At 46.1% G+C, this 70,740-nt stretch overlaps 4 protein-coding genes and 4 pseudogenes across 6 annotated transcripts; 4 read left to right on the top strand and 4 right to left on the bottom strand.

Annotated features, from left to right (window-relative positions):
- The first annotated feature begins 24,050 nt into the window (after window positions 1-24,050).
- LOC136500558 (calcium/calmodulin-regulated receptor-like kinase 1) lies at window positions 24,051-28,811 on the top strand (annotated as a pseudogene).
- Window positions 28,812-29,453: 642 nt separating this feature from the next.
- On the bottom strand, window positions 29,454-30,518 carry LOC136501464 (protein VASCULATURE COMPLEXITY AND CONNECTIVITY-like). The gene is made up of 3 exons (XM_066496990.1): window positions 30,388-30,518; window positions 30,022-30,224; window positions 29,454-29,815 (listed from the first exon to the last, which is right to left on the bottom strand). The coding sequence occupies exons 1-3, from the start codon at window positions 30,487-30,489 to the stop codon at window positions 29,629-29,631; spliced, it is 492 nt and encodes a 163-aa protein (XP_066353087.1). The 5' UTR covers window positions 30,490-30,518; the 3' UTR covers window positions 29,454-29,628.
- Window positions 30,519-30,708: 190 nt separating this feature from the next.
- Window positions 30,709-33,514, bottom strand: LOC136501463 (pentatricopeptide repeat-containing protein At5g50390, chloroplastic-like; annotated as a pseudogene).
- Window positions 33,515-34,579: 1,065 nt separating this feature from the next.
- LOC136499462 (calcium/calmodulin-regulated receptor-like kinase 1) lies at window positions 34,580-36,338 on the top strand (annotated as a pseudogene).
- Window positions 36,339-36,802: 464 nt separating this feature from the next.
- LOC136501148 (protein VASCULATURE COMPLEXITY AND CONNECTIVITY-like) lies at window positions 36,803-37,874 on the bottom strand. The gene is made up of 3 exons (XM_066496641.1): window positions 37,739-37,874; window positions 37,371-37,576; window positions 36,803-37,164 (listed from the first exon to the last, which is right to left on the bottom strand). Exons 1-3 carry the CDS (start codon window positions 37,838-37,840, stop codon window positions 36,978-36,980), a joined length of 495 nt encoding a protein of 164 aa, XP_066352738.1. The 5' UTR covers window positions 37,841-37,874; the 3' UTR covers window positions 36,803-36,977.
- On the bottom strand, window positions 37,790-40,906 carry LOC136501146 (pentatricopeptide repeat-containing protein At5g50390, chloroplastic-like). Of its 3 annotated transcripts, none has more exons than XM_066496638.1 (3): window positions 38,892-40,906; window positions 38,443-38,552; window positions 37,790-37,923 (listed from the first exon to the last, which is right to left on the bottom strand). In XM_066496638.1, exons 1-3 carry the CDS (start codon window positions 40,866-40,868, stop codon window positions 37,899-37,901), a joined length of 2,112 nt encoding a protein of 703 aa, XP_066352735.1. In that variant the 5' UTR covers window positions 40,869-40,906; the 3' UTR covers window positions 37,790-37,898. The 3 variants fall into 3 exon arrangements, with proteins under 3 accessions (XP_066352735.1, XP_066352737.1, XP_066352736.1); XM_066496640.1 differs by having other exon boundaries at window positions 37,907-37,923; window positions 38,780-40,906; XM_066496639.1 differs by lacking the exon at window positions 37,790-37,923 and adding an exon at window positions 38,060-38,158.
- A 2,433-nt stretch (window positions 40,907-43,339) lies between these two features.
- Window positions 43,340-46,592, top strand: LOC136500776 (transcription factor ILR3-like). Its single transcript, XM_066496204.1, has 5 exons — window positions 43,340-43,619; window positions 44,603-44,686; window positions 44,788-44,865; window positions 44,961-45,123; window positions 46,025-46,592. The coding sequence occupies exons 1-5, from the start codon at window positions 43,477-43,479 to the stop codon at window positions 46,316-46,318; spliced, it is 762 nt and encodes a 253-aa protein (XP_066352301.1). The 5' UTR covers window positions 43,340-43,476; the 3' UTR covers window positions 46,319-46,592.
- Window positions 46,593-46,765: 173 nt separating this feature from the next.
- On the top strand, window positions 46,766-51,338 carry LOC136499461 (uncharacterized; annotated as a pseudogene).
- Window positions 51,339-70,740: the final 19,402 nt, after the last annotated feature.

The following is a 70,740-nucleotide window of genomic DNA, read 5'->3' as shown; positions in this document are numbered from 1 at the left end:
TATGAATAATACATGTAGGTAAAACTTTTTCTACAGTAATTGTATGCTCTGTAGATCATGGGGAAAATACCAAATCTGTTGTTTGACATTTTTCGTAGTACAAAGTATTTTCATGCTCAATTATCCACCATAGCTTGTCATTTTTGTGTAGGCTGTTATACTTAACTAAATGCAATGAAAATTTTGTGGTAGTCTACTTAGAGTAGTACTATGCTACTGTAATTTTCTCAGATTTTTATGAGCACCAGATATATATGTTGCTGTTGTAGCCCTAGTTTAACATGAAATAAACAAATCTTCTTTAACGCATGATTAGTCAATGATGTTTGCTTTGGTGTATCTTTGAAGCATCTTAGATTGCTATGGTGACTTGGCATGTTAGTACCGTGGTTGTAGTAGTAGTATAATAGTACATGTTCTTGGATGATGTTGGCTACCTTGTAGAAGGGCTTTACTTCTTCTATGCCCAATAAAGTTGAACCTGTTCATCTACATTTCATGTATCGTGATCATTACATGTCATCTTGTCGATGCACCTATGCATTAGCACTCATACATCTGCATCATATAGGATCGCAGGAGGAGTTGCTAGCAGTAGTTCAGGAAGAGCAGACCGAGACAGATCCACAAGAAGTCCAAGCATAGGAGGTGCCAGAGGAAGAGGAGCCGGGAGAGGACTTGCCCGAGTACGTGGATCATCAACCTAGTTCATTCGAACGAGGCAAGCCTAGAGCATTCTAAGTCTCCTACTTTATAAAAGCAATTCTTTCTATATATAAATGAGTTTATATATTGTTGCATTAAGTGGTAGGAGTTGATTGAAACTGTTGATGCATTTATTACTATCCTTGCCTACCTTACTACCTTGTTACCCTGTTAGGTTAGGATCGAATAACGGCTTAGCCTTGCTTAGACCGGTAGCGATCGGTGATAATCCGATCACCTACATTATAGGTGGTTACTGGAAGAATTTAGCTATGGAAAGAATGATATCCTGGAATTAACCATGTGTGATGGATAATTGGAGACCGGACGGAAAAAGTTGGAGGCAACCAGACAGGGTTCTGGGGTGCTATTAGTATCCATCTGTGTCGATTAAGGACCAATCGTTGCTTGTCCCTCTTGTCATGTTGAACGCATGTCTCACATTTAGCTAGTCGAATAAAGTACCTTTCGATCGTGAAGCTAGTGACACTATTCAAGCCAGGATAAACCTGGATTGGCAGACTGGTGCTAAAGGGGGTGTGACGGGGACACGAAGAGTGAGCCCAAGGTGCGTCCTGGCAGTCGGGCGGTCCCTGGGTAGTGCGGTCCTAGCAGTTATCCCATGGCTACTTGGAAAGTGTAATTGGTTATCTAAGCGACCCTGACGGGGGAAGCGTGGTTTGTGTGAGGAATAAATCACCAGCTGGTTAGGAATCGATTCGAATCGCCATCGCTCCTGGATAGTAAGCACTTGACTTGAGCTACGACATCATAGTAATTATTATGGAACAATGATGGTTATCTGGATGGTATGGGATATGCTAAATCTAAATTGGTAATTGGATGTTATTGGTTAATCAAGTGATTGCTATAGTACAGGTGCTTACCTAGATGGATAGACTATAATAAAGATCATGCAAGGTACTTAAAATGGTTTCTTCATGCTAGCTTATGCTTTCGCAAACCAATCAGCTAGCCCACTAAAGAAAGCCTTGCATAATCCTTGGTGTCACTTTATTTTGGTTTAAGACGGGTAAGTCTAGCTGAGTACCTTCTCGTACTCAGGGCGTTGTTCCCATTGTTGTTGCAGATGGTCAAATGTACTATGGCTATTGCATTAACTGCCTGTACCCGGCGATGGGTGACAACTAGGACCAAGGGCAATGGTCACTCCGTATCTCTCATCTGATGCTTTTGTTGGAGATGGCTACTTACTGGCACTGTATTGGAACTAAAAGTGTGTGTGTGTGACTTTATAATAACTTTATATTCTAAACTCTGATGTATCCTACTATCATTGCGAACCTTATGTAACATGTGATGGTACTTGCTAAACTTGCATGATCTTGGTTTGCATGTCGATTGGTTTGAAATCCTTCGTGGTTTCACGGACTATCGGGTTATACGGGCTTAAGTTTCCTAAATTATCTGCTTCAGCGGAAGATTTCCTTACTTAATCTCATATAATTGGTCGGTTCTGTTACACGGCACTCTCTCACGGGGAAAGAAGAGAAGGACTCCTCTCGATATCTAGTTTAAGCGAAACCCAGAAAAGGTCCATAGCCGACAAGTCGGCATATGCATCGATCGATCAACCATACACTCTGCAGAGGTTTTACATAACCACAAGGTCCGCCTTCTTCGCTGACCGTCATCAACTGGGCAGATTTCGGCTGCTTGCTAGCCTAGGATAATGCCACTCTACCATTCAGCCCTGGTACACCCTATGTCTAGTCTGGGGTGGTTGAAACTATGAGTCATGAGCCGGGTCCACAAGGTCTCCATGAAGCCTCAGAAGGGTGTGGGGGAAATCCTCCGCGCCCCATACCTCCTTACACTGTCCGCTATCAACCTAGCAATAGTGGCAATATCCTACCAAGTAGTCCGGCCGTCCCGCACCATATAGGGCGAGTGGTGCGTAAGGCTTTCTGGTGAATCTGAGTACTATTAAGTCCTTAGGGATGACCAAGCCAGAATGTCTTCATCAGGGTTTTCATTTACCGTGCCACCACAGCACCTCCACCCTGGGCTCCTCCCATCATAGGTTCACACCCAGGGCCACCTCATACACCATTTACCCACCATAGGTATCCATTCTAGGGGTGCCCACGTAGCACCCCATGGCAAGACTTGCCCCAGGCTTGTTGTATACTCCAACTTGGTTGACACAACCCTCATCCTCCACACACCCAAGTCACATACACAGCACTCTCCCCATAGTCCAGACAACACCACGTGTTAATGTAGTATAAGCGTAGTAGAAGTACAAGTAATGAAATATAGCAGTAAACGTGTGTCTAGCCTAATAGCAGGGTATGCAGGGGTAAGGTTGCGTCAAGGTAGAGGCCATCGAGTAAGCATACTACCATGCAAGTCCTATCATAGTATGATTATAACAGTAAAGTAAAGCAATAGCAATTCTATATTAGCCATGCATAATAGGTGCTACGAGATTGGGTGGGATGTGGCACCTTCAGTGTAGTCGTCTTCGTTCTTCTCATGGTAATCACGATCCTCGTCCGTCTGGTTCTCCTCCGAGTCTGCAATGATCGCATTATAGTCGCGTTAACGACGTTTATAGAATAGCACAAAGAAGCAATGAAAATTCAAAAGAGCCAAATGCACTCAAACATGGGTTCATTGTGTAGAGCTTGATTTTAGATGAATTTTGGTCCTGGTTTCATATTTTCTGGGTTCGTATGAATTAGTTATGAATTTCTGAAGTTTAAATCATTTCTGAATATGGAAAAGGCTGAATTAATCCTGGGCTGACACGTGTCATGTTATGACTGGTCCATGTGGCATGCTGATGTCAGCATGGCGTCATCATTTTGGCTCTGAGCTGACAAGTGGGGGTCCTGCTGATGTCATCTTGACGTCAGCATGACATCATCAACGTCATCATTTCCGACAGGTGGGTCCAGAGGCTCTTGAGTCACTAACATGTGGGTCTGACCAAGGTCAACGGCGAGTCAACGGTCAATGGGTTAGGGTCATTGACGTGTGGGGCCAAGGCTGCTGACGTCAGTAGCTGACGTCATCGTGATGTCACCTTGACTGTGTTATTACTGACAGGTGGGACCCGTATGACATCGTCATGGCGTCAGCATGACATCACCCACTAACAAGTGGGTCCAGTGGTTCTGTGTCGCTGACATGTGGGCCCAGGTCAATAGTCAATGTTGACCGATCAATTGTCAACCTGGATTGGGTCTCAAATGGGCTCTAGCGGGCTCGGGTTGGGCCGGTATGGGCCGAGCCGGCCCGGACACGTGGCATGCTGTGGCGCTACCATGTCGTTGCCATGGGCCTCCACTAGGCTTCGTCCACAGCTCAGCCCACACTGCGTGGTTCACGGTGGACTGGCGTTCACGGTCCATGGACCATAGGCTGGGTCTTTGGTGGACCGAGTCTATGCTTCTTCCCTCTGGCTTGGTCCATGTACACCGGGTGCAAGCGTGTGCGGCCGGCGAGGGAATCCTCTGCCTCCTTCCCTAACGTGTTCCCGTCAATGGTGTGCTCACCAACGAGTCTTCCATAGCGGTGATGGCGTCCAATTGAGGTGGGAAAAGCTTTGCCAGGCCATGGCGAACACGATGGTGGGATCTAGGTGGTGGCCGGGGCTTTCTAGGGTGTTGGCCATGGCGGTCGGCGGCTCGGCGGTGCTCGCCGGTGGTGAGGTCACACGTGTAGACTCCCTAGTGGCTCGGCTAGGCGGATAAGGGCTTCTGTGGGTCCGTGGGAGCATGGTGAGGGCGTCCAGGGCTCAAGGCGGGGCTTCAGGTCCTCCTATGGCCGATAGGGGCTCCATGGCGTCCACGGCGGCATGGTGGCATTAGCGAGGCATGTAGGAGCACTACGGGGCACCGGTGGGGTGGTCATGGCATAGTCGCGATGTGCATGTGAGTGCGTGTGTACCCTGAGGCCAGAGACGGCCTTGGCCTATGCGCTCCCGGTATGGAGCGCCATGGCCAAAATAGTGAGGTCCGGCGGCGAGCAGGGGAAAAACCAGGGCTCACCATTGGTGTCGTGGGAGATAGGATGGTGGTGCAGTGGTGGGTCATGGCCGTGTAGAGTCAAAGACATGCAGTGCCGAGCAGCAGCGCCGACGTGCTTGATCGGGGCGACGTCCTCCGCTCCAGCGACACCGGCGACGTCACACGGCTTCGGCGCTCCCCCTTCTTCTTCCTCTTCTCCCTCTTCTCTCTTGGCTCGGGTGTGCAGTGGATAGCCACAAAGTGGTAGCGGGGTGATGAGAGAGCTCAGGGGCTCCTGGGGCTGGGGCTTTTATAGCCGAGCTCCATGGCACCCATGGCGGACGGCGATCGAGCGGTGGAGGCGCGTGCATTGCATCCAACGGCCCGCGCGTGGTTGCATAGGCGCGGCGCAAGGGGACAGGGTCATGCTCCTAGCATGACCCCTGGCTCGCACCTGCCATGCTGGTCGGGGCTTGGTCGGAGGTATGTTCGGCATGGGGAGGAAGATGACATTGTGACTGGGGGGTCGCTGACATGTGGGGCCCGTGCGACAGCGACATCAGGCGAAACGGACGAGCGCGTGGGCGTGAGCGGCATGCTGGGCCGGTTCATGGGCCGTGTGCGCACGCGTTGGGTGGAAGGTGGGCACGGTTGGGCTGGCTGGGCCGTGAAGCCGAGCAGGCCGAGGCGGCTTGCGAGGCCTCCCTCTTCTTTTTCTTTTTCTATTTTGTTTTTCTTCTTCTTTGTTTTGAATTCAAATTTGTTTTAGAATTTGAATTCAAATCTAGTGGAGTTTCTATTATACAAAAATGGAAATAGTTTTCTCTTTAAGCATTTATTCTTTGGTTTGAGTAATATTTACTTTATGGTTTATGTCCTCAAAGGAGTTGTTAAGCATTACATAAAGCAAATGAAAATCCAAATCACCAGTGGTATTAATGTGCATGCAAGGTTCATTTAGCTAGGGAACTTAAATCACATGTTTATGCCAAGAGTTATGCCATGCTTATGTGTTGACTTGGGTTGGGGTTAGACCTGATGCATCTCTTAGGTTGGGTTTCTATACATGACACTCATCAACACATGGGAGGTTTAAGAAAAATTTTATAGTTGGTATTTTTAGTGTATGGATTTTTTTGGGTTGTTACAGTCCTACCCCCTTAACAGAATCTCATCCTCGAGATTAAAGCATAACGTACTCTTCGAAGAGATAAGGATAGTGTAGCCGGAGGTCAGACTCTTTCTCCCATGTTGCTTCTCTCTCTGTGTGATTGCTCCATTGGATCTTGCACATAGGAATAGTCTTGCTTCGGGTCTGTTTGGTATCTCTGCCCAGAATTCTGATAGGATGTTCTTTATACTCAAGTGTATCTTGAATGTCAAGTGTATCAGCTAGAACTACTTCATCGGGCACTCTCAAACACTTGCGTAGCTATGAGACATGGAATACGGGATGTACACCCATCAATTCCTCGGGTAGCTCAAGTTTGTAGGCGAGCTTTTCAATCCTCTTGCAAATCTTGTATGGGCCAACAAATCTAGGGGCAAGCTTTCCTTTCACACGGAATATGACAGTTCCACGTAGCGGGGATACCTTGAGATAGACGAAATCTCCCACATTGAACTCAAGTTCTCTTCTCCTTTTGTCAGCATAGCTCTTGTATTGACTTTGAGCAATTCTCAAATTTTCCTTTACTTGCGCAACTCCTTCTGCATCTTGAATCTTAGCGGAGTTAAAGAACGATCTTTCTCCCGGTTGGGACCACATCAAGGGTGTCTTACAAGGTCTGCCATACAGAGCTTTAAATGGTGACATCTTGATACTGGCTTGGTAGCTGTTGTTGTATGAGAACTCTGCATAGGGTAGACATTTCTCCCAATCAGAGCCATAATTTAGTACACTAGCGCGAAGCATGTCTTCTAGGATCTGATTTACTCGTTCTGTCTATCCATCTGTCTATAGGTGATAAGCGGTACTAAAATCAAGTTTGGTTCCAATGGACTTATGCAGGGCTTCCCAGAATCAGGACACAAACTGAGGACCATGATCAGATACAATACTAGAGGGAGCTCCATGTAGTCTGAGAATATGCTCAACATATAGATCTGCTAACTTTTTGGCATTGGCATTGGTCTTAACTAGTACAAAGTGAGCAATCTTAGTCAAATGATCAATCAATCACCCAGATGGAGTCATTGCCTCTCTGTGAATGGGGCAATCCAATTATGAAATCCATGGATATGCTCTCCCATTTCCACTCGGGAACGTCAAGAGGCTTTAGCAAACCTACAGGCCTTTGATGTTCAGCCTTGACTCTATTACGGGTGTCACACTGTGCCACATGTCCCACAATGTCTGTCTTCATGCCTTTCCACTAAAAGTGTTTCTTCAAGTCTTGATACATCTTTGAACCTCTAGGGTGAATACAGTACTTGGAATCATGAGCTTCTGATAGAATTTCCTCTCGTAGCATTGGGTCAGATGGAACACAGATTCTGTTCTTGAACCAGATGGTTCCTTGTTCATCTTCCTGGTGATTGGTCTTGTAGCCTAGTTTCATCAGACCACGGAGATATTCGATCTCTTCACAATTTTTTTGAGTTTGATGGATGCGATCTGTGAGATCATACTATATGTAGAGCTCATTCAACAAGTCATGCGGTAGTATCTCAAGTTGGAAATCATCAATCTCTTCCTTGAGCTCAGGTGGTACAAATTCAGTGATCAAAGTATGACAGTAACTCTTGCGGCTGAGGGCATCTACGACTACATTAGCTTTTCCCGGATGATAGTGAATTTCCAGGTCATAGTCCTTGATCAACTCTAGCCATCAGCGTTGCCTCATATTCAAATCTTCTTAGGTGAAAAAGTACTTCAAGCTCTTGTGATCCGTGTAGATATCACACTTGTTGCCTATCAAGTAGTGTCTCCAGATCTTTAAGGCATGCACAACTGCTGCTAACTCAAGATCATGAGTAGGGTAATGGTTCTTGTGTTCTTTCAACTATCGAGACGCATATGCTATCACTCTTTCATCTTGCATTAGTACACAACCAAGTCCTTGACAGGATGCATCACAATAGACTACGAAATCTTTGCTGATATCAAGCAATGCTAGCACAGGAGTTATGGTAAGCTTCTGTTTCAATTCCCAGAAGCTTTGTTTGCACTCGGGCGTCCATTCAAACTCCTTAGTCTTCTTCAGAAGGTTGGTCATTGGACAGGCTATCTTGGAGAAGTTTTCGATGAATCGGCGATAATATCCAGCCAATCCCAAGAAGCTTCTGACTTCTGTCACATTATGGGGTTGATCCCACTCTTTCACAGCTTTAATCTTGGCCAGGTCAACTGTGACACCTTCAGCTGATAGTACATGGCCTAGGAAGGCAACTTTCTATAGCCAAAACTCGCATTTGCTAAACTTTGTGTAGAGCTGATGTTGGGCTAGTTTCTCAAGCACCGTTCTCAGATGATGTTCATGTTCTTTAGTGGTGGATGAATAGACAAGGATGTCATCAATGAATACTACCATGAACTTATCTAGTTCATCCATGAAAACCTTATTCATCATGTTCATGAAGTATGCGGGAGCATTCGTGAGTCCAAAGGACACCACGGTGAACTCAAACTGCCCATACCTAGTCACAAAAGCTGTCTTCGGGATGTCACTCTCTTGAATCTTCATCTGATGATAGCTAGATCTGAGATCAATCTTAAAGAAATACTTGGCACCTCAAAGCTGATCAAGTAGATCATCGATTCTTGGCAGAGGGTACTTGTTCTTGATGGTGACTGCGTTCAAGTTTCGGTAGTCAATGCACATTCTCATTGAGCCATCCTTCTTCTTAACAAACAGAACAGGGATCCCCAAGGTGATATATCCCTTTGAGATGAGCTCATCAAGCTGTTTCTTGAGCTCGGCCAGTTCATCAACTAACATGCGATAGGGTCTCTTGGCAATAGGTCCTGTTCCTGGCAAATGATCAATAATGAACTCTACATCATGGTCTAGTGGTATACCCAGTAATTCTTCAGGGAATACATTAGGATAGTCTCTGACCATAGGCACATCATGAACTATCTTCTTCTCTTTTTGTGATTCTGAACTTGCTTTAAGGGCACATAGGACAGAGGTAGACTTTCTGGACTGAGGTTCACACCTAATAACTTGGCCTGATGGGTGGGTCACTTGAACATATCTAGGTGAACATGATATGATACCTCGGTGAATGGTTAGCCAATCCATTCCTAAGATGACATCTAGGTTTGTGGAAGGTAACAGGGTTAAGTCGGCTTTAAAGATAAGACCCTCAATGGTAAGACTCACTCCCTTACAAATGTGGGTGCATTTTAGGTCTCCTAAAGGTGAGCTAGTGATGATAGGCTTTCCACGTGGGGTTATAGGCAGGTCATGCTCTCATGCAAACTTGGATGATATGTAAGAAGAAGTTGCTCCAGAGTCAAATAGAACTGATGTAGTATTGCCATTAACTAAAAACATATCGTATACAACGTCAGGGGCAGCCTGTGCTTCCTTGGTGTCCAGATGGTTGAGATGTCCACGAGTAGTAGATCCCTTGTACTAAGACTTCTGAGCAGCTGAGTTCTGAGGGCACTCAGTGGCTTTGTGACCCGGTTGGCCACAAGCAAAACAGGAGAAAGCGCGTACAGCCTGTAGGGGCTGGCGCGGGTGCCTTCCAGTTTCCAGTGCTTGGTGCGGAGCAGTTTTGTGCTGGGCGTTCATTCACAGAGCGGGAATGGTTGAAATGGTCCTGAGTGTTGTGGTCCTGAGCATAACGGTCCTGGGTGTAATGATCCTGAGTAGGGTGGGAGTATTTGGTGGTGTAGCCTCCACTACCCCTACTCGATCTGGGGTTATCATCCCTGTTGTGGTGAGAGCATTCCCTAGGTGGCGCATCTCTGTGGAATCTCTTGCGATCACGACCACGGAAGGACTCCTCAGGCTTACGCTTCCTCTCCCTATACTCCTCTCCAGCTTCAGCATGGTCTTTCTCGATCTGGATGCAGCGATCCACCAGAGCACGCAACGTGTTACTCTCAATACCGCCAAACTTTAGCTTGATGTGCGGGTTAAGTCTCTTGCGGTAATAGTATAGCTTTTCCTTCTTAGAGTTCACAACATAGGAAGGTGCATAGTGCAGAAGATTGGTGAAATGAGTAGTGTACTCAGTCACCCTATCCTTTCCCATCTTGATGTTGCAGAACTCCTCAGCTTTGGCCTTCAAGATACCCTTGGGAATGTGATACTCAGTGAATGCTTTGGTGAACTCATCCCATAAGATGTTGGTAGAGTCCTCATGGGAATCACTAAAACTATCCCACTAGGCGCGTGCTGCACCTATGAGCTGGTGTGCGGCTGCTCCAACACACTCATCGTCGGTGAAAGTAGTGAGGTCAAGCTTCTTCTCCATCTCCTTGAGCCAGTCATCGGCTACAAGCGGGTCAGGGTCGGTGCCATCATAGGTAGGTGGCCTTAGCTTCAGAAATCCTTCCAACTTCCTTTGGAAGTCATTCTGCTGACCTCCCTGGCGATGGTTTGCTCCGTTAACAAGAGCTACAAGAAGTTGAGTCTGTTGTGCCATCACTTCTACCAGGTTCGGTGGTGGTGGTGATGGAATGTTCTCCTTAGGTGGCGGGGTATTCTCTAGGTTGAAGGGTATTCCTCCATGTCTATGGCCACAGCCACAGCCATGGTTGTTGCCCCCATGCCCCCCATTTGGTTCGACTGGTTTGGGGGTGGGCGCACGTCCACGGTTCATTAGGCGATTAGATCGGCGGTTCGGCATCTGCAACACGGATCATAGAAATTTCAGTGATTGTGCCATAAGTGCTTATAATTTGGTATGATTACATGATTTTGATGATTTGAAGAAAAATGTTTATACTATCCGATGCTCATTACAAAGAAGCAATAAGATCCATAAGATGCAATAAGATCCAAAACATTCATTACATGGGTTTTATTACATAGCATCATCTCCAGTAGCTACACCTAAAGACTTGCGAGAATCGTACTACACATAGTGTCTCATATTACATCTCATAAGGGGTACATCATGGGGTACAACTTATGGAAGCCTCTGACATGACTCATGACCACGCAGGGCCATCTACTCTAACTCGTACACCGCCGCTGGGATACAACTATTCTCGATCTTGATCTCCTTGTCAGACTTGTGAAGTTAGGACACGTACTTCAAGGCCTCAGCGAGCTCCTCAGTAGGCTTGGCTCTAGGTAGGGTTGGGCAGGCATCTAGGTTGAGGCGAGTTAGGGCTAACTCGAACTCCTCTATCCTAGGCTTCGTCTTGCTGTGAATCTCCTTGGGTAGCTGATCCCACATACCCTGCATCTCCCTGAGGCGCTTCCTGTCAGACTTCTGCCAAGCCTACCATGTCCTCTCACACTTGTCCTGTAGGTACTTGGTCTGCCTAAGTGCCTCGATCAGGTGACCTTGGTTGCGAATGACCTTCTTCCTAAACTCCTCTAGCTCCTAGGTCATGGTCTTGTTCTAAGATTGGATTTTCAACATATCAATCCCCTTGGACCTTTCTCTGTCTCCTCTGTGGTTGAACTCAGCCTTCTTGTCGTCCAACTCTCTCTGCAACTCCAAGACCTTGCTATCGAGGTAGCAGTTCCTATTGCCTAGGTCGGCTGCTTTGTCCTATAAGTTAGTGACCTTGGCTCTGTGGACTTCTTCATGACGGTTGAACTCATCCTGTAGCTTGGCAACTGTCTCAAGTAGACCAGTTCGCTCCTGTGCTCCCTGCGAGTCTTGCTCCTGGTACTCCCACAAAAGGATCTAGTCCTATCGTCTCCTCTACTCTAGCTAGGTCACGTACCTATCCTGCTCTAGTAGGTGGATAGCTAAGACACGAAGGCATCTGTCCTCCTTGGCAAAGATAACTCTGCCAGCTACGAAGCTCTGCTCACTAGGGGTAAGGCTGAGGTCGAGGGCCTAGGGAAGTAGATAGAACTCTATCGTCTTCAGGTGCTCATAGTGGTCCCTCGTGACTCTACGAAGTGCCTTGTGTGAGATAGCTCATAGTCCCTCCTCGACTGTGTCCTCTATAGTCATCTCGGTGAAAGCTAGGACAAAAGGTAAGGCAGTGCTAGCTAGGAACTCAACTGAGGTGACAATCGGTCCTTTGATTTCTCCTTCCTGAGCTAGCTTCCCAGTGCAGGTGACCTAGACAAGCTCGTCAGGGACTCCTAACATGATGAGAACTTGGTAGAGGGTCTATGCAAAACCCCCGAGCTCACGTAGATCGAAGGTAAGCTTGGCGTGGTCCAGAGGTAGCGGTCCTAGAGGCGGCCAGTCGATGTTCGTTGCCATCTGCATGTTTTAAGGAATCAGGTGTTAGCAGGTCAATAATAGATAAGCCTTGCATAAAAGTAAATGCAGGGTCAGTATATAATCAAAAGAAGGGTTGTTTACGTCCTATTCTACCGTCCATTTCTGAGGGTTTCGTCCTATGGTCAAGTATGGCTCTGATACTAACTGTAGCGCCCCTGATTTCCATGAAGGGAAATCCACAGAGTCGAAGTGTAATAAGACCGTTGTAGATTATATTACCCAAATTCCAATCGAATATCACATCCATACAACGATAATATTAGAGTGCAAATAGTGCGGAAGTACATAAATTAGTATATCGCCGCATTGGCGGAATCAAAAGTAGCATTCATTTAGAATAGCTTGAAGATAAGATTGCCAAACTTGAGCGTAGGAACAAACCCCTCAACCGTCAAACTCCTCGGAGCTATACTCCTCAGCAGAACCTGTGTGCCAATATTTATCAGTATGATTTGTACTGGCCACTCCCACCCTATGAGCATTGCTTTGTGGAAATTGGATGCAAGATGGATATAATCAAAAGGAACCTATAAGGCTAAGGTTTCCTATGTATTAGCATATCAAGTATATAATAGTATAGTCAAGTTTTAACACCATTCCCACACACATTCCACCCTATTCCCTTTTTAGAGCCAGGTTTTGATCCTGGGATCAATATACCACCATCCACACTGTCACCATACCATCTCTCAGTCGACAGGCCAACTCCCTCTCGGCACTGTCTCAAGGCTCGTAGCCCCTGGCTACGACCGACACTCTCTCACGAGGGAAGAAGAGAAGGACTCCTCTCGCTATCTAGTTTACGCAAAACCCAAGAAAGGTCCATAGCCGACAAGTCAGCATATGCATCGATCGATCAACCATACACTCTGCAGAGGTTTTACATAACCACAAGATCCGCCTTCTTCGCTGACCGTTGTCAACTGGGCTGATTCCGGCCGCTTGCTAGCCTAGGATAATGCCACTCTACCATTTAGCCCTAGTACACCCCATGTCTAGTCTGGGGTGGCTGAAACTATGAGTCATGAGCCGGGTCCACAAGGTCTCCATGAAGTCTCAGAAGGGTGTGGGGGAAATCCTCCGTGCCCCATACCTCCTTACACTATCCGCTATCAACCTAGCAGTAGTGGCAATATCCTACCAATTAGTCCGGCCGTCCTGCACCATATAGGGCGAGTGGTACATAAGGCTTCCTGGTGAATCTGAGTACTAGTAAGTTCTTAGGGATGACCAAGCCAGAATGTCTTCATCAGGGTTTCCATTTACCGTGCCACCATAGCACCTCCACCCTGGGCTCCTCCCATCACAGGTTCACACCCAGGGCTACCTCATACACCATTTACCCACCATAGGTATCCATTCTAGGGGTGCCCAAGTAGCACCCCATGGCAAGACTTGCCCCAAGCTTGTTGTATACTCCAACTTGGTCGACACAACCCTTACCCTCCACACACCCAAGTCACATACGCAACACTCTCCCCATAGTCCAGACAACACCACACGTTAATGTAGTATAAGCGTAGTAGAAGTACAAGTAATGAAATATAGCAGTAAGCGTGTGTCTAGCCTAATAGCAGGGTATGTAGGGGTAAGGTTGTGTCAAGGTAGAGGCCATCGAGTAAGCATACTACCATGCAAGTCCTATCATAGTATGATTATAACAGTAAAGTAAAGCAATAGCAGTTCTATATTAGCCATGCGTAATAGGTGCTATGAGATTGGGTGGGATATGGCACCTTCAGTGTAGTCATCTCCATTCTCCTCACGGTACTCACGATCCTCATCCGTCTAGTTCTCCTCCGAGTCTGCAACGATCGCATTATAGTCGCGTTAGCGACGTTTATAGAATAGCACAAAGAAGCAATGAAAATTCAAAAGAGCCAAATGCACTCAAACATGGGTTCATTGTGTAGAGCTCAATTTTAGATGAATTTTGGTCCTGGTTTCATATTTTTCTGGGTTCGTATGAATTAGTTATGAATTTTCGAAGTTTAAATCATTTCTGAATATGGAAAAGGCTGAATTAATCCTAGGCTGACATGTGTCACATTATGACTAGTCCACGTGGCATGCTGATGTCAGCATGACGTCATCATTTTGGCTCTGAGCTGACAAGTGGGGTCCTACTGATGTCATATTGACGTCAGCATGACGTCATCAACGTCATCGTTTCCGACAGGTGGGTCCAGAGGCTCTTGAGTCACTAACATGTGGGTCCGGCCAAGGTCAACGGCGAGTCAATAGTCAATGGGTTAGGGTCATTGATGTGTGGGGCCAGGGCTGTTGATGTCAGCAGCTGACGTCATCGTGACATCACCTTGACTGTGTTGTTACTGACAGGTGGGACCCGCATGACGTCGTCATGATGTCAGCATGATGTCGTCATGATGTCAGCATGATGTCACCCACTGACAAGTGGGTCTAGCGATTCTGTGTCGCTGACATGTGGGCCTAGGTCAACAGTCAATGTTGATCGGTCAACGGTCAACCCGGACTGGGTCTCAAACGGGCTCTAGCGGGCTCGGGTTGGGCCGGTCTAGGCCGGGCCGGCCCAGACACATGGCATGCTATGGCACTGCCATGTCATTGCCATGGGCCTCCATTAGGCTTCGTCCACAGCTCGGCCCACAATGCGTGGTTCACGATGGACTGGCGTTCATGGTCCATGGACCGTAGGCTGGGTCTTTGGTGGACCGAGTCTATGCTTCTTCCCTCTAGCTTGGTCCATGTACACCAGGTGCAGGCACGTGCGGCCGGTGAGGGAATCCTCTACCTCCTTCCTCGGCGTGTTCCCACCGGTGGTGTGCTCACCGACGAGTCTTCCACAACGGCGATGGCATCCAATTGAGGTGGGAAAAAGCTTTGCCAGGCCATGGCGAACACGATGGTGGGATCTAGGTGGCGGCCCGGGCTTTCCAGGGCGTTGGCCATGGCGGTCGGCGGCTTAGTGGTGCTCGTCGGTGGTGAGGTCGCGCGTGTAGGCTCCCTGGTGGCTTGGTTGGGTGGATAAGGGCTTCTATGGGTCTGTGGGAGCACGATGAGGGCGTCCAGGGCTTAAGGCGGGGCTTCAGGTCCTCTTGTGGCCAGTAGGGGCTCCATGGCATCCACGGCGGCATGGTGGCGTCGGCGAGGCACATAGGAGCACTACGGGGCACCGATGGGGCGGTCACGGCGTGGTCGCGGATGTGCGCATGAGTGTGTGTGTACCCCGAGGCCGGAGACGGCCTTGGCCTACGCGCTCCCGGTGTGGAGCGCCATGGTCGAAACAGCGAGGTCCAGCGGCAGGGGAAAAACCGGGGCTCACCGTTGGTGTTGTGGGAGATAGGATGGCGGTGTAGTGGCAGGTCGTGGCCATGTAGAGTTGAAGCCATGTAGTGCCAATCAGCAGCACCGACGTGCTTGATCGGGGTGACGTCCTCCGCTCCGGCGACACCGGCGACGTCGCGCGGCTTTGGCGCTCCCCCTTCTTCTTGCTCTTCTCTCTTGGCTCAGGTGCATAGTGGACGGCCACAAAGTGGCGGCGGGGTGATGAGAGAGCTTAGGGGCTCCTAGGGCTGGGACTTTTATAGCCAAGCTCCATGGCACCCATGGCGGACGGCGATCGAGCGGTGGAGGCACGTGCATTGCATCCAACGGCCCGCGTGTGGTTGCGTAGGCGCGGCGCAAGGGGACAGGGTCATGCTCCTAGCGTGACCCCTGGCCCGCACCTGCCACGCTGGTCGGGGCTTGGTCGGAGGTGTGTTCAGCGTGGGGAGGAACACGACACTGTGGCTGGGGGGTGGCTGACATGTGGGGCCCGTGCGGCAGCGACATCAGGCGAAACGGACGAGCGTGTGGGCGTGAGCGGCGTGCTGGGCCGGTTCGTGGGCCACGTGTGCGCGCACTGGGTGGAAGGCGGGCGCGGTTGGGCTGGCTGGGCCATGAAGTTGAGCAGGCCGAGGCGGCTTGCGAGGCCTCCCTCTTATTTTTCTTTTTCTATTTTGTTTTTCTTCTTCTTCGTTTTGAATTCAAATTTGTTTTAGAATTCAAATTCAAATCTAGTGGAGTTTCTGTTATACAAAAATGGAAATAGTTTTCTCTTTAAGCATTTATTCTTTAGTTTGAGTAATATTTACTTTATGGTTTATGTCCTCAAAGGAGTTGTTAAGCATTACATAAAGCAAATGAAAATCCAAATCACCAGTGGTATTAATGTGCATGCAAGGTTCATTTAGCTAGGGAACTTAAATCACATGTTTATGCCAAGAGTTATGCCATGCTTATGTGTTGACTTGGGTTGGGGTTAGACCTAATGCATCTCTTAGGTTGGGTTTCTATACATGACACTCATCAACACATGGGAGTTTTAAGAAAAATTTTGTAGTTGGTATTTTTAGTGTATGGATTTTTTTGGGTTGTTACAGCGGGCACCTTGTTACCCTATGGTATGTGTCAGCAACGATACATAACAGGCCATTGAAGCTAGTGTCATACTAGCCATGGAGAGCCTTCAGCATCAGCATCTATAGGTTAAAACGCAATGCCATCTAGTGCTTCGCATAGTCCTTATAGAGGGGATCAATTGCCGTCTGCTTCATCTCTCTGGAATTCTCCAGTCACCTTGGGCTCCCAAATAGAATATCATCGTGGTCAAGATGGTTATCGATTGACTCCAAAAGCCCCGCTGTCTTGGGATCCCTCACTAGCTCACCGCCATCCCCACCATCGTTGTCAGCCGTGTCTTGGAGCAGATCATCCATCGTGATGTAATCACGATATGCATTGTCGCTAGTAGCAGCATTGTCGTGCCTGCCGGCCGCTACTGATGAGGTTTGTTATTCGGCAATCACCGCCGTCGTTGTCACTATCTGTAAGGAAAATGAACCCTATGCCTATTTACTTTGGATTTTGGTGTTTGATGATCAACACCACCAAATTGGACTAATGAATTTGCAAGTGATTGTTTTGTAGTTCAATAGGGTGCAAGATATGACTTGGACGAAGGCAACATGATGATCCAATGATCAACACCATAAGCAAGACCCTAGGAGCACAAGAGAAGACCCAAGATATCAAGCAAAGTCCAAGCACAAAGATAGGAACCAAGCCGTATGCAAGATCATGAAGAAACGAGCTCACAAAGGTGATCGGACGCTAGACCGGACACTGGCAGGAAGTGACCAGACGCTCTAATCAAGAGGCTCGTCAACAGCTACGACCGGACGCTGGACTAGACGTTGGTGGCAAATCTACCAGACGTAGAACTGCAATGTCCGATCGAGTACAGAAAGGTTCCAGAGCGGCGAAATTGTGACCGGACGTGTTTAGTGGCATGTGACCGGACGCTGGCAGCGTCCAATCAGTTGATCATGGCTTTAACGATCGGGACGACTAGACGCGTCTGGTTAGGACGTGATCAGCGTCCGATCAGTAGCAGAAAAGCAGGATTTCATCCCCAATGGCTACTTTCTTAGTGGGGCTTATAAATACACCCCCAACTGGCCAAATGAAGAAAGTGGAGCTAAGAATACATATCAAGGGTGTTGATACACCATTTTAGTGATCTCCACTTGCATAGTGCTTAGTGATTCATTAGGTGATTAGCGTAGGTGCTTTGCGAAGTGCTTAGGTTGATTAGACCACCGCTTATGCGCTTGCTCTAGGTTTAGGCCTAGTGTTTAGTGAGGGTTGCATACCTCTTACCACTCGGTGCTTGCGCGCACCATTGTTGTACATCGGAGGGGCTTGTAGTCTTGTGAGATCACACCAACCGCGTTTATGGTGTGGCCGCCACCATATATTGGAGGGAACAAGGCCTGTGGTGTTTTAGCCGAGAGCTTGATAGTGAAGACGGCGGGGAGCATCTAGGAGAGGCTTGCTAGAAGGCACGTCGGAGACCCACTTGCATGTGGGGAGGCCCACTTGAAGCCATTAGTACAACTCCCACTAAGGCATCTAAAAGGAAAAGTTCTAACATGTCTAAAAAGGATGCCTCTACTTCTTGTAATGATTTATGTTTAGACTCACCTTTGTGCAACCAAGTTTGTGTTGAGAAAGTTGTTGTACATACATGCACACAAGAGGTTGCAAAGGCGAATGAGCAACTCAAGCAAGAAGTAGCTCGCCTCACCAAGGACTTGACTCAAGTGAAAGGCAAGGCGAAGCAAGCCCAACTTCATCAAGATAACACCGTCAAGGGAGTGAAGAAGCTTGATGAAGGACAAACCGTGGTTTGCTACGTGTGCCACAAGGAAGGTCACAAGTCCTATGAGTGCAAGGTGAAGAATGGGGGAGGAGCAAAGAAGAAAGAGAAGAAGCAAACAAGAAAGCTCTCCAACACCTACACCAACAAGGTGGACAAGAAGGCCTCCACACCATACTTGCTAAAAGAAGAAGAAAAATGACAAGGTGGTGGCCATCAAGGTAAACAAGCAAGCCAACAATAGGATTAAACGCTTTTGGGTGCCAAAGGAAATTATCTCTAACAAGAAGAGCACCAATAAGGTTTGGATCCCAAAAGGGAAGTGAGAAGTCCAATGGACTTTGGGGAATTTAGAGACTTGGCAAAAGTATGGATGCATTTCATGGGGTGCATCATGATGGACAAAGTCATTGTCAAGTGGGTTAGTGAATACTATAGACCCAAATTCCCCTCCCCATATTAGGTAACTAGATTCAATTTACTTCAATTGGTAATAGATTTAAATTTTCCTACAATTGGAATCTTTTAGCATCTAGTTACTCTTCATGCCTAGGTTTGCATTTGCATTCTTATATATTTTGTCATGCATACACTAGGTATCTCATATAGTAGGCTTGCTCGATTTCATTCTTATTCCTTGGAGCAATCCTACATGGTTTAAAATTGTTTAGGAGCACGGCACATAGCTTGTCCTTCAATTGTTCATCTAATATGTGCCAAAGTCCAAATTGTAGATAATTTCTCACGAATATCGCCTTCGAAAATGACCCTCACATTCATGTGATGTCATCTTTCAAGTGGTATTTTTTATTCTAAAATCAATGTGCATGTTTTCTACAAGTATTCCATACTTGTGTGCATAAATTTAGGGGGAGGTTACTCTACAAGTTGGATGCTTTGAGACTAACACCTTTTTCAAGCTTATCATGTGTGTAGTAGTCTCATTGCAAGGAAAATAGAGTCCCCGGAGTTAAGCATCATACTTCAAATATCCACCACATATTTCAAGTGGTAGAAATCAAATTGGTTTCCACATATGGTATTTCTAAACCGATATCATCATGTTGATTTTATTTTGATATTTATATGCTTTCTCCATGCATTATATAGATTAAATTCCCTTGAGCAATAATTTGACAATTATGCATATGCTTTGCCTTCTACCAAATGTATGCATATATTTAGGGGGAGCTTAATCTAGATAATGTGAGAGTCAAATTTTGTGACCTACTCCACTCTACACACAAAGGATCACAAAGTTTGACCCTCCCTTGTGCTACTAATGCCTTTCTTTTTAGTGTTTGATTCCAAAGAGGGAGAATTTAGAGGACCAAAAGCAAGCATTAATTTATAGGACCAAAAGCTAAGATCATAATTTACAAGTAGTAATGGTCTACAAATGGTAATGGTCCGAGAAAGGGACGATAGTGGATTATGGATTAGTCTATGTAAGAGGGAGAATTTGTAGGAAGCAATGCTTAAATCCATAATGCCACATGGGGACATTTGCAAGGGCAAGATAAGTTTTTATGTGATATCTTCTAGTCTTACAAGTAGTATCTTTTAGTATCATATAAACTTGCCCCTTGCATTGCATCATAGCAACTAGATAGTTTTTTAATTTTCAAATTCTTATTATTTGCTTGCTTTGGTCGTGTTATCATCAATCACCAAAAAGGGGGAGATTGTAAGGAAAATGGACCTTAGGCCCATTTACTTTGGATTTTGATGTTTGATGACCAACACAACCAAATTGGACTAATGAATTTGCAAGTGATTGTTTTGTAGTTCAATAGGGTGTCAGACGTGACTTGGACGAAGGCTACGTGATGATATGATGATCAACACCATAAGCAAGACCCTAGGAGCACAAGAAAAGACCCAAGATATCAAGCAAAGTCCAAGCACAAAGATAGGAACCAAGCCATACGCAAGATCATGAAGAAACAAGCTCATAGAGGTGACCGGACATTGGCAGGAAGTGACCAGACGCTCCGATCAAGAGGCTCGGCAACAGCTACGACCGGACGCTGGACCGGACACTGGCGGCAAATCTACCGAACGCAGAACTACAACGTCCGATCGAGTACAGAAAGGTTTCAGAGTGGCGAAATTGCGACCGAACGTGTCCGGTGGCATGTGACCGGACGCTGCCAGCGTTCGATTAGTTGATCGCGGCTCGAATGGCCGGGACGACCAGACGCGTCTGATCAGGACGTGATCAGCGTCCGGTCAGTAGCAGAAAAGCAGGATTTTATCCCCAACGGCTACTTTCTCAGTGAGGCTTATAAATACACCCCCCAACTGGCCAAATGAAGAAAGTGGAGCTAAGAATACATATCAAGGGTGTTGATACACCATTTTAGTGATCTCCACTTGTATAGTGCTTAGTGATTCATTAGGTGATTAGCGTAGATACTTTGCGAAGTGCTTAGGTTGATTAGACCACCGCTTATGCGCTTGCTCTAGGTTTAGGCCTAGTGTTTAGTGATATTTGCATACCTCTTACCACTCGGTGCTTGCGCGCATCATTGTTGTACATCGAAGGGGCTTGTAATCTTGCGAGATCACACCAACTGCATTTGTGGTGTGGCCGCCACCGTGTATCGAAGGGAACAAGGCCCGCGGCGTTTCGGCCGGAAGCTGGATAGTGAAGACGGCGGGGAGCATCCAGGAGAGGCTTGTCAGAAGGCACGTCGGAGACCCACTTGCACGTGGGGAAGGCCCGAGGCTATCTACAGAGTACCCGACCGGGAGCTTGGCCCTTGCTAGGGATTCCTTGCGAGGGGCTCCAACAAGGACTAGGAGAAGCTTGCGCACTTCTTGATACCTCGGTAAAAATGCCGGAGTCGTCGATGGGAGTTTGCATATCTCTACCTTGCTCTTTAGCTTCCGCATTTACATTGATTATATTACTCCTTTTGCGGTAGAGACATTAATACACTAGCAAAACCGTAGTTGCACATTTAGATAGTTTATCTTTTGCATAGGTTTTACTAGGGTTACAAAAAGAGGCTATAGTTTAAAGTTAGATTTTTAAGTTGCCTAATTTAACCCCTCTCTTAGGCGTCACGGTCCTCTACATTGTCGATGAGTTCCCTCCTCCAGATGCATCGGCACTTGGATCCTCTGCTTCCCCGTGAAACTTTCAGACGGTGTAATCCTTGACTAAACCGTACCGGACCAAGCGAGATTTCACCGTGTCATCTCCATGGGCAAGAAGGTTCTTGCAGCTCTTACATAGACAGATGGTGAGTTCCCACTTCAGACTCAGACGATGCCTTTTCACAGCGGTAATAAACTTTGTCACATGATCTAGGAAAGTTGGATCCAGCCTCAATGTCTTGTACATCTATTCCCTATCCATGACCGCGAACACCGTACACACACAAACAATGAAAATGGAGCATATAAGCATAGCCGTATGGAAAAAAGATAGTCGGGTAGCTCTAGATCTGATGATTTCTCTCTCCTCCAAATAGATCTAGATCTAGATCTTTAGAAAAAACACCCAAATAATGGAAAAGAGAGAGGATTGAGGGTTTGAGAGCGAGAATCAACCTCTTGCGGTGCTCCCTTCACCAAATCCAAGGGCAAAATCTCTCCCCCTAGAAAATAGCCATTTTTAGGGTTTTGAGGTCAAAACCCGAAAAATTGAGGAGAAGCCGTGGGGAAGAAGGGTGGGTGGGGCTATATTTATAGCTCAGAGTTAGGGGGTGCTTGGTTTTCCCTCATATTTTTTAGCCCCTATCACATCGGATGTTTGGACACTAATTTGGAGTATTAAATATAGACTAATTATGAAACTAAATGCACAGATTGAGACTAATTTGTGAGACGAATCTATTAAGCCTAATTAATCTATGATTTGACAATGTGGTGCTACAGTAAACATGTGCTAATGACGGATTAATTAGGCTCAATAAATTTGTCTCATGGATTACTGACGACTTCTGTAATTTATTTTATTATTACTATCTGAACACCCGATGTGACACCTCTTAAACTTTAGTCTCTGGATTCAAACACCCCCTTAACCGAGGCGGGCACTCAAATGAAACTGCCTCGGTTAATCGTCTGTTAACCGAGGCGATTGCTTTAGACCAAACGCCTCGGTTAATGGATTAACCGAGGTGGTTACCCTAAGCCAACCGCCTCGGTTAATAAAACAACCACATTGGTTAATATATTAACCAAGACGATTGCGTTACGGCAACCGTCTGCATTAACCGAGATGGTTTCTTTATTGTGCCCACCTCGATTAAGGATTAACCGAGACGGTTGCTGGCTGGCTGCCCTGCCTCGAATAACCGAGGTGGGCAACCAGGCCAACCGCCTCGGAGCCCCATTTTGAAACGTTGTGCATAAGATTTTGTGTAGTAGTGAAGGGTGAGTGAGGTAGGATATATGTGTGTGCGTGTCTTCCGTTGCGGTGAGGCGTACGTGTGAACTTCACCGATCTCAAAATTTGTAGGACCATCTTAGGCCTCAGAAGGTGCTCATAAGGTAGCATGTGTGTATACTCGTGAGTGTATACGCATATACGTGAGCATTTATGTTCACTAGGTTAGGAAAAAAAACTTAAAGTAATTTATTTATATTAACAAAAAGGACCTTTCGCATTAGATGTGATTCAACTTAAAGTAGTAGCCGTTTTCACGGGCACATTTATTGTACTATGTACTAAATGTATTAATAGATTGTACATAATGTACTATGGAATATCGGCGCCCCCGTACATCAGTACTACATGATTATCCGTTGGGGGTTCACAGGTGACACGTCGCCACGTCGGCCATCCCTTCCAGCTCCAGCAGCGTATTCTGGGTCTGGGCAGGGGGACAACGCGACAGGGGGCAGTTTGGTCATTTTAGTAGCAGTGCCGAGCACACGTCTCGAAGCCGGAAAGGGTGCTTCATGCTTTCCTTCAGTGGGTTGCTGCTTTGATACATTTCAGCAGTAGCTTTGACTTTAGCCTAACTAAATATCGAGCACGATTTATGGGCCCTAGGTATGCACGCTGCATGGTGTTTGGCACATAGGTGTCCTGTTCATGCCTTCATGGAGACCATTTTATGTAAAGCTTCGATATTTATATAACACAAATGGTGTGCTAATACTAATAAATACAAACTAGCTTATTATGGCTTGTTTGGATCCTAATTAAACTATACTAGTATTTTTTTAATGATATATAGACCGTTTGGATCCTTTGAAGAGAGATTATAGGATTATTAAAATATAATGGTTTGACAGTAACAATCCAATCCATAACCTAAGATGCTTAAATCACTTTCTGATTTTTTTATCTAGTTAGTACTATAATTCAGTTGGGATCCAAACACCCTCTTACTTTATAGCAAACTTAAGCATTGTATTCTCCATCCTTAGGTTATTCCCAGTGCATAGTATCATCGGCATTATCTTCAACTCTTACCTTACAAACATTCTTCTTTTTCTTTACTATTGCAAGATCCAATGGTGAAAATTGATCTTTCCTCAAAACCAAACAAAAACTTCATAGAAAAGATTGATAGTGTTAATAAAAGCAAGATACTATTATATTATTTAATCTTAAGATATTCCTTTAGTCTTTCCTAAAGAAAATTTTGTCCGTCCGTTATTTGGCATAATCAAGCGTTCAATGCAATTTTAAAACTATGTGCAGTGCATTTACTAAACTACCCTCACTACTCCTTCCTTGTATCTTTTTCTCGCGAACTTTCTTTATTTTCAGCCTTTCTTTTTCCATGTTTGCTTTATATTCTCAACAACAGGAAGTTACACTCCCCTTCTAATCAAAAGTCGTCGTCGTCTTTCCCTCGCCTCTCTCTCGAAACCCACGTGAACGAGAGCACCGAGGCCGGCCTCCCCTCGACCCACCGATCCCGCTCCAATCCATCCCGCATTCCTTCCCACGCCCACGAGCCGCGGAATCGGGATCCGCTGCGAGCCCTGATCCCGACGAGCCCGGATTCGCCAGCCCCATGGTTCCGTCTCCGGCCGCATTTGGGTAAGCCTTGCTTTGCTGCTGCGTTTCCTGCCCTGCCCGGATTCGGTTCTGATCTCATCTGCTGTTCTTTGTCCGTTCCTCTGGTCGAGGAAAATCTCTTCTTCGGTTTCTCTAGCTGTTGGACCGCTCTCTTTATTGCTATATTTGTGGGTTTAGGATTTGTTCCTTGCTTGGGCTTTCGATTGTCTCCCGATTACTTTTTTTTTTCTCCTTTTGCTCAAATTATTGTGTTATGATGGTGATTGGTGTCAGAAGAGGGGAAAGGGGACACTTTTGCATTTGGCGTTGGCGATTTTAGTGTTTGTGGAGACAAGCGCAAGGGGAGCATATATGCAATTTTTTTAATGCAAGTTCATCTGTTCTGATGATGTGAAAGCTGTGAGCTTTTAGTACCATATTTTAGTCTTTTCAGTCGAAAGTTTCATTGTAATAAAGGAAGCAGTTTTGATTTGTGTGTTTCTCGCATTTAAGGGAGATGGAGAATTTGATGTGCTCTAGAAGTCCGATTGATATTTGGGTGGCACTAGAGTCTAGGTAGTGGTTCATCTGAAAAACAATTGTCTCACTTAAGGTTTGACGAATAAGGAAAGCGATGTCTCACTTTGGATGTTTGTTTGTTCACCAAATATATCCAACTCGTCTCTGTCCAGGTCCAACTTTGATTTTGTATCTGACAAGTCCCATCACTATGGTTACCATTTTTCACTTCTGATGTGATATGAGCTGAGATGGCGAAGTTTGACCAAATATTGCTGTAAAACTTCTCTTTTTTATATATCAATATCAAAGATTGGTTTAACTTGCAGTGCGTCCATGTCCTTGCACACCCACCAAACGAACAGAGCCACATGTTCACACAATTCAATGCTTCCAACTTGCTTACTATTCTTCATTGTACTTCTTGGCAGGACATATAGCTGTTGCTCTTCTTCCTTGGTGGAGTATCCATGAGGTGGAAGCAGCATCCCTAGTGTTAGGATCTGGTTGCTGAGTGGGGATAATGAAAGGAGTATCCGAAGGTCTGATCATCGGAATCACGGTTGGGGTGGTGATAGGTGTGTTGCTGGCTCTTGGGATACTGCTGTGCTTGAGGTATCGGCGTTCCCAGACGCAGATAAGGAGTAGCAGCTCAAGGAGGGCATCGACAGTCCCCATCCGTACCAATGGTGTTAATACTTGTGCCATGCTCTCGAACTCGACTACAGGGCAGGAGTCCCCGAGGGAGCTTGAAGACTGTGCGAGTTCTCTGTGGATCGAAGGGCCTGGTAGAAAAAGCATGATTTCAGCTTCTGGGATACCCAAATATGCATACAAGTATGTTTCATGAATTCTTATGTATTCTTATTGTTTGAATAATTTGCTTAGCAAATGATCGGTTTTGTTGTCATGAAAAGTTGGTTACTTCATCCTTTGTTTAAATCTACTTAATTACTGCTGAAACATTTGACAATTGTTTCATGAAACATTTGACAATTGTTTCATGAAACATTTGACAATGACTTCATGTAAGTGGTTTCCATCGGAATATTTGATGTGGAGAAATTAAATGATGGAGGGTTAGAATTTGCCAGATTTATCTCTAGTTAAATAGATGGAGAGAAACAAGAGTGAAGGATGGGAACATCGGTCATAACTTAAAATAATGTTATATGTCAAAGTCAAACATTCATGTGGATGTAGATCTCACGAGATCAAATCCAATTTGGTTGAACTGTATACATGGAGGGCATGTGCTTCTATGTTGACCAAAGCATCCAGCCACATGTGGATGTTTGAGTAAATCAAACTGCAGGTGGTAGGAACCAACATTACAGCCTTTTGAAAAATACCAGTTTTCCACCCAACACAATATGGTCAAAAGTTCTGATATGACGTCATCATTCATTAGTTTGTGACTTGTTAGTATTTAAGTATATAGTGTTTTTTGTTTTCAAAAGTATTATTAATGCATTTTTTATTCCAAAAATAAAATACACATTGCATGCAAATACTCATCATAACATTATGTTTAGAGAGCCAATGTACTATAATGACATTTTCCTAAATCGAACCCAAAATTTCCTCCCTGTGGGTAGGACAAACCGTTACTCCCAGGGGCAACCTGATCAACGGATCAATATCATATTCCATATTTTCAATGAAAATTCAGTATTCAATCATTCCATCATTACTGCTACAAATTTCAGTTGCTTGGACATGATGTATTTTACATAACCGTGGACTGCTCAGATAATTCTTGTGGCACTTCCAATGGTTGATTTAGAATGGCACATACTCTTGCTGAACTCCACGATTTTGTCTCATCTCTAGGGAACTACAGAAAGCTACCAGCAATTTTACAACATTATTAGGTCAAGGAGCCTTCGGTCCTGTTTACAGAGCAGAGATGTCTTCTGGTGAGATATTGGCTGTTAAAGTGCTTTCGAACAATTCAAAGCAAGGTGAAAAGGAGTTTCAAAATGAGGTAAGCTAATATTTGTACACCTGTATTGTTTGATTTCGATCCAGTCCTCACTAGAAATTTGACATGCTTAGTGTTTGATTAATTCTTGACTTCAGGTCTTACTTCTTGGGCGATTGCACCACAGGAATCTGGTGAATTTGGTTGGCTATTGTGCTGACAAAGGGCAACATATGTTATTGTATGCATACATGCCTAATGGGAGCCTTGCTTCACACTTATATGGCATGTCTTCTCTTTATGTGATCCCGTGTTTCTCTATCATGACAGTAGTTATTATGGCATATCCATGTTTTTTAAGGGTAACCTTTTGTGATATAACTAAAGAAATTCAGTAAGGGTGAATTTTAAAATAATCCGAAGGATAGCTCATAGCTGGACTGATAATTCTGAGGAAAGATAATAGGATATTCTTAAATTACAACTATGATTTTTTTTATAAGGCGTGTAATGCATTAGTGTGTCAAAATTTGAGGCTTTATATCTTGTACCATGTAAATGCTAGGTTACTGATAAACATAACTACCACCATTCCAGCTGCTTTTATCTGAATACCCACATGGTCTCATTATTCTTGTATCAGTTAAGTCCATGAATGCTGCTTTTAGTCATTGATGTTTAGTCAGCACACCATATTCTTGAAAAAAAGGAATGGAATGAATATACTCATCACGGCATCTTATGTAAAAGTTTGTTTGAAGTCAGCATCTAACACTTTGCCTGTACAATAGTGTATCCTTTTTTTAGCTAACTGAACATTCTTTTTGTTGTTCAGGTGAAAACAGTGCACCACTGAAGTGGGATTTAAGAGTGAACATAGCTCTGGATGTTGCTAGGGGTTTGGAGTACTTGCATGATGGGGTAGGCTCTTGTAATGCAGAATTCGTAGCATGGCACATAATGCAAACATAGTGCTTGATCTGGTTTTACTTATATTCAGGCTGTTCCTCCAGTAGTCCACCGTGACATCAAATCTCCTAACATTTTGCTGGACCAGGCAATGCATGCTAGGGTATGATAATCATCTCTGCTATTTTATTATTGAACATATCTTTCCTGATACTCAAAGGCTTCCTGTCCAGTAGTGCTAGGACCCATTTTTGTTTTATAGAAGAAAAAGAAAGGAAAAACCCTGGGTTCACATACACTAGAATTTCCTGCACACCACTGTGTGTCTGTTGCATTTCGTCTAAATGTTCTGCTCTCAGATGTAAATAACCTTTTTCTGGCCAGGTTGCTGACTTTGGATTATCTTAGAGAGGAAATGGTTACTCGCAACGGAGCCAATATACGAGGAACTTATGGATATCTTGATCCAGAGTATGTATCCACACGATCATTCACAAAGAAGAGTGACGTATACAGCTACGGTGTTTTGCTGTTCGAACTGATTGCCGGCAGAAACCCACAACAGGGTCTAATGGAATATGTCGAGCTTGTAAGCTGCCTTGCCCCTTACTCTAAGTAGGTTTTGGTTTGAGGATATTAGCTTTTCCAGATGCTGACTACATTGCATTCTACCACAGGCTGCAATCAACGCTGATGCGAAAACCGGGTGGGAAGAAATTGCAGATTCTCGGTTAGAAGGCGCATTTGACGTGGAGGAGCTCAATGACATGTCTGCTGTTGCCTACAGATGCGTGAGCCGTGTGTCCCGCAAGCGCCCGGCGATGCGAGATGTCGTCCAGGCTCTGACCCGTGTGTTGAAGCGCAGCCGCAGCAGGAAGCACCACAGCAAGAGGTACCCACAGGCAAGGGCAGACGATGAATCTGTCGACCTGGAGGGGTCCGAGGTTCAGTCGTCCTTCTCTGGTCTTCAGAGAGAGGAGTCAGTTGGCAGCGTTTCGGAGCTGCCAGATGTCTGACCGAAGTTAACTGAATTTTCCAGTTCTTGGCTCAGTTTCTTGATCTGAGCAATTCTTTTGTTTTGTTGATATAGAATTTCACAATGATCAAGGATGGATTATTGGATAGAGATGCAGTTTTGAGCAGTAAGGGTGGGTAACTTGGTGTGAAGTCAATTGTAAGTGTGTTGTATAGAATGCATTGTGACTACTTGATTATATAGAAGCTGATTGTTACCATCTCCTTTGCCATTGCCTTCCTCAGTCAGGAGATCAGGAGGCGCACAACTGTACTTTTCTTGCAATTTCGGTTTGTTAATTTTTAATTCGACAGGGTCCCAGCCAGATCATTGTCCATCAACTTAATGCAGATTTCGTTATGTTAATGTTTAAGTACTCCCGAACTGTGATTTGCTTATTAGCCGTGGGGCTGCTGGGATTTGTAACCTCATCTGAAACATAATAGTGATGTTAACCTTGGGAATCAGGGTTTGTTTACTTTATTTTGTAATGATGGAAAATTTGGTAGCTGACATGTGGGCCCATGAAGAAGCTAAACATTTGAAGGTTCTGGTGTTTGACTGATGAGTCCAATAAATTCAGCAACCGAACTACCGAAGAACAGGACTGTCAGCTATGCATAAAGAATGACAGGTGACAGCCATCCATTCTTACGCCAGGTATTCAGTGCAAAATGCTCAAACGGCGCTACGTTGTGCTGAAGATGCCCATGGAAAAAAATGTTTTTGTTAAGAGCAAGAACTGGATAAATGTTTATATGTTCTATATGATATACTTATAAAACTTTCGAACATACAACGTAAATTACTGTGGGACATACAACGTACATTACTGTGGCACATTGACACTAACTTTCGCATGTTTTTCTCAGCAATAGCAACAAATCAAACAAGCATATATTTTCCCTTTTGTGTAACTCTGGTACAAGACAGAACCGGATGCTTGTGTAAAAGCCAAATTATAAGCAGAAAAGCACGAAGCAGCTGAAATAAGGAAAGAATAGTGATGATCTCTTGGGCAAAAGCATTACATTATTCTTTGCCGCTCGACTAAGGAACCTCGTGCGCTGCGGCAGTGGCGGTGACATAGTAGGCGACGGTGATACCGCCGTGGACGAAGCACATGATCCCTCCAAGGCCCAAAGTGTGGCCTTGAGTGAATCGGCATGATGTCTGGGACTTGGAGTTGGACATGGCACCGGCGAGCAGCAGCGAGAATCCAGCAATCAGGGCAATCCTATCAAGTTGCAGAGCAATTGCAATTAGCACTGATAAATAAATTTCCTGTTAATCAAGGACAGCAGGGTTGTTTCTTGTGCAGTATTTGTGCGTCTTGACAGTCACCATGATTAGGCTCAAATCAAATAGGGTGGTATTAAATATTCTGTCTAGAAGGTCCATCTCACTGATTTGCAAAGGAATTGTATAGACAAGTGAAGTTACCATGAGAGAATGATGGTAGTGGCTGCCAGTTTCCTATTAATGGACGCCTTGATGAACTCCAGCTGAGAGCAGATACAGGCACAGCCACCAAGGAAGTTGGCTATCGCGTGGGCAACTACCAGAAGCACAGCTGCAAGGCCAAGTTGGTATGCTCTGTAAACTGGTTTCTCGCATTGGATGAAGAGAATTGTCACCTTTTTAACCTGTAGAAATAGTATCAAATACAATACCAACAACATCAGTCATCAATTATATAATCAGAGACCATCAAGCTAAAATACCAACCGCGCATGATGAAGCAAAATCATACATTTTCAAAATCCCTGTGATTTGGGTAAAAAAAATACCAATATCTTGAAACATTACCTTGTTTTGAGCAGCCTGTGCCTCAATTCCTAGTATGCCAGCTGTGACATCCAGGGCTAAAACCACTATGCAGACCAGAATAGCAGCTCCCATCTTCGCCATTGTAGCGTGCTCTCAGACTTCTGCTAGCTGAGAAGGTTATTGGAGGAAGATCACCTGCTTACAATGGTGTTATGAGCTGCGACCTGTTTTATGGCTGATTGGTGAATAAATAGAGGCAAAAGTACAGCAGGGTATTTGTTCTCCAACTAGGATGCAGTCATGAAGCAAGAAGAAACTAGCTGTCCTAAGATGCTCAAAGTATTATACTTCCCTTTGATCCTTTGTTACATCAGAGCTTTATTCCTTCCTTACAGGACACAATTAAAGATTGGTATCTCCAATGCGAAAGCCACACATATTCAACCTACTTTTAAAGATCTGCTTTTACACAAGGGTTATAAAGCTAGTGAAAACGCAGGGAAAAACAATCTATCTGATTGTGCTAAAAAAAACATTTCTACTGAACACATCACAACAGCCATCTTTTCTACAGAGATAAAGGCACACAAGATGTTGCTTACCAAGATAAAGGTGCACAATTTTTTTGCCGACACCCAACAGTTAAAGAAGGGAAAAAGAAAGGGCAAATGGACACATCCATGTGAGTGAAACTTGTAGATTACTCTTTTGACATCTTTAGAAATAAAGAACTCCAAACTTACCAAGCCTGCATGTAGCACAGACACTGAAGCATCATGGTCGACCAATCTGCTTTATCCTCATTAATCAAAGTAATTTCCAGAGAATGGCTTGAAACATCTGGAGTCATTAGCTGTCAGCAAAATATGTATTAGCTTCTGCAGCACATGCACCTTTCTTCCATGTGCTAAGCAAAGCATATTTGATCAGAAATAAACTAGGTCACATTCTGGATGAAACATATAGTGTTTCACATCTGGTAATCCGTAAAGTGAAAAATGACACTACTGCTGATCAATCTCATAACCCTTTCTCAGTTTTAGTGTCAGAAAATAAAACTATTAGATAGTTGGACATACCCAATTACCAGTAGTCACCACAAGAGCAGATCCCGAGTTTAAAGTGGTGGAACCTGCTACCATCCCTTACAACAATTTCCCTCTTGGTAACTTTTGCCACAAACTTAATTACCTTGTGGCAGTCACTACACAAACAATGGCTTTGAGTAATTCTCAAAGGAGTATGTGGAGATGTGCTGATAAGGCCAAAAGCAATTGCCAGTCTTTCACTGTGGTAAGCTCTCGATATCTTCTGCTCTTCGGGATGAATATCAGGGAGCAACTCATTCTCCTCAGCAACACAGCCAGTTTCTCGTACATCCTTCATTAATGTATCTAGCCTCCTGTATATTTCAGCACTTTGTGGATGCAAAGTATCTTTAAAGAAAAACCTGTGATCCGTTTTCTTGACTGTGATCCAGCTACAAGCGTTACGAATATATAAACCTTTCCTCTTCAATGTTTCAACTACCTTGCAGGCGTCGTCCTGTCTACCAGAGCTAACATACAAGTTAAGGAGCACAACATAGCTGTTATTTTCTCAGGTTCCATTGCCAATAGCTGCTCGGCAGCTAATTTCGCAAGATGCATGTTCTTATGGATCCTGCTAGCAGTAAGCAAGGCCCCCCACATGTTTGCAGTTGGGGTGAACGGTGCTCTTCTTATCATTGAATAGGCTTCATCAAGTAGGCCCTCTCTACCAAAAAGCTCAATAACACATGCATAATGCATAGCCCGTGGTTTGATCCTCAGATTTTCAGTCATCAACTGGAAAATCCTCTTCCCTTTGTCAACAAGGCCTGAAAACCTACACGCATTCAGCACTGCCAGAAACGTCACATGGTTTGGAGCAACACCATCAGCTATCAGCCTCTCGAACATCTCGATCGCCTTATCTCCCATGCCATGGTAGCCGTATCCAGCTATCAGAGCGTTCCATGAGATCAAGTTCCTCCTAGGCATCCTCTCAAAGACATTCCTCGCGTCCTCCATCCTTCCCCATTTGCAATACAAGTCCACAAGTGCCGTGTTCCCAACAATGTCCAGTGGCAGTCCTCTCTGGATCAAGCCAGCGTGCGCCTGCTTCGCATGCTCCAGCAGCCCCAACCTAGAGAACACCCCTAGCATGGTCGAGAACGTGAACTGGTCCATGGCGACACGACTCCTGCACATTTCTTGGTACAGCTCCAGTGCCTCCTCGCTGCGGCCATGGAGCACATACGCCGCCAACATGGAGTTCCACGCCATGACGCTGGTCCGATGAGGCCGTGGCAGTCCGTCAAACACCCGCCTCGCCTCATCAATCAAGCCGCACTTGCTGTACATGTCGAGCAGTGCGCACGCCAGGTACCAGTCAGCGACGTCGTCACTGCACGCCCCCGCCTTAACAACGCAGCAGTGCAGCTGCCGCCCGGCCCGCGCGGACCCCGAGGATGTAGCCGCGCGGAGAGCCACAACGAGGGACCTCGGCGGCGTCGGCGCGTCCCCGCCGGCCTCCTCCGCCCGCATCTCCCGGAACAGCGCCAGCGCGGAGCGGGGGCGGCCGCGGTCGACGAGGCCGCGCATCATGATCCCCCACGTGACGCCGTTCCGGTCGGGCATCCCGTCGAACGCCCGGCGCGCCTCGGCGAGCATCCCGCACTCGAGGTACGTCCGCAGGACGTGGTTGTGCGTGTACAGGTCGAGCTCGAACCCCGAGCTCTCGACGTGCCAGGCCACCGCCGCGGCCGCGCTGGGCTCCCGCAGCGCGGCGGCGGCGAGCAGCAGCGCGTGGTAGGTGCGCGCCGGGAGCGGCGTGAAGGGAGCCCCCGCGCGGGCGAGGCGGAACAGGTCGAGCGCCTCCGCGTGGCGGCCCGCCGCCGCGTGCTGCTCGATGGCGGCGCAGAGGGCGGGGCTGGGCCTGGGCCTCGGCGCGGGGCTCTGGCGCGGGAGGCGCGGGGGGGCTTGAGGGGCTGCTCCGTGGAAGAGGAGCAGGAGGTGGAGGGCCCGGCGGTGGCAGTGGAGGTGGAGGTGCAGGCGGAGGCGGCCTTGGGGCGGTTGGCGAGGAGGCGGAGGTTGGCGAGGAGGCGGAGGTTGGCGAGGGGCGGTGGCGCGAGCTGCAGGTCCATGGCGAGCCAAGTGGTGGGGGTTTTCCTTGGGTTTTGCGGATTAGGCTCCGCAACGAAGCGAGAGGGTGGAGAGGGCGAGCAGTCAGCCAGTCAGTACAGTTCCTGATATATCGGGCCCACTTCACAGAGGCTCATTTGAAGGTAATTTGACGAGTACCGCGCTGGTTTGTTTGGCCGCCGTTTTTCGACGAGACCGTTAATATCATTTATAATTATAAATTATCTTAACTTTCTCGAAGAGTTAAAAAATCTCAAGTTCATTTTAAATTGAGATCCATCGGCTCAGTCTATCGGATATGCTCGTAAAGACAAGAGTCTACTTAATATGTTTCTAGGGATGAGTACGCATGTAAATTTATTTACGCATAGCATACGCTACGTTGCTATTGGGTAACCCCTACAAATGAAGTGTTTTTTTCAACCCGTGCGTCAATCCACATCCTTTTTCTATTTTTCTCTTTTTTTTTCCTTTCCCTTTTTTACTTTTTTCCCGTCCACCTGGTTTTTGAGAGGACATTATTTTTTTCTGTTCTTTTTTCATGATCTTTTGTTGTTAGCCCGGCGTTCTTTTCTTTTCACTTTTTGTTTTTTTTTCCTTTTTGGTTTTTGTTGCCCGTCTGTCTACGGTCTGTGTATAGTGTTAGTATTTTTTACGGGTTTTTAGATTTGTTTCCAATATAAATATTAAAAACATAGAATAAAAGCAACGATCGTGGGTCTTTGAGCTCTCGACTCTTTCTAATAAATTAAAAACTTTTACCATCAAATTGATCATGTAGATTTTTATGATTAATGAGCGAAGTGTTTCCTTCACCCCCCACCCAATTCTGATACGATGTATACTAATATTAAATCACATTACCAAATCGATCTCGACGTTTGCCCACCCCTATTCTTGTGGCACCGTCCTTTTCAATTCCTAGCAACACATCTGAAGCATCGAATACGCTCGTCGACTCTACCCCACAACCCATACCATCGTTCAATGTCGCCTCCCCATGAGATCGACCAGTTTATCTACTAACTACTTTGCCGACACGAGTCTCAACCTTTGATGGCTTGGTCATGGTCGAGCCGCGGGGGCCGCGGGACAGGGTCATGGGCTATGTTCGCTTGTCTTTTGTATCAGTTAAGTCCATGAATGCTGCTTTTAGTCATTGATGTTTAGTCAGCACACCATATTCTTGAAAAAAAGGAATGGAATGAATATACTCATCACGGCATCTTATGTAAAAGTTTGTTTGAAGTCAGCATCTAACACTTTGCCTGTACAATAGTGTATCCTTTTTTTAGCTAACTGAACATTCTTTTTGTTGTTCAGGTGAAAACAGTGCACCACTGAAGTGGGATTTAAGAGTGAACATAGCTCTGGATGTGCTAGGGGGTTTGGAGTACTTGCATGATGGGGTAGGCTCTTGTAATGCAGAATTTCGTAGCATGGCACATAATGCAAACATAGTGCTTGATCTGGTTTTACTTATATTCAGGCTGTTCCTCCAGTAGTCCACCGTGACATCAAATCTCCTAACATTTTGCTGGACCAGGCAATGCATGCTAGGGTATGATAATCATCTCTGCTATTTTATTATTGAACATATCTTTCCTGATACTCAAAGGCTTCCTGTCCAGTAGTGCTAGGACCCATTTTTGTTTTATAGAAGAAAAAGAAAGGAAAAACCCTGGGTTCACATACACTAGAATTTCCTGCACACCACTGTGGGTCTGTTGCATTTCGTCTAAATGTTCTGCTCTCAGATGTAAATAACCTTTTTCTGGCCAGGTTGCTGACTTTGGATTATCTAGAGAGGAAATGGTTACTCGCAACGGAGCCAATATACGAGGAACTTATGGATATCTTGATCCAGAGTATGTATCCACACGATCATTCACAAAGAAGAGTGACGTATACAGCTACGGTGTTTTGCTGTTCGAACTGATTGCCGGCAGAAACCCACAACAGGGTCTAATGGAATATGTCGAGCTTGTAAGCTGCCTTGCCCCTTACTCTAAGTAGGTTTTGGTTTGAGGATATTAGCTTTTCCAGATGCTGACTACATTGCATTCTACCACAGGCTGCAATCAACGCTGATGCGGAAAACCGGGTGGGAAGAAATTGCAGATTCTCGGTTAGAAGGCGCATTTGACGTGGAGGAGCTCAATGACATGTCTGCTGTTGCCTACAGATGCGTGAGCCGTGTGTCCCGCAAGCGCCCGGCGATGCGAGATGTCGTCCAGGCTCTGACCCGTGTGTTGAAGCGCAGCCGCAGCAGGAAGCACCACAGCAAGAGGTACCCACAGGCAAGGGCAGACGATGAATCTGTCGACCTGGAGGGGTCCGAGGTTCAGTCGTCCTTCTCTGGTCTTCAGAGAGAGGAGTCAGTTGGCAGCGTTTCGGAGCTGCCAGATGTCTGACCGAAGTTAACTGAATTTTCCAGTTCTTGGCTCAGTTTCTTGATCTGAGCAATTCTTTTGTTTTGTTGATATAGAATTTCACAATGATCAAGGATGGATTATTGGATAGAGATGCAGTTTTGAGCAGTAAGGGTGGGTAACTTGGTGTGAAGTCAATTGTAAGTGTGTTGTATAGAATGCATTGTGACTACTTGATTATATAGAAGCTGATTGTTACCATCTCCTTTGCCATTGCCTTCCTCAGTCAGGAGATCAGGAGGCGCACAACTGTACTTTTCTTGCAATTTCGGTTTGTTAATTTTTAATTCGACAGGGTCCCAGCCAGATCATTGTCCATCAACTTAATGCAGATTTCGTTATGTTAATGTTTAAGTACTCCCGAACTGTGATTTGCTTATTAGCCGTGGGGCTGCTGGGATTTGTAACCTCATCTGAAACATAATAGTGATGTTAACCTTGGGAATCAGGGTTTGTTTACTTTATTTTGTAATGATGGAAAATTTGGTAGCTGACATGTGGGCCCATGAAGAAGCTAAACATTTGAAGGTTCTGGTGTTTGACTGATGAGTCCAATAAATTCAGCAACCGAACTACCGAAGAACAGGACTGTCAGCTATGCATAAAGAATGACAGGTGACAGCCATCCATTCTTACGCCAGGTATTCAGTGCAAAATGCTCAAACGGCGCTACGTTGTGCTGAAGATGCCCATGGAAAAAAATGTTTTTGTTAAGAGCAAGAACTGGATAAATGTTTATATGTTCTATATGATATACTTGTATAAAACTTTCGAACATACAACGTAAATTACTGTGGGACATACAACGTACATTACTGTGGCACATTGACACTAACTTTCGCATGTTTTTCTCAGCAATAGCAACAAATCAAACAAGCATATATTTTCCCTTTTGTGTAACTCTGGTACAAGACAGAACCGGATGCTTGTGTAAAAGCCAAATTATAAGCAGAAAAGCACGAAGCAGCTGAAATAAGGAAAGAATAGTGATGATCTCTTGGGCAAAAGCATTACATTATTCTTTGCCGCTCGACTAAGGAACCTCGTGCGCTGCGGCAGTGGCGGTGACATAGTAGGCGACGGTGATACCGCCGTGGACGAAGCACATGATCCCTCCAAGGCCCAAAGTGTGGCCTTGAGTGAATCGGCATGATGTCTGGGACTTGGAGTTGGACATGGCACCGGCGAGCAGCAGCGAGAATCCAGCAATCAGGGCAATCCTATCAAGTTGCAGAGCAATTGCAATTAGCACTGATAAATAAATTTCCTGTTAATCAAGGACAGCAGGGTTGTTTCTTGTGCAGTATTTGTGCGTCTTGACAGTCACCATGATTAGGCTCAAATCAAATAGGGTGGTATTAAATATTCTGTCTAGAAGGTCCATCTCACTGATTTGCAAAGGAATTGTATAGACAAGTGAAGTTACCATGAGAGAATGATGGTAGTGGCTGCCAGTTTCCTATTAATGGACGCCTTGATGAACTCCAGCTGAGAGCAGATACAGGCACAGCCACCAAGGAAGTTGGCTATCGCGTGGGCAACTACCAGAAGCACTGCAGCTGCAAGGCCAAGTTGGTATGCTCTGTAAACTGGTTTCTCGCATTGGATGAAGAGAATTGTCACCTTTTTAACCTGTAGAAATAGTATCAAATACAATACCAACAACATCAGTCATCAATTATATAATCAGAGACCATCAAGCTAAAATACCAACCGCGCATGATGAAGCAAAATCATACATTTTCAAAATCCCTGTGATTGGGTAAAAAAAATACCAATATCTTGAAACATTACCTTGTTTTGAGCAGCCTGTGCCTCAATTCCTAGTATGCCAGCTGTGACATCCAGGGCTAAAACCACTATGCAGACCAGAATAGCAGCTCCCATCTTCGCCATTGTAGCGTGCTCTCAGACTTCTGCTAGCTGAGAAGGTTATTGGAGGAAGATCACCTGCTTACAATGGTGTTATGAGCTGCGACCTGTTTTATGGCTGATTGGTGAATAAATAGAGGCAAAAGTACAGCAGGGTATTTGTTCTCCAACTAGGATGCAGTCATGAAGCAAGAAGAAACTAGCTGTCCTAAGATGCTCAAAGTATTATACTTCCCTTTGATCCTTTGTTACATCAGAGCTTTATTCCTTCCTTACAGGACACAATTAAAGATTGGTATCTCCAATGCGAAAGCCACACATATTCAACCTACTTTTAAAGATCTGCTTTTACACAAGGGTTATAAAGCTAGTGAAAACGCAGGGAAAAACAATCTATCTGATTGTGCTAAAAAAAACATTTCTACTGAACACATCACAACAGCCATCTTTTCTACAGAGATAAAGGCACACAAGATGTTGCTTACCAAGATAAAGGTGCACAATTTTTTTGCCGACACCCAACAGTTAAAGAAGGGAAAAAGAAAGGGCAAATGGACACATCCATGTGAGTGAAACTTGTAGATTACTCTTTTGACATCTTTAGAAATAAAGAACTCCAAACTTACCAAGCCTGCATGTAGCACAGACACTGAAGCATCATGGTCGACCAATCTGCTTTATCCTCATTAATCAAAGTAATTTCCAGAGAATGGCTTGAAACATCTGGAGTCATTAGCTGTCAGCAAAATATGTATTAGCTTCTGCAGCACATGCACCTTTCTTCCATGTGCTAAGCAAAGCATATTTGATCAGAAAATAAACTAGGTCACATTCTGGATGAAACATATAGTGTTTCACATCTGGTAATCCGTAAAGTGAAAAATGACACTACTGCTGATCAATCTCATAACCCTTTCTCAGTTTTAGTGTCAGAAAATAAAACTATTAGATAGTTGGACATACCCAATTACCAGTAGTCACCACAAGAGCAGATCCCGAGTTTAAAGTGGTGGAACCTGCTACCATCCCTTACAACAATTTCCCTCTTGGTAACTTTTGCCACAAACTTAATTACCTTGTGGCAGTCACTACACAAACAATGGCTTTGAGTAATTCTCAAAGGAGTATGTGGAGATGTGCTGATAAGGCCAAAAGCAATTGCCAGTCTTTCACTGTGGTAAGCTCTCGATATCTTCTGCTCTTCGGGATGAATATCAGGGAGCAACTCATTCTCCTCAGCAACACAGCCAGTTTCTCGTACATCCTTCATTAATGTATCTAGCCTCCTGTATATTTCAGCACTTTGTGGATGCAAAGTATCTTTAAAGAAAAACCTGTGATCCGTTTTCTTGACTGTGATCCAGCTACAAGCGTTACGAATATATAAACCTTTCCTCTTCAATGTTTCAACTACCTTGCAGGCGTCGTCCTGTCTACCAGAGCTAACATACAAGTTAAGGAGCACAACATAGCTGTTTATTTTCTCAGGTTCCATTGCCAATAGCTGCTCGGCAGCTAATTTCGCAAGATGCATGTTCTTATGGATCCTGCTAGCAGTAAGCAAGGCCCCCCACATGTTTGCAGTTGGGGTGAACGGTGCTCTTCTTATCATTGAATAGGCTTCATCAAGTAGGCCCTCTCTACCAAAAAGCTCAATAACACATGCATAATGCATAGCCCGTGGTTTGATCCTCAGATTTTCAGTCATCAACTGGAAAATCCTCTTCCCTTTGTCAACAAGGCCTGAAAACCTACACGCATTCAGCACTGCCAGAAACGTCACATGGTTTGGAGCAACACCATCAGCTATCAGCCTCTCGAACATCTCGATCGCCTTATCTCCCATGCCATGGTAGCCGTATCCAGCTATCAGAGCGTTCCATGAGATCAAGTTCCTCCTAGGCATCCTCTCAAAGACATTCCTCGCGTCCTCCATCCTTCCCCATTTGCAATACAAGTCCACAAGTGCCGTGTTCCCAACAATGTCCAGTGGCAGTCCTCTCTGGATCAAGCCAGCGTGCGCCTGCTTCGCATGCTCCAGCAGCCCCAACCTAGAGAACACCCCTAGCATGGTCGAGAACGTGAACTGGTCCATGGCGACACGACTCCTGCACATTTCTTGGTACAGCTCCAGTGCCTCCTCGCTGCGGCCATGGAGCACATACGCCGCCAACATGGAGTTCCACGCCATGACGCTGGTCCGATGAGGCCGTGGCAGTCCGTCAAACACCCGCCTCGCCTCATCAATCAAGCCGCACTTGCTGTACATGTCGAGCAGTGCGCACGCCAGGTACCAGTCAGCGACGTCGTCACTGCACGCCCCCGCCTTAACAACGCAGCAGTGCAGCTGCCGCCCGGCCCGCGCGGACCCCGAGGATGTAGCCGCGCGGAGAGCCACAACGAGGGACCTCGGCGGCGTCGGCGCGTCCCCGCCGGCCTCCTCCGCCCGCATCTCCCGGAACAGCGCCAGCGCGGAGCGGGGGCGGCCGCGGTCGACGAGGCCGCGCATCATGATCCCCCACGTGACGCCGTTCCGGTCGGGCATCCCGTCGAACGCCCGGCGCGCCTCGGCGAGCATCCCGCACTCGAGGTACGTCCGCAGGACGTGGTTGTGCGTGTACAGGTCGAGCTCGAACCCCGAGCTCTCGACGTGCCAGGCCACCGCCGCGGCCGCGCTGGGCTCCCGCAGCGCGGCGGCGGCGAGCAGCAGCGCGTGGTAGGTGCGCGCCGGGAGCGGCGTGAAGGGAGCCCCCGCGCGGGCGAGGCGGAACAGGTCGAGCGCCTCCGCGTGGCGGCCCGCCGCCGCGTGCTGCTCGATGGCGGCGCAGAGGGCGGGGCTGGGCCTGGGCCTCGGCGCGGGGCTCTGGCGCGGGAGGCGCGGGCGGGGCTTGAGGGGCTGCTCCGTGGAAGAGGAGCAGGAGGTGGAGGGCCCGGCGGTGGCAGTGGAGGTGGAGGTGCAGGCGGAGGCGGCCTTGGGGCGGTTGGCGAGGAGGCGGAGGTTGGCGAGGAGGCGGAGGTTGGCGAGGGGCGGTGGCGCGAGCTGCAGGTCCATGGCGAGCCAAGTGGTGGGGGTTTTCCTTGGGTTTTGCGGATTAGGCTCCGCAACGAAGCGAGAGGGTGGAGAGGGCGAGCAGTCAGCCAGTCAGTACAGTTCCTGATATATCGGGCCCACTTCACAGAGGCTCATTTGAAGGTAATTTGACGAGTACCCGCGCTGGTTTGTTTGGCCGCCGTTTTTCGACGAGACCGTTAATATCATTTATAATTATAAATTATCTTAACTTTCTCGAAGAGTTAAAAAATCTCAAGTTCATTTTAAATTGAGATCCACCAGCTCAGTCTATCGGATATGCTCGTAAAGACAAGAGTCTACTTAATATGTTTCTAGGGATGAGTACGCATGTAAATTTATTTACGCATAGCATACGCTACGTTGCTATTGGGTAACCCCTACAAATGAAGTGTTTTTTTCAACCCGTGCGTCAATCCACGTCCTTTTTCTATTTTTCTCTTTTTTTTTTCCTTTCCCTTTTTTACTTTTTTCCCGTCCACCTGGTTTTTGAGAGGACATTATTTTTTTTCTGTTCTTTTTTCATGATCTTTTTGTTGTTAGCCCGGCGTTCTTTTCTTTTCACTTTTTTGTTTTTTTTTTTCCTTTTTGGTTTTTGTTGCCCGTCTGTCTACGGTCTGTGTATAGTGTTAGTATTTTTTACGGGTTTTTAGATTTGTTTCCAATATAAATATTAAAAACATAGAATAAAAGCAACGATCGTGGGTCTTTGAGCTCTCGACTCTTTCTAATAAATTAAAAACTTTTACCATCAAATTGATCATGTAGATTTTTATGATTAATGAGCGAAGTGTTTCCTTCACGCCCCCACCCAATTCTGATACGATGTATACTAATATTAAATCACATTACCAAATCGATCTCGACGTTTGCCCACCCCTATTCTTGTGGCACCGTCCTTTTCAATTCCTAGCGACACATCTGAAGCATCGAATACGCTCGTCGACTCTACCCCACAACCCATACCATCGTTCAATGTCGCCTCCCCATGAGATCGACCAGTTTATCTACTAACTACTTTGCCGACACGAGTCTCAACCTTTGATGGCTTGGTCATGGTCGAGCCGCGGGGGCCGCGGGACAGGGTCATGGGCTATGTTCGCTTGTCTTATAATTGGTACTTTTCAGCTTGTTTTTTAGTCGTAATAGTGTTTTCTCTCACCGCAAATTAGCCGGAACAGTGCTTCGGCTCAGCGAAGCGAACGGGACCATGGTCACCAAGGTCACCTCCTAATTGAATAGCCATGCGTTCCACTCAGCATTCCGGCACCACTTTGAGCGCTTTCATGACAATACAAGGCGTCGGTGTAGAATAGGAACAATATAATCCGATGCTCTCGATGAATTTCGTGTGTTCACCATCATCTCCGAGTAGCATGCGACAGTGAGAGGCAAGGGAACGAGCTGGCCTCCTCCGTCAAGCCTAGCAAAAACCTGTCTGGTATATTGCCGAGCCAGTTCCTCGTGGCCTATTCAACGGCAGAAAACACTCAAATTTTACGACTGAGCTCTATGATGAATCTAAGCGCATGCGTGTTTGGAGGAAATGTGATAAGAACTAGGATAGGGGTTTGGCAAAGATTTGCTCATTTGCTTCAAATGTAGCTGCCTGCCCTTGGGTCCTCCATATGCCGTATTCTGTATACGACCCAGATTCATGATTCACGCTCATATGAGTTAGGAACTCACATCTAGCAATTGTATGAAAGTTGAATTTCAGGACGTATTGGATTTCGTGCCACGCATGAGCACGTTTGCTAGTTAAAAAGAAAAACGTCGTCTAATTATGACCGGAGACAGGAGACAGTATAATAGTTCATGTAGAACTATCGATTTGTCTTTCTGAGCATCAGATTGAGCCTTGAGAGGTGACCTGACCAATCAAGTGTTAAGTGTAGACGAAGAGGGGAGCGATGGTCCATGCTCCGGTCGCTAGCCTGTAGCCACACCAGATCAAGGCAATGGTGACGGTGGCATATGCATGTTTTTGTCGTTGATAAAAAAAATTCGCTGTCATGGGTCCATGCCTCCATTGGTTAAACTAAAGTGTTCATCAGTCAAATCAAGTTAGTAGCAGTGATACTAAAGCCTCCTTTAGCACGACTCATCCAAAACGGTTTTACCGGTGAAGCCAAAGCCGGCGAAGCCAGAAAAACTGGTTTTTCTCGGCTTCTAGTTCATTTTAACCCCAGCTTACAAAACAGCTTCACGCTACCGTGCCTCAATTTGCGCAAAATAAATGAAGCCAAAGCCGATATAAGCCGTACCAAAGAGACCCAGATATTGGCAAACGAAGAGGGTCCCACTCGCACTCGCCCCTGGCGGCCTTCATCCTCGCTGGCTCTCCTCCGTTCACGCCACGTCACCCCCCTCACCTGCTCCTCCTATCTTCTCCAGCGGCCACATGAAAAAGAAAAAAAAAATACAGAAAGACAATTCGCCGTCCACCAACCACACACTAGCCAGAAACGCGCCAGGGCCCACCTGTCACCCACAGCACGGCCCGCCTTCCTAATCTCGGGTCCGCGACGCGAGGCACCAAAGATCCACGAATTTTGTTATTAGCCCCCAAAAGGTCTCTTCGGCGGCGATGTCTCTCCCCCCGGGCCCGGTGGACGGCGGCGGCGGCACCGGCGACGACTGGTTCCTCGACTGCGGCATCCTCGACGACCTCCCGGCCGCGGCATGCGGGGCCTTCCCGTGGGACGCGTCCCCGTCTTCTTCCAACCCCAGGTCCGCCCGCCCAGATTGACCGATCGATTCCTCCCTCCCCCACGCCACCTTCTAGTTCCAGAAGACGCGGATGCTTTCGTTTAGCATAGGGCCCTGGCGATCGGTTCCGTGACCGCGGGGTTCCGTATCTCTGCGATGAGTATCGTGGGAATCGTGGGTAGAGACGTGTGCGGATGAATTATTTTTGGGATTTGAGATGGGTAGTATATGCATGCGCGGGGAGGCATCTGATCCGGAGACGTGGTTGCTTTATACAGCAGATCTTCCAGTCTGTTATTCTATTCGTGCTATAAACTTGCCGAGGCTGCTTTTGTATTGGTTATTAAATTAGATTAGAGTTCCCAAAGAAAAAAATGGTTCCCTAAGAAACAAGGCTGTTGAGTTTTCAAGATAACTTGTTTTGGTAGATTTGCAGCGATTGTGTTTATGCTGGTGGAATGGATGGATTATGCGTGATGATGATATAATGATTTGCCCAAACAAGAAACAATTGAGATGGTCCGCTCTAGCGTACACTGTTTTATGTCGGCGACTTAATTGATGGGGACTGTATTACCGGTTGGTCTTGATGACGAGTATGTGTGCGAGCGATGGGATGTGCTGCTAGGTCATGGATGGGATCGTAAAACCGGACTGCAGAGCAAAGATATAATTTCCCATCTGTCATGTATGTGCTGATGCTGCTAGGATATTAATTTGGGAGTAATTTGCAGTGATCCTGTTGTTTCACCCTTTTTTGCTTTAATGAAAGCAGTCTACTCCATATGGGCAGAGTTCAATTCCTTACATGTAGTTAGTTCTCTGATTACTTTCGTCGATGAATTATTTTCAGTTATTTGACTACCCCATATGGGCTCTTGGTGGGTTTCAATTCTAGCCTACCCCAACATGCTTGGGACTGATAGGCTATGTTGTTGTTGTATTTGGTTGAAATTAGGTACTAACAAATAGGAAAAAGAAAGTTCATGCCCCTTATTTTACAGTGTGGAAGTGGGCAGCTATGTGAACACCAATGATGTCTTCAAGGAGCCCAACGGCATCTTCAAGGAGCCTGGCAGCAATAAACGGTGTGTCTGTTATTTCGCCCTAGGAACTGAAAAAATCTTCATATTGCCTTGCTATATGCAAACCATCATTCTTAAAATTGTAACTCTATTGCAACTTGCAGTTTAAGGTCAGGATCCAATGATGTGCCAACATCTAAAGCTTCTAGGGAAAAAATGAGGAGGAACAAGCTGAATGACAGGTAAATCATGGACATAATTTTGCTGACACTGGAGTATCAAAGATGGATTGCCATGTCATTGACATAACTTTTCAATTGTTTCTTATGGTTCCTAGGTTTCTTGAATTGGGGTCTACATTAGAACCTGGGAAACCATTTAAAGCTGACAAAGCTGCTATCCTAAGTGACGCTACTCGCATGGTTATTCAGCTCCGTTCAGAAGCACAGCAGCTGAAGGAAACTAATGGTAGTCTTGAAGAAAAGATTAAAGAACTAAAGGTTATTCAGCTGTTTCTTTTGAACACTGTTAACTCACATATAATACATTGTCCTTTTATGGTGAGAGCATGCCCCGTGTTATTCAGGAATCCATAACATTTCCCAGTAGTACTCTTATGTTCGTCTATATGAATCTTTATCTAAGGTTGGCAATGCTTTATGGTAGCTTATGGCCTGCACAGGAATACACCGTGATTGCTCTTGCATAACTCACCAAGACATTTCCCAGTAGCTTACACCAAATCAGCCCCTGGCGGACAACATACTACATAACTAGTTACCTATATGTTGATTATGTACAACAGAGCACAAAGCATGAATTGATCATATAAGACTTCTAGACCTGTCAATGGGGAGGGTATGGACACACCCGGCTTACCCATGGCACACATAGCACTACAGGTTGTGTGCTGCAGGTGAGGTGACTGTTATGGAGGGGACTTGTGTTTCTTTGATATCTCTAAGAAACAACTATGTTGGAAGGACGCAAGAGGAGGAGATGAGATTACGGGTAGAAATGGGGAGACCCGTACCATACCCTTGATCCTAGGGGTAGCAAGCTACTTACCCATACCTCACCCAAATCACATGGGTGTGAATTTGGGGAACTGTTAGGGTATCCACTGACAGGTCTAAACCCTTCATTTTTTTATGATGGATACAGTTTGCAATCAAGCTTTTGAAATATCTGTAATTCTGGGAAATTCACAGTCCATGATAACCCTTTATGTAGAGTCTGAGTTTGTTATTAATTTGATCAGACTGTTGACTATATTATACTGTGCAATGTGGCTGCTATGGGTCAACTACTCAGCTATGGAAAAAATTTCTTGAGGCCACAAAGTTACTCCTTTTCTCATTTTTTTTTCTATGATCAGACTGTTGTTTCTTTAAATTCCAGGCCGAGAAGGATGAGCTTCGTGACGAGAAGCAGAAGTTGAAATTAGAGAAGGAGAGTTTAGAGCACCAGATGAAGCTTATGGCTACAACCCCAGCCTACATGCCTCATCCGACCCTGATGCCGGCGCCTTTCCCTCAGGCGCCCTTAGCGCCATTCCATGCCCAGGGGCAAGCTGCAGGGCAGAAGCTGATGATGCCCTTTGTCAGCTATCCGGGGTACCCAATGTGGCAGTTCATGCCGCCATCAGAAGTTGACACCTCGAAGGACAGCGAAGCGTGCCCTCCTGTCGCGTAACCGCTTCAATCGACTGTTCGCGCTTGCATCATGTGAATTAATTGCAATTGAAGCCCCCCCCCCCCCCCCCCCCCCGGTCGTCGATCCATTGATTGGGTAGGTAACGGAGTAAGGTGCTGATATCTTGTGGCGTGCTACTATATAGAGGCTACTGCTGCCCCTTCAATGGCTGTACAATTTTTTGTGGAGAAAAGAAGAATGTTCGTTCTTGTTCTCCATATCAACAATGCCACATTATTATTATCTATATGTCATATATCTATTTTATATTTAACAGTGTCTTGACTTAACTCGTGTTTGTGATACATACAATAATACAAGCAAATTGTCTGGCATGAATATTTAGAACAGAGACATTATTCGTTCAACAGTACTATGAGATGCTGCATTGTTGAAAGAAATGAAACAGTGAGCTAGGCAATGGTGAGGCCAAGCAGCAGCGACACAATGGCGACCAGTGATGCTTGTGCCCTCGCCATCAGCTTAATTCAACGCTGGTAGATGATCTTGAATGAATGGAAATGATTGGCTAGCTGATCCTATGTGGTCTATGAGAGTTGATATGATTTTTTTGTTGAACAAAAACTAGACCTTATAGTTGCATTCTTTTACAGGCTGAGGAAGTATAATGTTTGCAAAATCAAATAATTCAGCATATTTTCAAAAGAGTTCTTAGTAGCATATTTTCAAATAATTCAGGCTGCTTGCTCTCTCTCCCACCGCCGAGTCCTGCTCCCGCCGCCGCCGCGCGACGCGCTGCCTGGCGTCGATCGCTGGCGCCGCGACAGGTGCGTCATCGGCGTCGCGTCCTCGCGCGCGCGCACCCGAGCAGGCTCACCTTCGACGCCGTCTGCCTCACCGTCGACGGCGACCGCCCGCGCGCCTGGGTCGCGTCCGTCCGCGACGGCACCTGCGCCAGTTGCCGAGGGCCGAGGGCGTCGTCGTCGACTTCGACCCGTGGTGATTCGAGGCCCGCTGCGTGCACGCCGCTGGGAACATCTACTGGCACATCTGCAACTCCAGCCGCGTGCTCCAGCTGGATCCTCGCACGCTCGACTTCTCGTTCATGCCCGTGCCTGCCGCCCTGGGGGATGGCTTCAACAAGTACCACGCCGGAGGACGGCCGTCTGTGCATGTCGTCGATCGTGGACGAAGAGCGTCTGCAGATCTGGGTGCGTGGAGGAGAGCCCAGGTGGAGCGACAGGGGGTGGTGGCTGGAGAGGGAGATTTGCATGACCAAAGTGCTCGACACCGTGCCTGGGCTTCCCAAGGACAGGATGATGCGGATGCTTTGCACCTGGCTCAGCGACATGGACTACGCTCGCACCGGGAAGGTGTTCATCACTACATGGGGATATGGGCGCTACTCGTTCCATCTGGAAACCGGCAAGCTGGAGCGCTTGGTGATGAAAGATGAAGGAGCACGGAGACCCTATCTATGCCTACACCTTGGCCTGGCCGCCTGAGTTCCTCGCTGCTCCAACAAACTGACTTTCTGGTGATTTCCACAGCCTTTTGTTTATAACAAGTTTTGCTTGATCAAATGCTCCATTAATTATTTTTCTCTATGATTATCTGTATATGCTCTGATGCATGCATATTTTGTCATATAGCATCTTGTAAATACAAGTAGAGGGAGCGTATCCTTTTCTTTTTGGATTTGTTATACAGTTATTACTCTCACTAACTCGCAAAATTTTACAACATGGAAATTAACACATAGTTGTAGAAAGCTTGATGGTCATCAGTTTGGTGAATGGTGTTCCATCCGGTAGCTGTAGGATGTGGTATATACTTATATTTGGTACAGACTAATTTCTCAATAAGTTCTATATACTTAGGTACCAAATTTGAAGCTTGTGTTGGACAGTATTATTCAACACTCCAGATTGACTTCCTTTTGAATTTTTGGTATTAATTGTTATTGTGTGAATTCAAGGAACTGCTTTGGTTATTTCATTTCTCAGTTGTCAACTTAACTTCACAAATTTTGAGTTTCGTGTACTTCAGGCTTTGTTGTAACTTGCACTTGTGCAATTGAGCTTTTTACGGGTTATATATACCTTGTGTGTCTAGATACTAAACCTGAGTGTTAACACAAAGGAATACTATAAATAATTGAAACTTCACATTCTGTAGAACCTCACAACAAGAAGCATAGGGCCCCATCTATGCCAACTCCTTGTTCTCGATGCCTGTGTTCCTCGTTGATTTTTTGCTGAGACATTCCTTGGCTTCCATGTTCATGTCACTTGTTTATGTGAAGTTGCTTGATCAAATAGAGATCAATTTTTTTATGTGTTTGTGTCCTGGGCGTGTAAGCTGATTGTGGAAGGCGCTAGCATATTCCCTTGTTTCTGATGGTTATGATCTACTGGCTGCATAAATGTGGTGACAGATCTTTGTATAGTAGGAGCCAGTTGTCGAAATTATAATATGTCATCCAATGATCTAATGTATTTTCCAGGCACCTATTAGAAGGATACTTGATGATCCTACGTTTGATGTGTTATGTACCTTGCAGTGGCTTTGGTAGGCTGTGTTATGTTTTTAATAAACAAAATGCTTTTAATGTCTTTGTTTTGTGTTTAGGAACCTATTTAATACTTTGCTTTTACATATCAATTTTGTTCCTTAGATTTGGGTTTTCCAAACAAAAAGAAGTTCTATGCTTACTACTAAATAATAGCTTTTAGGCTAGGTTTTGAATCTGCAGATCTGTTTGATTGTTGCTTGAATCCAAGTTGCTGTTTTTAGTTTGTTTGCTCTGTTGCTTAAATAGTGGTTTCGAAATTTTTAGTTTGATGAGGTCTAGATTTAGTTTAAATCTACAACTGAGCCTCTTTTCTTATGCTAATTTAGTTAACCAAATTTCACAATATTTAATAAACACAAGCAACCGAACTTTATATTCTTTAGAATTGCTATAATATCTTTAGACCTGATTCAGTCTTGCCAAATTTATATATTTGCTAGCATAGTTTCAACTCTCGTGTGATATGTATGCATTTCATGTGTCTGAAATCTGCCAGATAGTAGTACTTGTGTATTTGAAAAGGTACTTTTGTACCTTTTGTTATGTATCAGAATTACGTGTTGATATGTTAGGCATTGTCACCTAACATTTAGTAATTGCTGTCATTAATTATAATGAAGGATATATTGCCACTTTAGTGTTTGATAATAGTTAGCCACAAATAATTGTGAATCCTTCCATTTTGTAGCTTATTGTGTTTTTATTTGCCTTCTTTTGGATCTTCTTTCAGAAAGACCATTTGAGCTGGAACTTAGAAATCGAAGGTCTTTTTACACAAAACTAGAGAATCTACGTACCAATTTGATGATTCTTAAGCTATGTGTCGGGTTCATAAACCCGGGGTGACCTGCTTCATAGCAAAAGCTCGGCCCAGCAGACAACGTTGCGAACGACGCGCAACTCCTGGGTTGACCCAAAAATCTAACGACAGGCTAGAAGGATGATCCAGTCTCCGACCGGAAGGCCTAGCCAGGAAGGAACGATGCTCGCTTCCGACTCCGGCCCGCCTCTCCGACCGGAAGGCATGGCCAAGGAGGAACGACGCTCGCTACCGACTCCGGCCCGCCTCTTTGACCGGAAGGCCTGGCCAAGGAGGAACGACACTCGCTTTCGACTCTGGCCCGCCTCTCCGACCGGAAGGCCTGGCAAAGGAGAGAACGACGCTTGATTCCGACTCCGACCCGCTTCTCCGACCGGGAATACACCGAACCTCTGCTTACAGCTCTTCTCCGACCTGGAGGCCGGAGCCGACTGGGGAACGACCGACCGGGGACGTCCGCTCAGTGAAGACCTAGGAAACAGACAGAGCAAGTAAGGCGGGGCGCTCCAGTCAACCGCAATACCAAGGACCGTACCCTGCGCACCTGCGGGATAGTACTGTCAGGTCATGTCAGAAGAATACTTTATAACCTTCTAGACATATCAGAACACCAACAGTATTGTGGGCGCCGACATTTACCCTACAGTATGGTAGGCGCCGACATTGGCCATACCTGAAGATCACGATGAAGCCTACCACATGCATCTGGACATTAACATTGTTGTGGGAGCCGACAAACCACCTTGTACCCGACGGCGTGGGTAACAAGACAAGGTAGCACACACACACTCTTTCTCTCACACTCTCTCTTGTAAAGCCGTCCTATTCATCTATAAAAGGGGATGCGCTCTCTCCAAAAGGAAGGATCGATTCGGACGATTCGAACGACCAACGATTCAGACAACTTATTCTGATTCTCTCTGCTTGGCTCTAGACCTCTAAAGCCAGACAGAGCGTACGTTCAAACACTTAGCGCACGTCGGAGCTCCCGTCACTCTTAGCCTTTCGGTCCGGAGTCCGACCGGACCTCTGATACCCCCATCTTACTCCCTCTCGTTTGTAATCCCACAACAAACTTCGAGTATCTGGGCTCAGGAATAAAGTCACCGACCGACTCAGACTAGACGTAGGGCACGTTGTCTGAACCAGTATAAACCCTGTGTCATTGAGTGCTAGACCACATCCGATAACAACGTACGACAAAACGACAAATATTTACTAGTTGGTCACTTTTCGTACCGACACTATGACTGATTGCTCCTTCAGTTTTAACAAGAGTTACGGTTCAATTCTCTTATCTTTGCAATTGATTAGGACAATGGTGCTGGGATTTGACTATTTTATCAATTTGGTTACTTAGATGGTTTTATTCTCTTATATCTTTGCATGGATTACTGCTGATGAAATGGGTTTCTAGAAAAACCTCTAGACCTATGAAAGTATATACTGTGAACGCTGTTAGGCACTTCTGAACTTTAAACATCACATATATATACCTGGGATCCAATTTTCTGTTTGCAAGCCAGCTTATTTACCAATTATTACACTTGTTATTTTATCACCAAAATCCAATCTGTTTGATTCCTAGGCAGTTGGAGTTGTGCTAACAATGATTTATTCTTTATGATTCAGGTTGTTGACCAGTGAGAGAAGATAACAGTGACCGCGTACACTTCGCAACTTGTGTCAGCCTTCTCGTGATTGCAGTAGCTGGCGATCGAGGCTGCAAGATGCACAACGACAACAGCATGCTGCCCTGCATATGCCCTCTTTCATAATCGCTTCGATCGGCTGGTCGCGCTTGCACCATGTGAATTAATCGCAACTGAACCCCCCTAGTTGTCGATCCATTGATTGGGTATAACTATTGTTCTTATGTGGTAGTTTGTTGTTTACCAAGGAAGCTGATATCTGTGGGGGGCGCCCTACTATAGAGGCTACGGCTTCCCCTTCAATGGTTGTACAGTGGCGGAGAAAAGAACGGTAATGGTCTTGATAGGGCGTCGGCTGGCCGGACCCCTCCTGCGTCTTCCGCTCGTGGAATGGATCCCGCCCGTGCTGCCCCCGTCCCCGTCGCCCCTGCTTGTGGGACAGACTCGTCCTCGCCCGTGCCACCCCTGCTCCCCCCCACGCCGCGTGCCCCTGCTCGGACTCGTGCCTTCCGTTGCGACCGCGCTCCATCCGCTTACCGCGGCCCTTGCCGTGGTCTGTGCGCCGACGAGCTCCACACTGGCAACCTCCGTATCACTCCGTAGCATCGAACTCCACGCCACCGTCGAGCTCAGCATCGATGAGCCAGCATTTTAGTCCAAGCAGCAAGTAGATATTGCGCTTGAAAGTGCATTTGCATGCGGCTGTTTCAAGTGTTTTAGATGTTTCAGAGGTATGTGTGCAAGTGTTTCATATGAGCATTGCAAAAGTAGATCGAGATGTAGCATATATTGCAATGGTTGTACACGTATGTTGCAAGCTTTTGTTCCTAATGTTTCACCTGTGTTTTCAGATGTATGTTGCAAGCGTGTTTATCTGGATGTTGGATATATTTCACACATATCTTTGCAAGTGTTTTATCTGGATGTTGCGTATGTTTTTGCAATGGTTTTGAGTATTTTTCATGTGTTTTTGCAAGTGTTTGCGATTCATGTTTCAAAGTGTTTCATCTATCTTCAGGCGTATGTTGCAAGTGTTCCATCTAAATGTTTTCAAAAATAGATCGAGTGTTGCATCTCCTTTCTCGTCTTCTGTTGTCTCGCCTTGGTGTCTCCTCCTCCCAGCACCGGCTGGGCATCCACCGCCTCCTCCCTCTCTTCTCGATGCTAATGACGTTTGGGGGGCGCAGGCCCCACATAGGCACGTGAAATGGCGCGGAAAAATGACTGCAGGCGTGGACGTCCGGGCGGTAACAATCCAAAAGAAGAATGTTGGTTCTTGTTCTCCATAGCAACAATGTCACATTATCTATATGTCATATTTAATCATGTTTGTGATACAAGCAAATTGTCTGGCATGAATATTTAGAACAGACATTATTCGTTCAACAGTAGTATGAGATGCTGCAAGGAGCCAAGGATGAATGAAACAGTGAGCTAGGCCGTGGTGATGGTGAGGCCAAGCAACAGCGACACAACGGTGACAAGTAGAGAGCCGAGACCGGCTGAAGACCCCGGCGCTGCGCCGACGGGGACGTAGACACACGTGTTGAAGCCCCTGTCGTTTGTGCACACGGGCGTGGCCCTGACTTCCAGCTTCATCCTGGCGTCGTAGTGCCCCGGCTTGCCGCAGATGAAGTACCGCCTCCCGACGCCGTTGAGCTTGACGGCGTCGCTGCCGGTCTGGTGGGTGCCGCCCACGACGGGGCTCGCCGCCGAGCAGGAGCCATAGCCGGCCTGCGTCACCTCCACGATGTCGTGCGCCGATGCGTCGTACTTGAACACGAGTTGGTCGCCTGTGAAAGCGTAATAGGAATTGTGAAATACGTGATGTATTACTCAGGGGCCTGTGTTGTGTATATATAGGCACGATGGGGAGTTGGATACGGTAGGCCCATGGGCCGTGTCACATTTACAATCTAACACTCCCCCGCAGTCGGAACTGGGAGCACCGCGAACATTGAGACTGAACCTAAACTCCACGAAGACGGACGTCGGAAGGCCCTTGGTAAAGATGTCGGCGTACTGAGATGTCGTGGGGACATGAAGAACTCGAATTTCTCCAAGGGCGACGCGGTCATGAACAAAGTGTAAATCAATCTCCACATGCTTGGTCCGATGGTGCTGAACAGGGTTGGTGGACAAATAAACGGCACTGACATTGTCACAGTACACAACGGTGGCTCGCCGAAGAGGGCAATGGAGCTCATGGAGGAGTTGACGCAACCAACACGCCTCCGCAACTCCATTTGCGACAGCGCGATACTCAGCCTTTGCACTGGATTTGGAGACCGTCGCCTGACGCTTGGAAGACCAGGAAATCAAATTATCACCCAAAAATACACCGTAGCTAGAAATGGAACGACGAGTATTGGGACAACCGGCCCAATCAGCATCAGTGTACATAGTGAGATCAGCAGTCAAGGTGCGAAGAAGGTGAAAACCGAGGTCCAGGGTACCCTGAATGTAGCGCAGAATGCGCTTCATGGCGGCGAGGTGTGGCTCTCTCGGATCATGCATATAAAGACAGACCTGCTGAACGGCGTAGGCGAGATCAGGACGCGTGAAGGTGAGGTACTGAAGTGCGCCAGCAATGCTACAAAAATGTGTCAGATCAGCCACTGGGGCACCATCAGCAGACATCTTGGCATGAGTATCGACAGGTGTACTACAAGGCTTGCAGTCACGCATACCAGCACGGTCCAGAATATCCAACATATACGGTCTCTGAGAGAGAAATAAACCATCAACTCGACGATCAATAGAGAGACCCAAGAAGTGATGAAGAGGACCCATATCTGTCATAGAGAATTCCCGCTGGAGAGCTGCAATAACCTGCTGGAGAAAACTCGGTGACGAGGCAGTGAGAACAATATCGTCCATATAGAGAAGCAAAAAAGCTGTGTCAGCACCACGACGGTAGATGAACAGAGAGGTGTCTGCCTTGGCCTCAACAAACCCGAGAGAGGTGATGTGATGGGCAAAGCGACTGTACCACGTGTGAGGTGTCTGCTTCAGTCCATACAATGATCTGTTCAACTTGCACACATAGTTGGGTCGGGAGGAGTCAACAAATCCAGACGGCTGCTCACAGTAAACGGTCTCAGTCAATGTCCCATGGAGGAAAGCATTCTTAACGTCCAACTGGTGAATCGGCCAAGAGCGAGACATAGCTAATGTAAGAACAACACGGACTGTGGCCGGCTTGACGACTGGACTGAAAGTCTCCTCATAATCAATCCCTGAGCGCTGAGTGAAACCTCAAAGCACCCACCTGGCCTTGTAACGATCAAGAGAGCCATCAGCCAAAAACTTGTGACGATAAACCCATTTACCGGTGACGACGTTATCACTGGGCGGACGTGCAACCAAAGTCCAGGTGTCGTTGGCCAAGAGTGCATCAAACTCGGCCTGCATCGCTGCTCGCCAGTTGGGATCAGTTAAGGCAGAGCGAAAGGTCTTCGGCAGGGGAGAGAGGGGCGCCATGTGAAGGTTCCGGCGATCCACTAGCTGAATAAAACCAGACTTGCCTCGAGTCCGCATGCTGTGATCGTTTACCACAAGCACGATGGACTGAAGCTGTGTAGCAGCAGTGTGGCTAGCTCTACTGGCAGTAGCCTGGGACTGAGCGTCCTCAGGGGCAGCAGAGCCGGATGCCGAGGGAGCACCAGCAGGACCCGAGCCAGAGCCCACGATGGACTAAGGCTATGTAGCAGCAGTGCGACCAGCTCTACTGGCAGCAGCCTGGGACTGAATGTTCGCAGGGGCAGTAGAGCCGGACGCCGTGGGAGCGCCAGCAAGACCCGAGCCAGAGCCTAGTTCGATGGCAAGTGACATGCTGGGCGTAGCAGCAACAGTACCGCCCAAGCCAGAGGGCGGCGAGTTGGGCGCCGACGAGTGGGCACCAGACGCCCCAGGTGCCAATGCGGGGGCATGAGGTGCAGCGGGAGCACCGGGAGGAGTACCTGCAACCACAACACTTGGCCCGATGGGCATAGTGGAAATATCATCGTCGTTCAAAAAATCCAAAGTGGTGGGATCCGAGGGTGAGGTCGACATCTCAGAAAAGGGGAACATGGATTCATAAAAAACCACATGACGGGAGATGATGATCCTGTTGGAATGGAGGTCGAGACATCAATAACCCTTGTGATTGGAAGAGTAACCAAGGAACACACACAAGGAGGAACGAGGGTGATAGTTTGTGTGGAGCGGTGGAGGATAAGTTGGGATAACAGGCACATCCGAAAACTCGAAGATGAGTGTAGGAAGGATGAGTACCGTAGAGAGCAAAAAATAGTGTGAGGCCACTGAGGGTCTTAGTGGGATGACGGTTAAGGAGATAGGTGGCAGTAAGTAGGGAGTTGGCCCAATAGACCGGTGGAAGGCTGGCCTGAAAAAGAAGAGAGCACATAATATTATTAATGGTACGAAGAGCACGCTCGGCTTTACCGTTTTGCTGAGAGGTGTATGGGCACGACATGCGAAGGACGACACCTTGTGAGAGGAAGAACATGCGGGCCGAGGAGTGGTCGAACTCACGGCCATTGTCGCACTAGACGGCCTTGATAGGAGTGCCAAACTGCGTGCGCACATAGGCAAAAAAGTTAAAGAGTGTGGCAAAAGTATCGGATTTAAGACGAAGCGGAAATGTCCAAGCATAGTGGGAGCAATCATCGACAATAACGAGATAATATTTGTAACCCGACACACTAGCGATAGGGGATGTCCAAAGATCACAATGTATTAAATCAAATTTGTTGACAGCTCGAGAGGAAGATGTCCCAAAAGGAAGACGAACATGACGGCCTAATTGGCAAGCATGACATATGTGATCACGTTTGGGTTTATTACATGGAATAGCATGAGAGGTAATAAGCTGGGACAGAGCTTCGGAGCCGATATGACTGAGGCGACGATGCCACAGGGTTGAGGTGGAGGTAGGAGCTGCGAGTGTGGGTATGCTGCTGGTGGGGCGGGAAGAACGGGTAGAGGTCACCCATGCTATTACACCTGGCGATCACGCTCCGTGTTTGAAGGTCCTTCACAGAAAGGCCAAAAGGATCAAACTCTATAGAACAATTATTATCAGTGGTGAACCGGCGTACTAAAATTAAGCTCTTAATAATGCCAGGTGAAACTAAAATATTATTTAGAACAAGAGGACGACGTGGTGCAGGAAAAGAGAATGAACCAATAGAAGTAATGGGCAGCAAGGCACCATTACCGACAACGATGGATGAAGGACCAGACAAGGAGGGAGGCCGAGGAGAAGAGATAATACCAGAGTGGGCGGTCATGTGAGAACTGGCACCAGAATCAGCATACCACTCGACGGGGTTGGTAGGCGACGTCAGGGACATCGTGTTGAAGTTATTGACGAGTGATGCCTGCTCCCAAGATCCACCAGACATGGGGTTCCATAGCGTAGGCAGAGGTGGTGTACCCGGCGAGGACGCCAAAGATGGGGCGAACGTGGGAGCTACGCCTCCGTACATGAAGCCTAGAGGTGGCGGTGCGAACCCTAGGGCCGTCGCCGGGTAGTAGGGCAGCATGTTGAATGCAGGCTGGGGGTGGTCGTACGACGCGAACGGAGGACACAACATGTGGCCAGGTAGACCACTATAACCGTGCGGCCACAGCTGCACAGTACCAGACCAGGGATTGGTGTGACCCGTGCCTGGGCCAGATGGTGCGCCACCACCATGTCGAGGTCCACTAGTGCCGCCACCAGACTTGCCACCACGTCCACAGCAGCACGGGTTGCGCGATCCAGCAGGGGCGCCAGAACCAGCGGGGACCAGTGCAGGAGGGCGCTGCGGAGGTGGCGTTGGTGCAGCGACCAGGGCCGGCGACACCGGCGGTGTGGCATGAGTGTCATCGGCAGTGATGTCGTTGAGGTCGATCTCCTCGAGGAGCACCAGCGTGCGTGCCTCGTCGAACGTGGGGAAGGGCCGCTACATCTTCATATTCGACACAATTTCTCGTCGAGGCCACGGAAGAGGGTAAGGATGAGTTGCCGATCACCGATCGGATCACCGAACTCGGTGAGGGAGGCGGCCATCATCTCAAGGCGGCGGCAGTAGTCCGTGATGGAGAGGGCGCCCTACTTGAAGGAGCGGAATTCAGCCTCCAGCAGTAGGGCGCGAGACTCACGCTACCCGAGGAATTCATCCTCAAGGTAGAGCCAGGCAGCGTGGGCGTTGGGATCCCGAATCATCAACGATTGCTGCAGATTGTTGGACACGGTGCCGTAGACCCAGGTGATGACGCAGCAGTCCATGGTCGACCATGCGGAGCGCTCGGGGTAGGAGTCGTCGGAGAGCACGTGATCCTTGAGATTGTACTTGCCGAGGACGATGAGGAAGAGGGAGCGCCAGCGGCCATAGTTGTTGGCCGGCTTCTCTAGGGTCACGGGAATCAGGATCTTGATGTTGATGACGGCGATGGCCTGCGTGTGCAGGGTGGCGTTGGCGGCTTCCTTGGCGGCGAGCGCCTAGTCGCGAGCGGCACGGGCCTCGTCCTCGAGGCACTTGGCCTCGGCGGCACGAGCAGCAGCAGCGGCGGCATCGTCATCGCTGGGCGCCATCAGTAGCAGCAGCAGAGGCCTGGCGATGGATCAGTAGCAGGCAGCGGCAGGAAGGTGGCCCGGCGAGGATGTCAACAACGGGCAGTGGAAGGGCCGGCGACGTGAGGTCAGCGGTGGCTAGGGTCCGTCTGTGATACCATGAAAGCGTAGTCAGCGGCGGCTAGGGTCCGTCTGTGATACCATGAAAGCGTAATAGGAATTGTGGAATACGCGATGTATCACTCAGGGGCCTGTGTTGTGTACATATAGGCACGATGGGGAGCCGGATATGGCAGGCCCATGGGCCGTGTCACGTTTACAATCTAACAGCCTGGATGGAAGTCGACGGTGGACGACTAGGCGGTGAGGTTGGTCCGCAGGTCCCACGAGCCCCCCGGCTCGCCGACAGTGTAGCTGGCGCCGACGCCGTTTCGAGCATGGCTGCCGCCGCCGCCGCTGCCGCAATGATCGCGGCGACCAGTGATGCTTGTGCCCTCGCCATCAGCCTAATTATTTGACGCTGCTGGCTGATCTTGAAATGAATGGAAATGATTGGCTAGTTGAGACTGGGTTTAATCTGATGGTTCAGCAATTGTTGTGTGCATGGAGAGGTGAGCTGGTAGAGATGAAATGCGTGTGCAAGGATGACATGGTCCATTAGCTTTGCATGATTAAACGCGTGCATACATTATATTCCATCGTTAACGAACTTGTAATATAGGACTATATGTAAATCGTCAATCAAACAGAAGACTTGGCCTCATGCAGTCACGTGATGAGGACCTGTGGAACTCACCTTTCAGGTACCATGCATGTTTGACGTCGGCGGTCATATATCGCACATGGATTCATACGTTCGAGAGCATGTGCTCCTAGCGGATCGGATTAAGTGCCCCCACACACAAAATGCAACCTTTTTTTTAAAAAAAGTAAAACTTCCATTGCATCGCAAACATGTTACAGACATGGGGATTTTGTTACACCAGTCATTGTTTTGTAGCACAAGCTTGATTTTACAAGTTAGATGATGCGCAAATGCCTGGTAAGAAAAAAGACTTGAATTCAAGATGGTTGCTTGTCTTGCCTTTTTAGCAAGGCTATCAGCTATCTTATTTGCCTCCCTATGGATCTTGTGTACTTGGTAGCCCTTTGCTTGGATAATGTCCTGTATTTTAGAAATGATTGGACGTATCGACCAATGTCCAGGATGAGTGTGTGGCGATCCAGCAAGTATAACGAAAGCTAGTACTTGGTTGTCAGTGAACAGAGTTGTGGTCTACAGATCGAGAGTTGTAGCTAGCTTTGCACCAAAAAGGAGGCCATGAGTTTCAGCTCGAGTGGCTTCAAGACCTGTGGAATCGCTACTTGAAAAAAAAGAAACATGGGAGGTACTTCTAGCAGGTCGGGTGAGAATGCAGATTCCAATCTTGTTTGGTTTGTTGTAGTAGGATTTGAGAGTCAACGGAGGATCACAAAAAAAAAAAAAAAATCTTAGGAGCCTCTTGGACCTGCATTGTAGTAGTACGAGTAGCATCTGCTATTCTCTCCTGAGTATGCAAGGTAGTAAAGCGAGTAGCATCTGCAGTTGTTGGAGTTGTAGCAGCATGTTTAATAGATTGAGGCATAGTGTTATCTTCAATTGTTATATTGTAAGCCGTATCAGTAGTTTTTGGCTCATGCAAAACCCTTGTAACCGTCCAATTGGATTTGTTAAATCTGTGAACATTGTGAGCTTTCCACGAACACCACATAATGGAGAATATCATACCTGTACAAGTGTTTCAAAAAAATTCCAACCATAATATGGATGGACAACTAATCTATCTTCATGCATACTTAAGCTTAAAAAGTAAAGACGTATGCAAAAAATATATGAAAATTAGTAATAGGCTGTGAATAATAAAAACGTATGTCATCCAAATTCTATCATACACTGATTTTACATTTTCTTTCTCCTTGTTGACGGTCACTAACATCAATTATAAACCATCAACATAACCTGCATATATACTTAATTTCATCACCAAACATATGTATAGGGGTTTAAACTAATAAATTCCACGAGTTTTGGTGAATCTATGAATGCAGGAGAGTTTATCTAGAAAACCGTCAAGGTGGACCTATTCGTCAAAGTAAATCACGTTTATCAGCAGCGAAACCGACTTGGGAAGACTCTAGAAGACTCCAGAGGGCAAACCACCGAAGATGGGGCCCACCGGTCACCCTCCGCTTCGAACATCGGTTCTCCACCACCTCCTAGATTGCATCTACGCCATCCTTTTAAGTCGGTTTGATTAGAGGGTCCAGAATTGACGCTACCCCTATATATACGACCCTGTACCCCCCTCTGGCAGAGCCATCCCTGAAAACCCTAATTCATATCTTTAGGATCAGATCCAACAATCAAGAGAAGATTAGTCCTACATAGGATCTAGTCTTATAAATAGAAATAGTGTGATAGAGAGTGAGGGAAGAGTTTGGAGGAGGTGCCGGCCTGTTGGTGCTCTCTCTACTGCTTATACCTTGGCGGATCCAAGTTCTATCTGAACTTGCCTCTGAGATTTCTCTGATAATCAACTTCGGATTCAAGTAAGCATTTTATTTATAGTGTTCATCAGGATCACGACTCTTTTGAGTGCTTTATTCTTGTTCTAGAGGGGGTAAAGTATTAATCATAAGTGTAAGTGTGGTGCTTAGACTTAGGTTAATCATAGATGCACCCTACATTCTGAATCGGTGGTAGCTCGCGAGGATGACTCTTATAGCCTCGTTGAATCCTCTGTAGTCCACCTCACATTTGTAGGCCAAGTAGGACTTGGTTACGAAGGAAAACATCCTCTGTTGGTGTTTTCCCTAGTAATGTCCTCAGTTAAATAGTAGAAGACATAGCTTACCGAAGTCAGAACAAGAGAACCTTAGTTATCCTCTCAACGCTCCTGTTTATCCTAACCTTATTGCTACCCTTAGTTAAGTTAGACTGTAGTTAGTCTCACATATTTTCCTATGGATATGATATTTGGAATACTTTTAGGTGAAAGCTACAGCGGTATCCGTGCGCTTGCGAATTTACCTGTGTGTGTTAATAAATACCAACACTCCTTGCACCATTTTTTTGTTTTAAGCTCAAACTTTGCATGAACACATGTGTTAGCACTAGTAATGTAGACGGGGATCCTGATCTTCCGTTAGGTTCAAGATAAACAACGATTTGTTCGGAGAGCGACACACCGATCCGGCTTCAGATCACAAAGACCCAAACCCTGCAACCTTAGCACCACGTCTCCTCTGGTTATCAACCGGGTTACAATCCAGTTGACCTCGCTAAGAAGGCTAATCCCTGCTGCGAATCGAAGAACACAAGCAAGAACAAGATAAAAAGCAACTCAATTAAAGTGACAATTGCAGATGAATGATTAAGCACTCGAAGTTGGGGTCTTGCAAACCGATAACGGCGACTGTTCAATGACAGATTGATCTAAAATAAAACCCAAAACCTAAAGTAGATGGTGGCTACTGATTATATAGCCTAAGGGATGTCCAAGGATCCCTCTTCATGTCCTAAAGGTGTCCCAACACGTTACAAGGCCCAACGGCCCAAAAGATGACGACGCAGCGCCGTGACAGATTCTGGACGTCAACTTGTTTCGATGATTTCCATTGATTCTAATGGAATTTTGATGTGAGACAACTTCCATTGGTTTCCTTATGAAATTATCTTTCCATCCATATGTGGATCATCAAAGACGGAGTTCGTATGCGACCTGGACGTCCGTTTTACTACACGCTGGTCCTGGAGCCCGAGATAGACTCGAACTCAAGTTGGACTGGGCCTCCGGCTTGGCTTGGATGTCCTTGCTGGCCTCCTAAGGTGGTGGCCATGGAGGAGGACATCCAAGGGCTTTCTTGATGAGTTCTCCAAGTCCTTGGGGTGTGCTCCCACTTGGGCCAGGGTCCCAAGGATGAATAACAAGCCCATAACAACAGTGTAGCTCTCAGCAGAAATAGCGACATAATATCTTGATGGTTTGGAGGCTTTGCTGATGTGATATTGAGATGAGACTAGATCTATTTGAAATCTTATCAAACAAGCTTTCCATCAAGTGCTCATTGACCTCAATCGCACTCCAGATGACTGAGTTATGGCCTTTCCAATGATGCACTGTTGAGCTGCCAATGAACCGAAAATTCAACTTTGATAAACTTGCACGTTGAGACATATTTGTACCTACATTCAAATAACGACATGTACATGTAGAACCAAGTGAATTGTATCAAAAATCACTATGCAAATGTAGGAACGAGCTCACCTTATAAGCAATGGTCGTATCCGATGGTGTCATGTCCTCATCATCCTCCCCTTCTTGACAATAAACCGTCCTCGGTTTGGGATTAGCTGAAGAAAACGTTGTTGGTAGTAGCCAACATTGCTCCCCTTCTTGAAATTTAACATGTTTCTTTATAACAAAACTAGGGGAACTCGACATGACAAGATTATAGCAATTGCAATCCTTTGGTTGATCATACTTTTGCACAATATAAGGAGATTTCAGATTTGAACAAATATAGACACGATGCACCATATACTCTCCTTTACAATTATATTTTCCAATAAAATGATATGTACAAGTAGACAACCATGACAATTCAACACATTTAAGTTTCTCTTCTAAACTACTAAGAGCATATAAAGTATCAAATTCAATATAACCCAAAGTATTTGAAGAATACAATAATTTCTTTTCATCTTTTTCGGTAGCAATGGGAAGCAATTTTTTATGTTCAGCATAAGTAATTGGTTCCAAAGCCAAAGCATCATACTCATTCACTAGTTGTGGCATACGTATAATAAAAGCATTTTCACACAGCTCTTCTTTATCACTAGCATTATTAGAATAATTATTTTTTGACAAAGGCAATTTAGATTTAACATCCAATTCTTTCCTTTCATTAGCAGCTCTATCTCTATTAGTTTGTGCATTTTCAGCATGGTTTAAAGTTTTACCAGACTCCAAAGTATGTGTGGGAGGTGGTGGTGGTGAAGATGTTGTTGTAGTGGCGAAAGTAACCACTCGCCTTTTTATCACAGTCTCAACCTTCGCAAATGGTTGCTCGACCCTTGCTAAAATCTAGTTGAGGTTGTCGCCAATGTTGGTATGGTTCTTTTGCTGACATTCCTGCAATTCTTTTTCTGCAAGCATAGCAAGCTGGAATAAACGTTTGAGAGTATAAACTTCTATATGGAAAACAATATCTTGTATTTCATGCCTCAAACCACCAAAAAAATGAACAATGGTATCTTCCATGTCCTCTACTATCCCACAACGTATTGCACACTTTTGAAACTCTGTATAATATTCTTGGACAGACATATTGCCCTGCTCTAAGCACTACAATTTGTTATGCCATTCATGTTTATAAGAAGGAGGAATAAAACAATCACGCATAGCTATCTTAAGTTCTTCCCATGTACCAGGTAAAACATCCTCTGCAACTAGCCCATACCACCAAATAATGGCAAAGTCATTAAACTCACTAGTAGCTTGTCGAACTCTATATTGCTCAGGTACAAGGTGGGCACTAAACTTTTGTTCTACCATTATCTCCCAATTAAGGTATCCTTCAGCATCATAATGACCCGAAAAGGATGGTATGGTCAATTTACCTCTCATACCTTGATGATTATAGTCTATATGTGAGGGCTCATTGTTCTTTATTCGGTCCATCCTTGCAAACTTCTGGTCCATGATTTCCTGCAATTCACTCTTAAACAGAAACTCGTTATTTGATATTGTTAGAAATTAATATAAATCCCCTATCAACTATTTATAGGTAAGTGGAATCACACTCTCACACGTCTTACCAAGTTCTTACAAGGTTCTTACCAACACAAAGCAGTGGACGGTACAACCGGTGGCTGGTTCATGATACCTGTGAGGGTGTGACACCAAGATTACAAGTGTCTTTTTCTGTACCGATCTGAAGTATATGTGGAGCTTGGGAGGCACAAAAAAGAACAAATATATATATGTGGCACACAAGTCAGCGACATACAGCAATATTGAATAAATATCCAGAGCACTTGTCCTAGTTGCTGGCCTATACGTGTTTCTATCACCAGTTGTGATAAACAAGAGAGGAAACAAGGATGAAAGGAAACAAGTATTAAAGGTAGCAACGGATATGAACAAGGCAAAAGATACCACAAACAATAGAGCTATTGAGTGTTCCTTATGTGCTCCTTTTCGATATCTTCTATTCTCTTTTACTATTTTTCTTTTATTTTTTTGTCTAATTTTTTTTCTTGCTTTTGCTCTTTTGATATTTTTTTCTCAGCAAGGAGCACACAAGAATAAACCACAAAAAATTTGAGCTCAATTGAATAAAAGATGTGGCCTATAGAAAATTAGGACTGTGCTCTAAAAAGCATACCAAAACTTGTGGGCTCAGAAACTCAATTTTCTTAATCGAATTTCACAAATCTAATTTTTGTAAACCCAGCTATGCTGGGATGAAATAGATCTAAAATTTTCTGGCATTCTCCGTAGATATAAATTTTTCCCCGTTTTGAGTTCAGATGCAGAAGTTATGACTGTTTTAAGGAAGCTACTCGAATCAGGGTTTTAGTGGACACAAGATGCAAACCGATGGTGATACGGAATAGCGGCGGGTGAATGGATCAACACAAACTAGAAAAGAACACAATCTAAACTAGCAACAAGACTTTAACCTAGGACACAAACTCAATAAAGCGGACTCTGAAACTGAATCATGCAAAGACTATGGCGCGGATGGTTATAGGACAGGAAACAAATATGGCATTGGACTATGGGATAAAAGAAAAAACACTCAAAGTAAGGGTAAGATGCGAACTTGATGGTATACCTGAAGCTCTGATTACCACTTAATGTAGACGGGGATCCCGATCTTCCGTCAGGTTCAAGATAAACAACGATTTGTTCGGAGAGCGACACACCGATCCGGCTTCAGATCACAAAGACCCAAACCCTGCAACCTTAGCACCACGTCTCCTCTGGTTATCAACCATGTTACAATCCGGTTGACCTCGCCAAGAAGGCTAATCCCTGCTGCGAATCGAAGAACACAAGCAAGAACAAGATAAAAAGCAACTCAATTAAAGTGACAATTGCAGATGAATGATTAAGCACTCGAAGTTGAGGTCTTGCAAACCGATAACGGCGACTGTTCAATGACAGATTGATCTAAAACAAAACCTAAAGCCTAAAGTAGGTGGTGGCTACTGATTATATAGCCTAAGGGACGTCCAAGGATCCCTCTTCATGTCCTAAAGGTGTCCCAACACGTTACAAGGCCAACGGCCCAAAAGATGACGACGCAGCGCCGTGACAGATTTTTGACGTCAACTTGTTTCGACGATTCCCATTGATTCTAAAGGAATTTTTTACGTTAGACCACTTCCATTGGTTTCCTTATGAAATTATATTTCCATCCATATGTGGATCATCAAAGACGGAGTTCGTATGCGACCTGGACGTCCGTTTTACTACACGCTGGTCCTGGAGCCCGAGATGGACTCGAACTCAAGTTGGACTGGGTCTCCGGCTTGGCTTGGATGTCCTTGCTGGCCTCCTAAGGTGGTGGCCAAGGAGGAGGACGTCCAAGGGCTTTCTTGGTGGGTTCTCCAAGTCCTTGGGGTGTGCTCCCACTTGGGCTAGGGTCACAAGGATGAATAACAAGCCCATAACAACAGTGTAGCTCCCAGCAGAAATAGCGACATAATATCTTGATGGTTTGGAGGCCTTGCTAATGTGATATTGAGATGAGACCAGATCTATTTGAAATCTTATCAAACAAGCTTTCCATCAAGTGCTCATTGACCTCGATCGCACTCCAGATGGCTGAGTTATGGCCTTCCCAATAATGCACTGTCGAGCTGCCAATGAACCAAAAATTCAACTTTGATGAACTTGCACGTTGAGACATATTTGTACCTAGATTCAAATAACGATATGTACATGTGGAACCAAGTGAATTGTACCAAAAATCACTATGCAAATGTAGGAACGAGCTCACCTTATAAGCAATGGTCGTATCCGATGGTGTCATGTCCTCATCAACTAGTGCAGGACTATGTAGCTGTCTCGGTTTCCCACCCGGGACTGCCAATCTGGGACTAAAGGCCCACCCTTTAGTCCCAGGCCTCCCAACCAGGATTAAATAGAGGCAATTTAGTCCTTGTTACTTATACCAACCAGGACTAAAGGGGCTCCAGGCCGAGCCCGAGGGCGGCCACCTCCGGTCCTGGTTGGTATAAGTAATCGGAACTAAATATCACTTTTTTGTTTTTCTTTTCTTTCCTTTCAATTTGTTTTTGTTTGAAATAGTTTTCATACACATATTATATGCTATATTATTGTACGTCGTCCATAAATAAGAATGAAACTAATTAAGTAAGAGCTTATATATTACAATAATCATCCGCATTCATCAAGTTCATACAAACCAGAATAATTTAAAACAAGTCATTACAAACTAAATGTCCAAGTACACCCTAAAGTTTATGCAAACATAATTAGATCAATGCCTTTGACTTTCTCATATTATCAACTCGGTGAAGTGTAGATCACCAATGTGGTATCCACAAATGTCATTGACGTATTCCAACGCATTAAGTAGTGCACTCTCGCTTGCTTCAAAAGTATGAGCACAGGGTCTACTAACGACGGTTAGCGGTGGTTGAGAAGTCGGTGGATCAAATGATCCCCTCTTAGTCACAAGCAACTTTTTTTGAAATCCTTTCGTACTGCGTGTTGGCCATTCATCGCATATTTCTAATCATAACCCAATGCATACATTGTTTGGTTTAAAATGGCTTCAAAGCTGCGACCTGCGTAGGTTAAGTTATAGTCCTCAACCTGTAATATTGGCAGAAAAAATGGATATGAGAACCAAGCTTTCCAATAACAATAAATCTGGATATAAACTATGAGTTCGACTTTAACTTACCACATCATTCTGGTTGTTTTGAGCAATCCTTGAACAAAAGCCCACAACATTATGATAAGAGCCTGCATCCATAGCTTGTATCGACATGGAGGATAGTGTAGACAGGGTGTACCCAATATTCGCAAGCTTATTTTCACATGCCAGGACAATATATTTTTGTGCAATAGTCTTATCAGGTGCCTTTATTCCCATATCTGAGATTTGTACAACACCTGTACCCCTCCTAGTAGCGATGGAAAAGCCAACTCGACATTGAATCAATCGACTATTATCTACATCAAAGCTCTAAACATTCACTCCCTCAACCCTAAAATTCGAGAGTGTATCTTGAAGCCAAATGACTGGGTCAATTACTTATAATACATTTAAGAAACACATATATATACATATAAGAAAAATATATTGTGTACAAGCGTATTTAAAACATATTAATTTAATAAAAACATATATCGTTGCTTACTATACTGGGATGATTGAACGGTACATTCGGCAACCTTGGTTCGAATCCACGATTAATACACTAACCTCAACCTGGGACAATCGGTTTAGGGAGACGTCCAACCATATCTTCTCGCTAAAGTTAATATATAAAAATTCATATCACTGGAGTCAATATATGAATTCATACACCAAAATTCATATATTCACATATATATACAAAATATCAAAATTCATATATACCACTGAAGTCAATATTTTTCATATACCAAAATGCATATCACTAAAGTCTATAGATCAAAATTCACATTCGTAAACCCTATATATCAAAATTCATATAACTAGACCCTATATACCAAATGCATATCATATATATACAATATATCACACTAAAGTCAATATATCAAAATTTGTATCGCTAAAGTCAGTATCTATATATATATATATCAAATTATATCAAAATATATCACTAAAGCGAATACAAGTCAGCTCGAATACAAATAGCCAATTAGTTGGAGGAAGGGTTGAGTGCTCGGTTTCACACAACTGGAAGGGATGAGACGGGGTTGGCATGACTGCACATCTGGTGGCAATAGCGAGGCCAAGGCCGGAGATGATCGAGGTCGAGGCTAGAGACGAAGGCATCGATGGAGATGAGGGCGAGGCCAGAGACGAAGGCGCCAGCGGAAATGAGGGCGAGGCCAGCCAGAGAGATGAGGGCGAGGCCATAGAAGATTGATGTCGAGGCCAGTGATGAAGGCACTGGCGGAGATGAGGGCATGAGGCCGGAGACATGGGCGAGAGCGCCACCACGTGCGTCAGCCGGAGATGAGGGTGAGGGCAAGGCCGCGGGCCAAAGATAAGGCGATGGAGATGTGGACGAGGCCAACCGCCGGATCGAGTTGAGGGTGAGGGAACCGCCGCGCGCGCCAGAGACGAGGATGAGGACGAGGGCGAGGCCAGTCATAGACGAGGGCAAGGGTATCGTTGCACGCGCTGGAGCCGAGGACGAGGGCGAGGCCGACTAGAGACGAGGATGAGGGCACCGCCGCACATGCTCGGGAGACGAGGACGAGGGCAAGGGCACCGCCGTGCGAGCTGGAGAAGAGGGCGAGGTCGGATGGTGGCACGGCGTGGATGGTGGTGCGGCGGGCCAAGGTGGTGGATCCGGTTCGTGAGCTCTCTTTGGGTGGCGGTGATTGAAAGGTGGAAGGAGAAGAAAAGACACACGAGTATATGTAGGGTTGGACCCTTTAGTTCCTGGTTGGGCCACAACTAGGACTAAAGGCCTTTTAGTCCCGGGTTGTGGCTGAACCCGACACTAAAGGAAAAATTTGGCGCCACTACACCACAACACTAATATAGCGTCACATGTGTGTCGTTATAAATATACTAATACCGTTGCACCGTCGGTCGGTATAGCTAGCCCACGGATCAAGTGTCGATAAATATACATGTTGCGATAAACCATCGGTCGGTATAGATATTTACCTATATAGTCAAACAGTTGGTCGGTTTAGATCAGTATAGAGGACACACCTTTGGTCGGTATAGGGCCGTGCATTTGGCGCGCGGTGTGGAAATAAAAGAACAGGTTCACGGGAGACTGAAAATGAAACAGGGCCCATTCGCGGTAAAATTAGGCCCAAATACCTTCCTATGCAAACCCTAGCTTTTCATTCTTCACTACTCCTTAGCTTGAGCTAGTCCAGTCACCGCCGCCTCCTCTCTACGCCTGCCTGCCTGGCTCCATCGCAGGCCCCGCCGCCTCCTCTCTACGCCCGCCCGCCTAGCTCCATCTCAGGTCCCGCCACCTCCTCTCTGCGGCCGTCTGCCCAGCCGGTCCGTCGTAGGTCCCGTGGCCTCCTCTTAGCACCCGCCATTGCCCGCCAGCCCAACTCCTGCTCTATCGTCGCCCTCCAACTCGGCTCCATCGCCGCCCAAATCCACCCAACTCTAGCTCTGTCGCAAGTCCCGTCGCCTCCTCTACCCACGCCCGCCCAACTCATCCTCTGCCATCCAACTCCACCACTGCCGCTGCCTAACTCCTCCGACGCCACCCAACATTGCTGTCGCTGCTACCGCGTAGTTGGTGCCCCATCCCCCACCGTGCAGCACGCGGCCCTCAATTGCGACTGTGAGTGACCCCCGCCTCATCCTCATCGATTCCATTAGGCAAGCAATCTGATCCTATTCTTGGTCTCTAACGCTTCTTTGCCGCAGCTGTTGGGATCCGCGATGACAAGGACTGCAGCATGGGCTGGAGTGGCTGCGAGGGAGAGGTGCCCTGCGATGAGTTTCTGTACAAAGTAATAGAAAACAAGAATGCAGATTTATTTTTTGGCCTAATCTATCTGTTGCACTACTTTGTTTTGCAATTCAGGACTCAACATACTTGTACATGTACTGATCTGATGTCATGTGTATTCACAGTATAGCTGCACTAGTGCATTGGAGCTGTAGCTGAAAGAATCTGCACAGGACTATCTACCCCAGCCTAGAGCCGAAGTGGGCAACTTGCAACCTTTTGGAGATTATTTGAACATCCACAACATTGGCGGTTGCTCTTCTTGTGCGTACCGGTATGACCATCTTTCTGTATGCCATCTTTTTAATATTGTGTGTGGACAGGAACATGGCAATCGTGTTTAAATTAAAACCATTCCGTGGCTTCATGGATATGAGCATGATTGATAGAATGTAGCTACTTTGATTCTTATGGTCTTTTTTATTTTATAGTTCATTTCTAAAGCTGCTTGATCTTTCACAAAGGGAAATGGATAAATCATGGATCGATAATGATGCTAGGTACACATACTTATTTCACAAAGACTGAAAGTTCTATTTGTAGTTAACATGGGAATTAACTTAAAAACTGCATGTAGGCACACCAAGATATATCAACAAGGGGTGAACAATTTCATAGCTTTTGCATTTGAGAATTCAGTGGTAGGAAGCAAGATACTATGCCCTTGCAGATAGTGTGTTAACTCATTTTGGAGGGAGGGAAGTGAAGTACGTGAGCATTTGATATGTGATGGGTTTCTAAAAGGGTATAGAACATGGACCTTACATGGAGAAGTTAGCTCTTCTATGAATCATGGAAACTTTGATGGTGTTGAACTTATGGAGGAGACTGACGAAGATGATAACATCTCTTATTTGCTTAGGGACTTAGCTGCTGGTTTAGATGATAAAGGGGATTTTGATGACAACAATTCAGACCTAGAACCCTGTGAGGAGCTAGTTGCCATTCAGAAGTTAGTAGCAGAGAATAGCAAAGAGTTATACCCTAATTGCAAGAAATATACACAACTGCGTTTCCTAATTAGATTACTCCACACCAAACTCCTCGGAGGGTGGAGTGATAAGACTTTTAACCTGCTACTAGATCTACTTAGTGATGCACTACCTGAGGGTTCGACA

The sequence above is a fragment of the Miscanthus floridulus genome, chromosome 13 (genome assembly GCF_019320115.1).
Source record: "Miscanthus floridulus cultivar M001 chromosome 13, ASM1932011v1, whole genome shotgun sequence".
NCBI lineage: Eukaryota > Viridiplantae > Streptophyta > Magnoliopsida > Poales > Poaceae > Miscanthus > Miscanthus floridulus.
Note: the sequence above shows the minus strand (reverse complement) of the source record. Positions and strands in the feature narration are given on the sequence as shown.

Coding starts and splice junctions, on each gene's coding strand:
- LOC136501148 (XM_066496641.1), bottom strand. CDS start 37,840: ATGGCGAAGATGGGAGCTGCTATTCTGGTCTGCATAGTGGTTTTAGCC. Junction 37,577..37,738: donor CACAGGCTGCTCAAAACAAG/GTAATGTTTCAA, acceptor CTATTTCTACAG/GTTAAAAAGGTGACAATTCT. Junction 37,165..37,370: donor ACTACCATCATTCTCTCATG/GTAACTTCACTT, acceptor GCAACTTGATAG/GATTGCCCTGATTGCTGGAT.
- LOC136501464 (XM_066496990.1), bottom strand. CDS start 30,489: ATGGCGAAGATGGGAGCTGCTATTCTGGTCTGCATAGTGGTTTTAGCC. Junction 30,225..30,387: donor CACAGGCTGCTCAAAACAAG/GTAATGTTTCAA, acceptor CTATTTCTACAG/GTTAAAAAGGTGACAATTCT. Junction 29,816..30,021: donor ACTACCATCATTCTCTCATG/GTAACTTCACTT, acceptor GCAACTTGATAG/GATTGCCCTGATTGCTGGAT.
- LOC136501146 (XM_066496638.1), bottom strand. CDS start 40,868: ATGGACCTGCAGCTCGCGCCACCGCCCCTCGCCAACCTCCGCCTCCTC. Junction 38,553..38,891: donor TGTGTAGTGACTGCCACAAG/GTAATTAAGTTT, acceptor TTTTGCTGACAG/CTAATGACTCCAGATGTTTC. Junction 37,924..38,442: donor CTGTGCTACATGCAGGCTTG/GTAAGTTTGGAG, acceptor GCCATAAAACAG/GTCGCAGCTCATAACACCAT.
- LOC136500776 (XM_066496204.1), top strand. CDS start 43,477: ATGTCTCTCCCCCCGGGCCCGGTGGACGGCGGCGGCGGCACCGGCGAC. Junction 44,687..44,787: donor GAGCCTGGCAGCAATAAACG/GTGTGTCTGTTA, acceptor TGCAACTTGCAG/TTTAAGGTCAGGATCCAATG. Junction 44,866..44,960: donor AGGAACAAGCTGAATGACAG/GTAAATCATGGA, acceptor TATGGTTCCTAG/GTTTCTTGAATTGGGGTCTA.